Here is a 72089-nt window from a genome sequence, read left to right on the forward strand (position 1 = left end):
GTGATTTGACGGGTAATGTTTTCACCTGGAGCAAGTTGGTAGTCTGGAACTAACTGCCTGAAAGGGTGGCAGAAGCAGAAACCCTCACCGCAGTTAAAACACGCTTGGTTATGCACTTGAAGTGCAATAACCTACAGGGCTATGGACCAAAAGCTGGAACATGGGATTCCGCTGGATAGCTTTTTGTTGGCCGGCGTTGAACGAATGGGCTGTAATATCCTTCTTCCGTGCTGTAAATAACTATGATTCTATGATTCAGTTCTAAGCGAGTATCAAACTACAGATAAGCCGGAGGTGGAGACTTTATGGTAAAATTAAGAAATAGGAAAGGATTTAAGACAATAGTGGGAGTTGTGCATAGGCCCCCTAGTCACAGCTGTGAAGTACTAGAATATATAAAATTAGAGATTAGACAAGCGTGCAGTAAAGACAGTGTGGTTTTAATAGGGGATTTAAATGTTCATATATATTGGGATAATCGGACTAACACCTGTCAGAAAGATTGTGTATTTCTTGAGTGTGTCCGGGCTAGTTCTGCAACAATATGTTCCAGAACGAACAAGGGACATGCCAATTTACATTTAGTAATGAGTAACGAGCCGGGTTTATTCAACAGCGTAAGCGTAAGTGAACATGTATTTAATAGCGATCAAAACATGATCGACTTCAACGTAACGTTTGACAGGGAGAATCGCGAAACAGCTACTAAAGTTCCAGATTTCGGTAAGACCGAATTCAAGGGGCTGAGACAGAGACTGTCCACAACAAACTGGGAAAATATGTTAATGGGTAATACGATAGGAGGTATTAAAAATAATCAAATGTGATACAGAATCAGTGTATACACCTGGGGGCCAAAAACAACAGGCATGGGCGACTAAAGAGTTCAGGGACCACGTTAAACTAAAATTAAAAGCATACACAAATGCAAAAAATAGCACAGATCCTGGTGAATGGGAAAGTTACAAAGAAGAGCAAATAGACACAAAGCAGATAGTAAGTGGCACAAAGAGGGAGTAAGAAAATAACCGACTGGTGAAATGAACAGACACATAGCAGATGTAAGTTAACGCAGAGCATTGTGAAGTGATACATTTTGGTAGGATGAGGAGAGGCAATATGAAATAATGATACTATTTTAACGGGGCCAGATTTATACATGAACATTTAAATCCCCTATTAAGCATCCGCCTCTGGAGATCAATGATCCCGAAACCGGTCAGAATGCTCTCCCTGTATTGTATAAACCAGCTCCAAATCGTACAATTTTAAAGAGGGGGCAGGATCTGGAAGACATGAGGACTTTTCCTTTGTGAATAGACGAATAAGGTATAAAAACAAGGAAATTATGCAAAACAATTATGAGCCTTTAGCTGCAATATTGCGTTCAGTTCGTGACAACACGCTTTAGGGAAGAAGTCAAGCCTTTGGCAGAATAGATTTACTAGAATACTGCCAGAGCTGGGGACCTCATTTATACGAAGAGACTGGTGAAGCTGGGATTTCACTCCTTAGAATAGAAAATCGAACCCATGATCTTCGGTTTACAGGACCGACGTCTTACCACTTGGCCACCGCGCCTTGATAAGCTATGTGACTTGCGTTGAATTGCTACAGAATCCCACATCATTTCAATTCCGTTGTCTAAGCACAGACGCATATACAAAAAAATAAAGTGGGATAGTGGAACGGGCAAATGACCAGCGTCATTTATATGAAACTATCATAAAACATTTCATAAAATCATACATTACCAATGGAGAATACTTGGTCCATCGTACTCTTGAACGAGCTATCCCATTAGACCCAGCTCTTTCCACAACGCCCTGCAAAATGTGCTTCTTCAAGCATTGATCCAATTCCATTTTGAAGGTTACAATTGAATCTGCAGTGCTACGGGGAAATGACGGGGTGAGACTGGCCGAGGGTCAGCACGGGCTCGACGGGCTGAATTGTCTTCTTCCGTGCTGTAACAATTCTAAGAATCGATGACTCTATGATTCACCACGCTTTCAGGCAGTGCTTTACAGATCACAACAACTCACAGTTTCAAAACAAACAATTCTCCTCCACTTCCATTTGTTTCCTCTGTTGTTGTGGATGTTCCCAGGACTGGATAGTTTTGGTTATGGGGAAAGATTGGGGTTGTTTTTTTTCGAACAGATGAGGATAAGTGGTGACATAATTGACGTGTATAACATTTGCGGGGCCGAGATAGTGTGCAGAAGAAACACCTATACCACTGAGCAGAGAGGTCAATAAACAAGGGGCATAGATTTAAAGTAATTGGTAAAAGGATTACACGAGAGTCGAGGAGAAATTTTTTCGCCCAGAATGAATTTGGGTCTGGAGCTCACTGACTGAAAGTTGGTGGAGACACAATCCCTCATCACATTTAAGCAGTACTTGTATATGGATTGAATGACCACAATCTGCAACGCTACATATCAAGAGCTGGGAAGTGCGATAGGCTTGATAGCTATTTCGATTGGCCGAGACAGGATGGGCCGAATGACCCCCTTCCCTGATGCAAACTTCTCCGATTCTATGATTTTATGAGGTGGGGAATGCTATTTTGCTTCCTACACATATCTGTATCGATGGGATCTTGCTGCGTGGTAATTGGCGTCCGTATTGCCCTACAGCACATCCAGTGACTACACTTCAAGAAGTACTTCATTTTCTGTAAATCACGTTTGAATAAAATATTAATTCAGTGGATGTGGGCGTAGCTAGGAAGGCTGACATTTATTGCCCAACCCTAATTGCGTTTAAGAAGGTACTGATGTACAAACTTCGCGAACCACTGCCATACTTGGATATCCACTTAATGGCTATGGTCCAAGAGCTCGAAATTGGATTTGGCAGGATAATGCTTTGTCCACCAGCAAGGACGCGATGGGCTAAATGGTTTCCTTCTGTGCTGTAAATTTCTATGGCTCTGTGGTTCAGTCACTGAGATGATGGTACTGCCAATGTGCTGTTGTCGAAGGAGTTCCAAGATGTTCACCCCGCACAATAATGGAAAGGCGATATAATTCATGGTTCGTTATCTGCGGAGTTGATACTCGAGTTGGAAAAATCAATCTTTAGCGATCATGCCCACTTCTGACATGATGATGGAGGGCAGGTCAGTGATGAAGCAGGTGATGATGATATCCTGCAGCGATATCCTGGGCTGAGATGATTGGCGTCGAAAATCCACAACCACCTTCTTTTAGGCTAGGTATGTCTCCAGCAGTGAAGATTAACCACGCAATGACTTCAACGTTAGTAGCCTCCTTGATGCAACATTCGGCCAAATACTGCTTTGATGTCAAGGCCAATCACTCTCGCCTCATTTTGGAATTAATCACTTTTGGCATTATTTGGACCAAGGCTGTAATGATGTCTCGAGGCTGGTGGTACTGTCGGAACTCAAACTGAGCAACGGCGGGCAATTCGGTCATTCTATGTTCGTGAAAGATGCTATGGGAATGCAAGCTCATGCTGTTACTGTCTGAAAACAGCGCACAGTTGCATGATGTATATTTGTAGGATCAGATGGGTCATCTGCCTGAAATCTTACTCCTACCTTCCTCTTCCGACATACTCTACCAGGGCTTCAAACCATGGCACGTTTTAAAATATCAGTGTTAAAAACATTGTATCATTCTATATTTCTTAAAGATTAAGACACAACTGGCAGCGAGATATCCAGTTTGCCGATGATGCAAATATTGGTGATATAGTAATTAGTGCAGATGTTAGCGTATACTTAGAAAGATATATTGATAGATTAAATGAAAGGACGATTCAGTGGCAGATAGATTCCAAACAGGTAATTGTGTGGTCATCCATTTTAGTTCACAAATATAAATCCGAGGACGAATTAAATGGAGCACAGCTTGGAGGGATGGAGTTCCAAAGTGGTTTGCAGTCCCAGTGCGCATACCACTAAAATGCAGTTGCAAGTTACAAATATATTCAAAACAACTAATGGCGTGTTAGGCTTTATAACTATGGGATAGACTATAAAGCCATGGAAGTTTTTCTTCAACTGTACAGAGATGTAGTTAGGCTGTACCTGGAGTACTCTAAATTATAGAATATAATCGATTCATAGATGTATACAGCACGGAAGGAGATAATTTCGGCCCATCCTGTCCGTGCCACGGTTATCCAGCCTAATACCACTTTCCAGCTCTAGGTCCATAACTCTGCACGTTACGGCCATTCAGGTGCACATCCAAATACGTTTTAAATGTGCTAAAGTTTTCTGCCTCTACCAATCTTTAAGGCAGTGCGTTTTAGACAACCACAACTATCTGCGTGTGGAAATTTCCCATCACATCTCCTGTAAACCTTCTCTAATTACTATGAATTTATGCCCGCTTGTTGTTAAGCACTCTGCTAAGGGCAATAAGCCGTTTCTACCCATTATATCTAGTCCCCTTATGGGCACGGCCCCTTGGTAACGATCGGCTGGATTGGAATGTGCACTGTTCATGCTCACCAGAATGTTACCAGGATGCCACGGGTTAAATTATGAGGAGAAATTACATAAACTAGGCCTGTACTCCCTGGAATATAGAAGGTTAAGTGTCGATTTGATTGAGATTTTTAAGATTTTGATACGAATTGATAAGATAGATAGAGATAAAGCTTTTTTCACCGTTCGTGGGAGAGTTTTCGACAAGAGGACATAATGATAAAATCAGAGGCAGGACATTCGACGGAGAAGTTAGGAAAATCTTCTTCATGCAAAGGGTGAAGGATTTATCTTCTACAAAAGACAGGATATACTAGCTCAATTAAAAATGTTAATTTTAGACTGATAGTTTTTGCTAGACACAGGTAAAAATGATGTGGAGCCAATGTAGATGGATGGAGATAAGATAGAGCTCAGCCAAGAATTAACAGAATGGCGAATAGGCACCAGGAGCAATGGCCTAATCCTGTTCCTATGTTCAGTCAATTGGCAGAACACCTATTATAAATAAAAAAACGTTGTCTTGAAGGGTGAATTAAAGTATATTATTTGCAGAGATTATGGACCGCTTCCACGCTTTCATAACAAACAAGCATTAAGTCTAATTCTCAAACCAGTTGTTTGAATATTTACCAGGAGCAGAGACACATCTGTTGAATTTTAATTCCAACGCATTAACATCTCGGCCATCCTGGTCATGGGCACGCTGCAGTGCAGTGCTTGGAAATTCGGCAAATCGCTTGCAGACTCAAAATGCAGTTTTCAGCGCAGAGCAACCTACACGTCTGCATACTCTGCAAACGTGGGAGGTTATATGCCTTGTTTTTAACTGTGGATGGTGAAAAGTTGAACCGCAAAAGCACAACAGTTAGGCAAATAAAGCAATGAACTGACCGTCTGGAACTAGAAAAGAAACCCCCTTGCTTTAACCCACAGAACATGTAATCTTCCCGTCAACACTGAACATCTTTGAATGAATAATGTTAAAATGCACGTCAACCACCCAGTATCAGCAAGCTCAGACTGAACCAGCACTTAAAGTGATAACGCTTAAGATATGGAGAAAACTGAAGTGGGGAGCGATGGAGAGAGTGACAGAGAGAAAGTGATATTTGGACAGATAAACAGATCCCCAATGAGAAAAGCGTACAGAAATTGACTGCAACTGAGATAGACATAAAGCGAGACTGACACACGGAAAGAAAGTTAGATTCAGAGAGAAATAGAATAAATGATAGAGAGAGAAAAAGAGAACAAGCACATTAAATGTGAGAAAATACCTGACGGCAGGGCTGGGAATTAAATCCGTGAACTGAGGTTTACAGGTTAAAACACAAGCTCACTGAGAGAGAGGATTGTAGCATCCCATGAGACACTTTCCCCAGAGCCCTGCAAACTGTTCGCCATCAACTATTTACCCAATTCCCTTTTAGAGGTGGTCAACCCGCTGCTTAAGAGGTAGAGAGGTAGTGGGTGATCAGCAGACAGAATAGGAGGTCTAGGCAGGTAAGGCACGAGTCCCCGAGTCCATCTCGCTCGCCAACAGCGTGGAACCGATACAAATCCACGGCAACGAAGGTGGTTCAGCTGCACAGGGGAGGAGAGAGAAGAATGGAAGAGCTATAATGGTAGGGGTTTCAATAATCAGGGGAGCAGATAGGCGTTTCTGCAGCCGCAGACGTGACAGCAGAATAATATGTTGCCTTCCTGGAGGCAAGGATGTCACCGAGCGGCTGCAGGACATTCTGATGGAGGAGGGTGATCAGTCAGCGGTCTTTGTCCATATGTTCCCAATGACATAGGTAGAAAGAGGTGTGAAGTCCTGCAGGCAGAGTTTGCGGAGCTATGAGAGAGGTTAAAAAACAGGAGCTGAAAGGTAGTAATCTCCGGAATATTCCAGGTGCCACGAACGAGTGAGTACAGAAATAGGAGGATAGAGCACGTGGATGCATGGCTGGAGAAATGGTGCAGGAGGGAGGGCTTCAGTTTCCTGAGACATTTGGACTGCTTTTGGCGGAGTTGGTACCTGTACAAGCCAGACGGGTTGCCCCTCAACAGAGCCGGGACCAATAACCTCGAGTGGCGACGGGCTGGGAGGAGGCGGTGGTTCCTCGTGCTGTTGGGGAGGGTTTAAACTAGTTTGGCAGGGGGATGGGAACCTTAGAATAGATTCAATAGGGAGGGGAGTAGAGTTGGAATTAAAAAGCAAAAAGGTAGAAAGTTAGTTTGTAGGACAGAGGAAAGAAGTGTAAAAAACAAATTTAAAAAGCTTTTTGTGTAAATGCACGTAGCATTCGTAACAAAACAGATGAGTTGACGGAACAAATAAATACAAATGAGTACGATCTGATAGTAATTACAGAGACGTGGTTGCAAGGTGACCAGGACTGGAAACGAATTATTCAAGGATATTTGACATTTCGGAAGGACAGTCAAAAAGGGAAAGTAGGTGGGATAACATTGTTAATAAAAGATGGGATTAGTGCGTTCGTGAGAAACGATATTGGCTCAGAGGGTCAAGAGGTTGAATCTTTTGGGTGGAGATAAGAAACAATAACGGGAAAAAGTCGCGGCTAGGCATAGTCTATAGGCCCCCAAACAGTGGTTGCACGTTTGGACGGAGTATAAATCAAGAAATATTAGAGGCTTGGAAAAAAGGAACGGCAATAATGATAGGGGCTTTTAACCTTCATATTTACTGGATAAACCTAATTGGCCTGGCTAGATTTGAGGAGGCGTTCATGGAGTGTATCCGGGAGACTTTATTTCTACAGGGAGCAGGCTATCTTAGATCTAGTTCTGTTTAATGAGACAGGATTAATAAATGATCTCATAGTAAAAGATCGTATTGGATTGAGTGACCACAATATGGTTGAATTTCAAATTCAGTTGGAGGAATAGAAATGTGTTTCTCCAACCAGTGTCCTAAGGTTAAATAAAGGAGACTACAAAGGTATGATGACAGAGGTGGATAAAGTTGACTGGGAAAGCAACATAAGGTGTGGGCGGTTGATGAGCTGTGGCAGACATTTAAGGAGATATTTTATAACACGGAACAAAAAATTACCCAATGAGAAGGAAAGGCTGTGAGAGAAGGGATAACCATCCGCATCTAACTAAGGAAATAACGGAGGGTATCATATTGAAATCAAAGGCATACAATGTGGCCAAGACTAGTGGGAGACGAGAGCAGCGCATTGGGATTGTTTTTAAGCCAGCAGAGAAAGATTAAAAACATTATTAAAGAGGGAAGATAGATTATGAAATTAAACTAACACGAAATATAAAAACAGATAATAAGAGTTTCTACAAATACATAAAAGGGAAAAGAGTTGCTCATGTGAATATTGGCCCCCTGGAGGATGACACTGTGGAATTAATAATGGAGAACAGGGAAATGGCAGAGACGTTGAACAAATATTTTGTATTGGTCTTTCAAGTAGATGACACTAATAAACAACCCAATCGTGGAAAATAAAGCGGGTATAGGCAGGGATGAATTAATACTATCACTATCACGAACGAAGTAGTACTAGTAAAATAATTGCCCTAAAGACAGACAAGTCCCCTGGACCTGATGGCTTACATCCTAGGGTCTTAAGAGAAGTGGTTGCAGAGGTAGTGGATGCATTCTGGAGCGGTCACAGTGGATTGGAAAACCGAAAATGTAATGCCCCTTAAATACGAGTCAAGCAAAAAGCAGGAAACTATAGAACAGTTAGCCTAACATCTGCCGTTGCGAAAATGCTGGAGTCCATTATTAAGGAAGCAGTAGCGGGACATTTGGAAAAGCATGATTCAATCAAGCAGAATCAGCATGGTTTTATGAAAAGGAAATCATGTTTAACAAATCTGCTGGAGTTTTTGAGGATGTAACGTGTGGATAAGGGGAAACCAATAGATGTGGTGTATTTGGATTTCCAGAAGGCATTAGATAATGTGCCACATAAGAGGTTACTGCACAAGATAACAGCTCACGGGGTTGGGACTAAAATATTGGCATGGAGAGAGGCTTTGCTAAATAACAGAAAACAGAGCGTCGGGATAAATGCGTAATTCTCTATTTAGCAAACATTGACTAGTGGGGTGACTCAGTTATCGGTGCTGGGTCCACAACTATTTACAATCTATTTTAATGAATTGCATGAAATGACCAAGTGTAAAGGAGCTAAGTTTGCTGATGATACAAAGATGGGTAGGATAGCAAATTCTGAGGAGGACACAAGAAATCTGCAAAGGGATATCGACAGGCTAAGTGTGTGGGCAACAGTTTGGCTGTTGCAATATAATGTGTGAAAATGAGACGATACCAACTGTGGCAGAAAGAATAGAAAAGCAAATTATAACTTAAATGGAGAAAAGTTGCAAAGTGCTGAAGTAGTGGGACACCTGGGGGTCCTTGTGCAAGAAACACAAAAATAAGTGTGCAGGTACAGCACTTAATCAGGAAGGCAAATGGAATATGCGTTTATTGCAAGTGAGATGCTTTATAAAGGCAGATTAGACCTGCTACAATTGTACCACGTATTAGTGAGGCCACACCTAGTGCAAGGCGTACAGTTTTAGTCTCCGTATTTAAGGAAGGATATACTTGGAGACTGTTCAGAGAGGGTTCACTAAGTTGAATTCGGAGATGGGGAGGGTTGACTTCTGAAGATAGGTTCAGTAGGTTGGGACTATCCACACTGGAGTACAGAAGAATGAGAGGTAATCTTATCGAAACGTATAAGATAATGAGGACGCTCGACAAGGTGGATGCAGAGAGCATATTTGCAATCATACGGGAAACTAAAGCTAGTGGACATAGACTTAGAATCAGGGACCGCCAATTTATAAGAACATTAGAACATGTGAAAAATGAGCAGCAATAAGCCATACGGCCCCTCGAGTCTGCACCACCATTTAATACGATAATTGCTGATCGGATCATGGACTCAGGTCCACTTTCCTGCCTGCTCACCATAACTCCGTTAACCCTTATTAGTTCAGAAACTGTCTCTGACTTAAATTTATTCAATGTTCCGGCTCCCACAGCGCTCTGAGGCAGCCAAATCCACAGAAGTATAACCCTCTGAAAGAGGAAATTCCTCCTCATCTCAGTTTTAAATGGGCGGCCGCTTTTTCTAAGATGTTGCCCCCGAGTTCTCGTCTCCCCTATCAATGGAAACCTCCTCTTTGCATCCACCTTGTCAAGCCCCCTCATAAACTTATCCGTTTCGATAAGATCACCCCTCATTCTTCTGAATTACAATGAGTAATGGCTGAACCTTCTCAATCTTTCATCATAGATCAACCCCCTCATCTCCGAATGAACCTAGTGAACCTTCTCTGAATTGCGTCCAAAGCAAGTATCCTTTCATAAATATGGAAACCAAAACTATACATTGTATTTCAGGTGTCGCCTCACAATACCGATATAGCTGTAGCAAGACTTCCCTGCTGTTATACTCCATCTCCTTTGTAATAAACGCCATGATTCCATTGGCTTTCCTGATTATTTGCTGCAGCTGCATACTAACCTTTTGTGTTTCATACACAAGTACCCATAGTTCCCGCTGTATTGCAGCACGTTGCAATGTTTCTTCATTTAAATAATAGCTTGCTCTTTTCTGTCAAAGTTTATTTCTGTCAAATTGCATGACCTCACACTTTCCAACATTATACTCATACATTGCTTTTCATCACAACTTTTCATCGTCAGCAAACGTGGCTACGTTATACTCGGTCCATTCTTTCAAGTCGTTTATGCAGATTTAAAACTGAGATGAGAAGAAACGTATTTTCTATGGAATTCTCTCCCCCAGAGAGCCGTGGAGGCTGGGTCAATGAATATATAAAATCGGAGATAGACACATTTTTGAAAGATCAGGGAGTAAAAGGTTATGGGGAGCGGGCAGGGAAGTGGAGCTGAGTCCTTGCTTAGATTATCCATGATCTTATTCAATGGCGGAGCAGGCTCGAGGGGCCTAATACTCCTGCCCCTAATTCTTATGTTCTTATATACTTAAGAAAGTTCTGATCGCATCTGTGCCAACCAACTGTTCAGGTAATGCATTCTAAACCTGAACTAATTGGAGAATAATTAAATAATCTCCTCATCTCAACTCCGGTTCATTTGTCAAATAAATTGCTTATTTAAATCTGAGATTGATAGATTTTTACTGGATATTGGTAGGAATTGATTTGGAGTCAAAGCAGATAGATGAGTTTAAGTAATTTTCAAAAATTATCTCACTGAACGACTCGAGGGTTCAACGACTCCTGCTCTTATTTTCCATCAATCGGCAGAGCACCTCTTGTAAATGTAGGATCGCTTCCTGGAAATGTAAAATATAAATACAGAACCTTCCTTTCCAATGATTATAATATTTTAACAAGTTATCGTAACATACACCATCCGCTAGTACTGGAGCTCAAACTAATGCCAACATTCGCACATTTGATGTAAAGTCCAAAACATATTACTCACTCAGCCATCCTGACGATTGAAGCAAAAAATGCAATTTTCGACAATTCAGCAAATTCATTCAACATCAAATACCAATCCATTGATAATGCCAGTGATTGGAAAGCTGCTGTAGAATAAAAGTAACATCAGTTACTTTTCAGTTTCCTGGCTCACAATCTCCCGATCACTATGGTCGTCCAATCACTTTGGTCATCCATTCCCAACCAGGAGGGCTTGAGGCCCCTCCGCTTCTTCATTGAAAGGAGGCTCAACCAATATCCATCCAAGATCAATTCATCCGCCTGGCGGAACTTGATTTAACTGGCATTGGACAACTTCTCCTTTGACTCCACACACTTACTCCAAATTAAATGTGTTGCTCTGGTAACCCGCATGCGGCCTAGATATGCCTATATTTCAATGGTATAAGTGCAACATTCTTTGTTCTAGTCCTACTCAGGTCTCATCCATCACCTCGTTTTCTGGAACATTGATGAATTTATCTGTGCCATTTCCAGCTTTAGCAATGAACAAGACGTTTAGTCAACTTTGCTTTAAATTTCCAACCTCCCTGCCCTTCACATGGCCCATCTCAGACTCTTCCCTTACCCTCCTGATTTCGCTACCTCCATTGCTGGGGAGAGTCGGCCGACCAATATCTACTATAACCCCACTGATTCCCACATCTACCTTAATTAAACTTTATCCCATTCGCTTTCTATAAGGACTCTATTCCATTCTCCCAGTTTCTCCATCTCCATCGTATATGCCCTGACGATGCCAAAGTCAATACCAGTGCTACCGATATGCAGCTAAATGATTCTCCAGCAAGAAAAACCCTCAACCCGAGTGCACATGACCCTAGACCTTGCCCGGCACATTTGCCGCATTTCTGCTCTCATCCCTTCTCCTCCCTTCGCATAACCACGATAGGGTTCCACTTGTGCTTAACATTTACTCCACGAACCGTCACATTCAATGGATCATCCTTCCCCCATTGCTGACACATCCATCGTTGTCCTACCATTAAATACTTCTTACCCTCCCCTCTCTTTTCAGCAGTACAAAGGGACCAGTCTATCCGGCATGACATGGTACACTATCCAATCACCACCAACAACGCATTCCTTCCCACGCACCTTACTGTGCAAGCGCAGGAGAAGCAACACGTGGCAATTTCCTCCTCCCTTCCCACAGTCCAGGCCAGTATAGGTGAAACTACGTCCTTGTACTTCTTTCAACAAAGTGTACTCTATCGACTGAAATCTCCTCTACATTGGGGCGACCAGACACATACTAGGTGAGCAGTTTACCGAGCAGCTCATTCAATCCGCAACGAGAACCCCAAGCTTTCGGTCGCCTGTCTCGTCCTCCTGTACTGTTCCTATGAAACTCAACGTAAGATCGAGGAACAGCAGCTCATCTTTCCATTCGGCATTTTACAGCCTTCCGGGCTCAAAGTTGAATTCAACAATTTCAGATTCTAACCACTGCTCCCATTTTCTCGGACAGTAGCTGTTCGTAATGATCTTGCTATTCCCTCTTACCCTTTCTATAACGCATATTTGTTTCTTGCAGTATCCCATTATCATGCACTTTTGCTTTTGTCATGAAATCTTTCCTGCTTTCCACCATGTCACAGGCCTTCCTTTTCGTTCCTTCCTCCCCTCCACCTTGCCCTGCTTAAGTATCTGCTTAAAACCTGTTACACATCCACGTCATCGACGTGAAACATTATCTCTGTTTCTCACTTCACTAATACTGCTTGTCCTGCTGAATATGTTCAGCAATTTCTGTTGCATTTCCAATTCCCAGCATCCATAGTAAGTTGCTTCAGAAAAAATAACATCAGTGCTATGGATGAGAGGGTTCGTTATCAAGTGGTGATGTCGCCGTCCTTTAAACCGGAAAATGTGGGTTCAACTCCCGTCCGGGCTTTCATACAAGTGCCCGGAGGATCTCCTGTTGTTCCAAACAGCCCATAATTATCTCAAATGTTAATAGTTCAGCAAGTCCTCTGACCCGAGAGTTTGAAGAGCCATTGAATGTTTCTGAGTCCGTTAATGTTCCCAATCTTTTGCTAACTGTATTAATCTGAAGTCACGTGCAGAACATTATTATTCGTTTCCCACAGGACTAAACGAATCAAACCGAGTTAGGCGATGAGTATCCGAGAGTGCCAGAACTGAAGGAGACTTTTTGTCCCATCATGACTAAGCCGGCTTTGTGAAAATGCTATCCAATTAGACCCACTCCCTACACTTTCAACACAGCCCTGCAATTGATTCGTATCAAATGTTATCCAATTCACGTTTGATGGCAAGCATTTCAAGAAAATGTGATAAATCGATACAATGTACATTCCTTGAAGGAATAATAACACAAAACTAAAAATGTTCCAACCGTGGCTATCAAGAGAAATTAAAGATAGTATTAGATTCAAGGAAGAGATTAATAATATTGCCAAAAAGAGTAGTAAGCCTGAACATAAGGGGCTTTTTATAATTTAAAAAGCTGTATGCTTTCAGTCCCGGATCACGCTGTGTCTGTTTAAAAGAGATGTGCTCTCATTGCCGGGTCATTCTGTGTCTGTTTAAAAGGGATATGTTTTAAGTCCTGGGCCATTTTGCGTCTGTTAAAAAGGGATGTGCTGTCAGTCCCTGATCATGCTGTGTCTGTTTAAAAGGGTTGTGCTCTCAGTCCCGGATCATTCTGTGTTTGTCGAAATGGGATGTGCTATCTATCCTGGATCTTTCTTTGCCTGTTTAAAATGGATATTTTCACTGTCCCGGGTCATTCTGTGCCTGTGTAAAAGGGAAGTGCTCTCAGTCCGGGATCATTCTGTGTGTATGTAGAAGGGATGGGCTATCAGTCCCGGATCATTCTGTGTGTGTGTAAAAGGGATATTCTCTCTGTCCCGGATCATTCTGTGCCTGTTTAAATGGGATGTGCTGTCTGTCCTGGATCTTTCTTTGCCTGTTTAAAAGGGATATTTTCTCTGTCCCGGATCATTCTGTGTGTGTGTAAAAGTGATATTCTCTCAGTCCCGGATCATTCTGTGTATGTGTAAAACGGATGTGCTCTCTGTCACAGATCATTTTGTGTATGTGTAAAAGGGATATTCTCTCAGTTCTGGATCATTCTGTGTGTGTGTAAAAGAGATATTGTCTCAGTGCTGGATCATTCTGTGTGTGTGTAAAAGAGAAATTCTCTCAGTCCTGAATCATTCTGTGTTTGTGTAAAATTGATATGCTCTCAATCCGGCATCATTCGATGTTTGTGTCTGTTTCAATGGAGCGCGATTACAGTTGTGATTACCGAATATTTAATGTGATTTAATCGAAAGCGCATTTGGTTTACCTGCGTATTTGCGGATCCACTTTGCAATGCTTCTGTTCAGTAATTCAATATGTGTTTATCTTTACGTGAAACGTATTTTTATCATAATAGTGACCCTGAAAAAGTTCACAATTCTCTTCACACCAATGCATATCATCGAATCATTGCATTTCATAGTATGGAAGGAGGCCATTCCGGCCCATCGTGTCCACGTTTGCCGAACAAGAGCTATCGAGCCTCATCCCACTTTCCAGTACTTGTTCCGTACTCTTGCAGCTAACGACACTTAAAGTGCAAATCCAAGTACTTTTTTGCAACGTGGGCAGGGAATCTGCCTCGACCATCCTTTCAACGGTGTGCGACAGAACTCTCTGGGTGAAAAATTGTCCCCACAAATCACCTCTAAGCCTCCTACCAATTACAATAAATTCATGCTTCCTCTTTGTTGACTGCTCTGCTAAGGGAAATAGGTCCGCCTTAAAACCTCTACCTAGTCCACTTATAATTGTGTATGCCTGAATATCGTCTCTCCTCAGACTTCTCTGTTCCACAGAAAACTAACACAGCCTATCTAATCGTTCCTCATAGCTCAAGTTCTCTGTTCCAGGCAACATTCTCGTAAATCTCCTCTGTATTCTCTCCAATGCAATTACATCTTTCCTGTAATGTGCTGAAAAAGTACTCTAGTGGTGGCCTAACTAGTGTTGTATGCAGTTCAAGCATAACCCTCCTGCTCTTGAATACTATGCCTCCACTGGTAAAAGCAAGTATTCCATATGCTTTATCAACCTCATTATCGACCTCGCCTGCAACGTTCACGGATCTGTGGACCTGCACTCCAAGGTCCATTTATTCCACTACATTTCTTAATGTTCTACAATTTATTGTGTATTTTCTTGCCTTATTTTCCCATTAAAGTATATGTTAATAATTTGAGACATGTCATGAGCTGAGTGTAGCAAGCTAGGGAAAAAAAGTGAATTTGGATGAGAATTTTCAGGTGATTGACAAAAGAACCACATGCATCAAATATTTAACACACTACCCACGAGGATGGGACTGGACACACGTGTGCAGAATACAATGGATTCATAGTCCATCGCGTTATCAAGTCGGTCACCTAGTCTCGCAACACGATCAGCCATTCCGTTTATTTATTTTTGCATCCAAACAGAATTCCCCTGTGACAACGTGCCTTCACCGCTTGTCCTGCCCGTGCACCCAAATCGACAATATTGAAAATCTACAATCAGCTTCTGTAAGCAAAGGGCCTTCCGTTACTTCAAGTGAGCGACTTTCAGAAATGGTCGGTTTTGAGACAGATTCAGAACAGAAAAAAAGAAGTTACGCCCGGTGAGTTAAATGACCGTGACAAGACCTCTATAGCATTGAAGCAAATCACCTTCATCATTCAGACTCGCGCCAGTGCCATCACCAGACAAACTGTTGCGGGGAGAATTGTGAGCAAAGTAAAGGAGTGCTATTGATTGTGGAAGGCAGAAAAAGCTGGGAGAAGAGGTGGGTTTGAAGGAGTAAATATGTGCCCACCGCTAAAAACGTAATATGTGTTTAATTTAGTAAGGATAGATGTTTGGCTGTGTTCTATCAGCAGGTGCTGTAGTGAATAAAATAAATAAAGCGAGATGTGCCATGACTCGGATTCGAACCGAGGTTGCTGCGGCCACAACACAGAGTACTAACCACTATACGATCACGGCGCCACACACCAGCTGTCACGGTTTTCTTCTGATTGCAGCAAAGATACACACGGCGCTGGTCAGAAAATATATCGTTTTTTGATGAGGCCAAATTCGACCCCGCCAGAAATTATAGCCACAGTGGTAAGCGGCCAAGGCCACGCACTGAATAGGGCCTTAATCCAGAATGGGAATTAGTGCAACCCCAGTTACGTTTAAAACGATTGCAGCTCTGTTCCATGGCAAGAAACTCTCCCTTTGTGAATCATGAAGATAGTAAGTGCCAACCCCGCTGTGAGTCAAACCGACCATCTTTTGTTTACTAGATCGGCGCTTTGACTAGTTAAGCCACAGATTCGAACCACGCCTTTGGTCTATCGCCTACACTCACTCATATCTATCAGCCACCTGTCACTTCCATTTAGAGTTTGAGTCCATTTTATATTTAAGCATCTCTCTTGTCTATTCCGCCATGTGTGCCAATGCTGCCTGTTTCTCTCGCTGCATTTATCTCGATGTCAATCCGTGCGTTGATTCTGAATGGATACCTATGTTTGTCTCTAACGTGAAATAAATAAAGGACGCAGAGAATTCCTCCTCTGACACCAGGGAAATGAGGAGCCAACATTTATAACAACATATTGTTTATTGTGATCCAGAAAATACAATATTCCAACTTGAACGATTTAGATTCAGTTCTGTGCGAACGAGACTATGACCCCAACGTGTTTCCAATAAGCCATATTTTAAGTCGATGTCCGAAGCAGTCCCATTTCACCTCAACGAGATTCATAACAATAAACATAGAAGCAAGCAGTGAAACGATATTTGCAGAAAGAGTTGTGAGACTGCAGAATGCACTGGCTCAGAGCAGCAGATTTAAAACAAGGTTTAAAAAAATGCAGCGTGTGGGATGAAGGGGTGAGAGAGACAAGAGAGCCACAGGAAAGTCGGGGGAGTTCTTCCCTGACGACAGCATCATTGCGCGTGGCATGGTTATTTTGCTTTTAAATATGAATAAAATGCATCGTGTGTTTGCAGCTGTTTCTGTTTCTGTCCTGTTGCATTCATAGGAAAATAGAAACAGGAGGTGGCTATTCAGCCTCTCAAGCTTGCTCCGACATTTAATTAGATCAGAGCTGGTCTGTGTGATGATTCCATACACCTTCATAACCTTGTCTAACAACAATCTATCAATCACGAGTTTGAAATTGTCAATCGACCCCAACATCAACCGATTTTTAGGGGAGGAAGTTCCAGGATTTCCCTACCTTCCGTGAGCAAATCGATTCCTTTCATCATCCTTGGACAGGTTAGTTCTAATTTTACGTGTAGCTCCCATTGAACTGGACCCTCCCACTACGGAGACTATTTCTCTCTATCTTTCACCTATTTGTTTGCAGCTCTGACCGAATTCCATACCCCACAACATTACCTGTTCCCGTGATGCTGTCCCTCTAATTTGTATTTCGAGATCATGCCACTTTCTCTGATGATTCTCTGCGCCCGATCTCTACAATTGTATTAGTTGTCGATCATTGGCAGCAGGCGGCAGAAGCGAGCGTGATATGGAACCTGACAGAGAAAGCTGCTTCACATGGTTGCCTTATACCCCAGGAGAGCTTGTGGGGATTGGAAGACCTTCATGTGTCACAAAATTAGAATTAAGGAAGCGATGTCTCAAAGTGCCACTATGTAGAAGAAGCGTCTCATTGTGTGGGGGTATTTGAGACACAAGAGGATTGTATCCGTCTGATTCTAGATTATAAGACTGCGTGATCGTATCACACCTGTGTCGCAGCGGCCTTTACTCCAGATGTCCGTCCGAATAAATCAAAACTCTTCACAGTAAATACTGCCATCTTTTCACGTTTAGAGAAGGGTTTCTCGGAGCAATGTGCTTGGTTCTCTCATTAATGCGTTGCTAAAAATACAGAGGTTAAATGATTTGCAGAGATACCTTCAAAACATATCAAATCTTACATTCACTAACATGAAGCACAAAGTCACTAATTCAGAAACGTATTCTGTATTCGGCCCTGTGTTGCAATCTGTAGCACATTAGATTTCTAGGTAAACTTCAAACAATCATTCCAAGGTTGTGGGTTCGCGTTCCACCCGTGTTGTTACTTATTCAAGTTTCGGTGAGGAACCTTTGCAGCACACCTACAACTCATTCGTTAATGTGCGTCATTGAATTGGAATTGCCGGAATAGCGCAGTTGGCAGCGCGTTTTGCTGAAGACGTAAAGTTTCCGGGCTTCGGAAGTTTTTAGTTATTTTGTGTCTCTTTCTTTGGTCCGATTCTCGAAATAGTGCGGACGGAATGAAGACAGATGAGGTTTTGCTCCACATGTTCACTTCCGGGGTCCTAAACACCAAACCCTGCCCAAAATTTGAGCCGATAACCTTTGAATGTGTCTGTATAATAGAATGATATAAATGGTCAATGCAATACCCATTGCGCCACAAAGCCGCTTCCGAGCCCTAACACCTCAACGGTTTTAATGTGTTTCTTGCAGCACCATTGCCAACATCTGCCTAATTGTTCAAATCAAAAAAAGGCCGAAAATCCTATAAATGGCAGTGGTAGTCTGAGGAGTAGTGTTGCTCCCAGCGAGCGAGGCGGTTTGTCCGCTCCCGTCAAACTTCATTTCCCACCTCTAAGTGATCGCTTGCAAACGTCGAACACATGTGATGATCTTTATCGAAATTCTCAACAAGCTGTTCAGCGGAATTCTTGCTTGTGTTGAATATTATGTCGGAAGCATATACAGATACTCCGTGTGTTTACACATATTCCACTTTGTGCCAAAACCATTGTCAGAGCGTTCAATTAGAGTCTGTTTCTAGATCATTTTTCCTAACTTTGGCGTTCGTGATTTATGATTGGAAACGGCCCCGGTCCCTCCTATAAATCTATAATACAAAAACGCTACTCTAAAACTCTCACCTGCACTTGCAACATTGCGGCCCAGAGGAACCTAACTGCTCACATGGAAACTCTAATAAGTAGATAAAGTTTGGGAACCGACCAAGTGTTCCTTCAACTCCGCTGCTCATGTTACTAGCAAAACCATTGTCCGTTAGAGTTGAGGCAATTCGCGTGCCTGTACTGTCATATAAATACTGCGCACTAATCGATCATGCCACTAGAGCCACATGCAGATGCTGTGCGGTATCAGTGCTCCCAGCATACAGCTGCCTTTTCAGCTGTCTTTTAAAAAAGAAGACATAGGATCATCGAATCATTCAGCACAAAATGAGGCTGTCCATCCATCGCGTCTGTTCCGGCTCTGTAAATTACGCATATACCAATTATTTTTCGCCGTAGTACTGGTTTATAATTGTGTTGTTTCTGTTTTTTATTTGTAATGCAGGAAATAAATATTCATATTTGAGTGAGTGCAATGTAATTAAAGAGGAATTAAACCCGGACTCGAGGAGAAATTACGAGGAGAGGATTACAAAAATCAGCGTTGTATGATATTGAATTTGTAAGATTAAGTTGTGATTTGATTGAAGTTGTCACGATATTAAGGGGAACTGATAGTATAACCAGTGAATTTGTTTACGCTGTTTGGATTTTCGCGGATTCCCGTATATACCCTTTCCTTGTGCAGCTTTGATCCCTGCTCGTAGCGGGTACTTTCTCTGTTGAAACCAATTATCCAAATCGTTTAATTTCTTCAATCGGAACCCTCTGGAGGGTTTTGGAGATTTAAAGACCTGTTCTGAGGAAACAAAAGGTTTCGGGAGAGACCTGGAATATTTACGTACTTCAAGAAAGCATGCTGAGATGGCTGACATATTTCCAAATTTATTCTGCAGATTGCCTGGAAGTTTCAGAAAAGGAGGCCTCGAGAGAATGCGGATCACCATCACCTTCTCAAGGACAATGAGAGATGGGCAATATGTGCTGGCGTTGCCCGCGATACCTACATCCCAGGAATGAATGAAAATATCAGTTTTGCGACGAACGACGCCGATTTAAAAAATATTTTTTTTTGTGAAGAGTTTGTATCATTCGATATCTTACTAAAGTTTCAAGCAATTTTTATTTTTTCGTTTTAACATTGCAACTCTGAGTTCGTTTAAAAACACCAATATAAAGTGAACTATGACAGCGGTGGGTTTCTAACAAAAACACTCTCGGGAACTGGAACATAAATTCAGCGCCTTAGATCGCTCAGCCACGCTACAATGCCAAAGGCAATTCATATGATGCTGGTGATAGATAATGGAAAGCTAGCTCTCCCGTTGCCTCATTTGAGACCAGGCCTTTGCATTGAGAATGAAGGAAATAAAAGAGCTTCCTGAGCTGTGTTCACGGGTCAAGGTGGTTGAGAGGTTAAGACCGCTAATCGACTGTGTGTGGGTTCCAATTATATCGTTTTTGCATTGAATAATATTATTATTTCCTTTTTTCTACTCATTCAAGACTCCTCCGTCTGAGTTCCATTTTTGCCCAAGCCGCAGTGGGGGAGTTTTATTTTGCTCCTTTAATCTCTTTGCTCAAAACAGCAAAGTCCGAATTCCATCCACAACTTTTGATTCCACGGAGTGCTTGGAATTGTAAGATATGAACTACGTGAAGTGTAAATCAAAGTGAAAGTGAGGTCCTGGGAAAAGCAATATTTCAACACCGATGATGCCTGAGCTGCTGAATGTTGCCAGCACTTTCTTTTCATAATTTTGTGCTTTCACTGTAGCAGTTTACCAGACAACTCAAAACTTGCCGCAAGGGCGCAAGTCCTAGCTGAACGTTTCTGTGCTCTTCTCAAACACAAGTTCTAAATTAACGTTGCTAAATATCAGCATGGTTAATTAAAGCAAACGTTGAAATCGAATGTCACAGATGGTTTGCCGTCTCCCACTTCGGGGATATGGGATGGTCGATTGAGGCCAGACTGAACATTTGAAGCGCTCAAAAATACATTGATAACTAACACAGATCCTCCACCCCAATGCATTAAATAACAATATAGATACCGTTAATTACATTGGAATAATCAGAGACGCAAAAACCGTTGCATTTAACACAATAACAACTCACAAAAAGATGTGAATCTAACGTGGAGACACTCAAGTGTAGTTACAAAAATCACAGTTAATTGATTGTTGTAACAGAACTTTAATTGAGCTTTTTTTTAACCATGCTGTAAATATGAAAGTTTATGTGAACCTTCTTCAAAAGCCGTTGTAGATTTCTGTGGAATGATTAAACTCCTATCCGATAATTTATGATGTTGATTACTGCAACGTTTGAGACCAATGGATTGATTCTCAACAGAATGATGTTAAATGAAGTCGCTTCCAAAGCTATGCAGATTTGGCTAAAGTTGATAGGTAAAATAGATTAAAGTGTAAGAATGTTGAAGAGCAATGGCGGATATTTAAGTTGATATTTCCTAACTCTCCACAACAATATATTCCAGTCAAAAGGAAATACATTAAGAGAAGGGAGAACCAACAGTGGCTAACTAAGGAAGTAAAGGATGGTATCAAATTAAAAACAATGGCATACAATGTAGGCAAGATTAGTGGGAGGCCAGAGTATTTACAAATAACAGCAAAGGACGACTGAAAAAATAATACAGAGTGAACATGGATTATGAGAGTAATGATACAAAAAATATATAAACAGATATTAAAAGATTCTGCAGGTATATAAAAGATGAAGATAATTACTCAAGTACCTTAGAGGTTGAGACTAGGAAATAATTAATGGGGAGCAGGAAAATGGGAGAGACTTTGAACAAATATTTTGTACCGGTATTCACGGTAGAAGACACTAAGAATATCCCAATAATAGATAATTAAGGGCCGATATTGAGGGGTAAATTAATACAATCACCATGACTAAAGAAAATGAGTTCAGTAAAACAATGGAACTATAGCCAGCCACGTCTATTGGAGCTGATTGTCTGCAGCCTCGGGTCTTAAACGAAGATGCTGCAGAGATATTGTTTGTAATCTACCAAAATTCACTGGCGTCTGGAGAGATCCCAGCTGATTGGAAACCTGAAAATCTTAAGTCTCCATATAAAAAAGAAGGGGGGCAGACAGCAGGAAACTATAGACGAGTTAACCTAATATATGTCGTTGGGAAATTGATGGAATTCATTATAAAGGAAGCTGTACCAGCACAGTTGCAAAATAATAATGCAGTCAAACAGAGACAGCGTAGTTTTATGAAAGGGAAATCATGTTTGACAAATTTTCCTGAGTTATCTGCGGATGTAACGAGCAGGTTGTTTAAGGGGAACCAGGGGTTGAGTTATATTTGGATTTAAATAAGGCATTCAATAAGATGCCAAGTAAAATGATACTGCGAAAGATAATAGCTCACATGATTGGAGGTAACATATTAGCATGGATCGAAGATTGGCTAAATAACAGAAACAGAGAGCGACGATAAATGAGTCATTATCCGCTTGCAAACAGTGACTAGTGAGGTGCCACAGGGATCAGTGCTGGGGCCTCAACTATTTACAATCTATATCAATGACTTGGATGAAGGGACCGAGTGTAATTTACCAAAGTTTGCTGACGAAGCACAGATGGGTTGGAAAGCAAGTTCTGAAAATTAAACAAGAAATCTACAAAGGTTTATACACAGGCTAAGTAAACATTTGGCAGAAGCAATATAATGCATGAAATTGTGAAGTTATCCACTTGTCAGAAAACATTACAAAGCAAATTATTACTTAAATGGAGAGAGATTACAAAATGCGGCAGTACATAGGGACCTTACGGTCCCTGTGCATTAAACAGAACAAAACAGTATGCACAAGAGCAAGTAATCAGGAATGCTGTCCTTTATTGTAAGGGAGATGGTGTATAAAAGCAGAGAAGTCCTGTTACAACTGTGCAGGGTAGTGGTGAGACCGCACTAGCAGAGTACTGCTTGCAGTTGTGTTCACCTTAATAAAACATTTCATAAAAGGTTCACTTGGTTGATTCCTGCAATAAAGGGGTTGACTTATGATAAAAGGGTGAGCAGATCTCGTCTATTCTCATTGGAGTTTATAAGAAAGAGAGGTGATCTTATTTAAATGAATAAGACAGTGAGGGGACTCACTCAATACGGTAGTTGCCGATAGGACGTTTCCACTAATGGGGGAATCTAGAACCCGGGGGCATACTTTAAGAATAAGGATTCGCCCATTTAGAACAGATCAGCAGGAATTTCTTCTCTCAGAGGGTCGGATATCTGTGGAATTAGCTTCCCCAGAGAGCTGTGGAGGCTGGGTCATTGAATAAATTAAAGTTGGAGATAGACAGACTTTTGGACGATAAGTTAGTGAAGCGTTACGGGCACACAGCAGGGAAGTGGAACTGAGTCCTAGATCTGATCAGCCTTGAGCTTATTGAATGGCAGAGCAGGCTCCCAGGGGGCAAATGGCCGAATCCTGCTCCTATTTCTTATGTTTTTATTCCACTTGCCATATTCTGCTGACCCCAACACAATACATACTTACAACTAATAAAACAAACCTGCCATGGCTGCAAGGCGACATCGTATCCTGGAAGGTATAAATCAACTGCGCTGAAAATGCAGAAACTACATAAAAAGATTCTGTACAAAGAAATGTTTATTTGTCAAATGTAAGATTCGAAGCCACGTCTCCAGAAGAGACTGCAATCTGACTGGAGAGCCTTAAACCGCTCAGCATTCCTGAGTTCATCATTCATACATCATTGCCCCTGGATGTACCCCCGAGGTTAATAAAACATATCATTCACTTCAGCCCTTGCTAACTGTTGCTGGAAGGCCGAATGGCCAGTTTAGAATCTCCCATGATTTTATGAACCGCTATGGTCACAGCACAGATCGCTGTAGAACAGCACCTCCCATGTTTTACTACAATTACAGCCTACTGTCTCTTTACTAATATATAACTCGCTGGCTATCCATTCTTCCATTTCCTTACTTTCTATCATAGTTTTGCTGCATCTGTCTTTAAAAGGACAACATTTACCCTTGCCTCTCCTATTCCCTTAATATACTCAAATAATCATTTGTTGCTAACTTGTATATGCCTTACACGTTATTTGACATCTGCTTTTATTACATTTGGCATCCCTTCAGATTGGTCTTACTTTGAGTTAAAAACGTGGTTTCTGACTCCATTATGCCTCTTAAAAACAGTAACAATTGTAATCATATTACCTACATTAATAGCAAGACGTTCAGTTTGATAACTGATTCTGGTCGATTGTTCATCATTAAATCTAGTTTGACAGGTTCCTTTTTCGGCTCCAATACCTAATGTAGAAACTTTCCCATCGACATTAAGACATTCATTGCCTTTCCTGCTTACACTTTTCTGCTTTTCTCAGGCTGTGAAATAAGCGTCTCCCATTAACATGAAATAAATTTATCGTGAAGCAAATGTAATATAAATGTGCTACAGACTTAGCAATATTATGACGGATAAAGGAAATGTTTAGGTAATTGATTTAGGCTAAATGAAGACAAAGTGCTGGCATCTGAAAGCTTATATCCCAGGAATCTGAAGGAGATGAGGGAAGAAATTCCGGCGGCCCCAGAAACTCTATCTCAGGATTCAAGAGAGTGTGGCTCTATGTTGGGTAACTCGAGTGTGGACAATGTAGTAACAATGTTTTTACAGGCAGATAGAGCGAAGCTGGTTAATTTCAGGACAGTTGCATTAACAACTGCAGTATGGAACCTTTCCGAATCTCTATTTAAGGACGATTTTTCCACTTGCCGAGATAAAGCGTTATAGGATAGAATTTGCCAATGCGAATTTCATCGGACGGTCATGCATTTCAAACCTCATGTAATTCTTTGAGCAGGTTAAAAAAAACACGGTAGCTGGGGAAATACAGTGGTTGTGATGTAATCGAGTTTAGAAAAAAACTTTGACAAGGTATAACACGCGGGATAGTTGTCGACGATGGCGGGTTATGGAGTGAAGAACAGGTTAGAAAACTAGGGTAAAATGCGGTTTGAGGAAAGAAAGGAGAATATAAGAGTTAAGGCCAGTTTCTCGGAGTGGTTGTGGTTAGTAGAGTCCCATGTTTTCAGTCCTGTTGACTGTGTGTTTTGATAAATGGTATATAGACTGATTGTATCAAGATATAGAGCGGTTGTCGCCGAAAATTGTAGTTAAAACCAAACTGGCAAACACGAAAACTGAGAGAGCAAAAAGTCACAATTTACCTTTATAATCAACAGTGAATTTCTATCCTCGTTAAAAATTGTGAAAAATGTGACAAATGTACATATACACTGACACAATATATATCTAAATTTTCCACTCATATTTAGACACCGAATGTTTATAATATAACAGCGCACTCCTACATACCGACATCGTTTATATCTAACCCATGTTCTGGTTGCAGTTTTGACCCAGGCCACACATTGACCTTTTGTAATTTCCAGATTCTGTCCGTCCTGTTTAGCATATTCACCATTGGATGTGCTACAGTCCTTGTAATATTCAAAGTCTAAACACTGATCGTTTAACTGTTTCCAGATACGGTCGTTCCTGATTTGTTTTTTAGGATGGGATATGCTGCAGCCCGCTGAAAACAGGCGGTTAAGCCGAGCAAGATTTCGGCTCTGGTGGTGAATGCTGCTTCTGACGGATTTCTAGGTGCCCTGCCGGTGGTGGGGATTGCAAAGCTCTTGTTATCACACTGAGTAAAACTGGAAGTCACCAATTTCAGGAAGTCGCTCATGAATCCAATAGGGAGATCAGGAGAAAGAGAGGTTGGAATGTGGAACTAGCTACCACAGGGAGTAGTTGAGGTGAATAGCAGATAGGCATTTAAGGGGGAACTGGATACGAACATGAGCGACATGGCAATCGAAGGATATGCTACTAGACTTAGATGAAGTAGAGTTGGAGAATGATCCTCTGGAGCATAAACGCCTGAAAAGACCAATTGCGGCGAATGGCCTCTTCATGTCCTGTACAGCAGATGTAAAATATCTGAATACTTCATAGATCCGTAGCTTCTTTAGGCTCCAACCCATAATGCAATTATTTTCACGAAAGACTGTTACTAACCTTACGTCCTTGAATCTCGACGTCTCAGGTGCAAGGAGCAACTGCCTCCACAACCCATCGCCTCCCCCCCTCCCCCGCATCCCCGAAACTTCCAACATTTATCAATTATACCGGAGCACTTATCGCGGGAGCAGCAATTCCTTCATTTTGCGATTTTGAAATAGGACAGTGACACTAATCTGTTTCTTTCATTGACCATGTGGTTCGCTATTCTGCCGGTATTCGGGAGAGAGAGAGAGAGATAGAGAGAGAGAGAGAAGGACGCAAGGGGAGAGATAGTCCGAGGGGATGAGATGGGCAAAGAGAGAGGCAGAGACAAAAAGGGATTGGAACAAAGAGAGACTGAAAGAGCGAGAAAGAGTGCCAAAGACAGAGAAAGAAAAAAAAGGGAGAATGACAAGGAGAGACAGAACGAGCGAGAGAGAGGACCAAAGATAGAGACAGAAAGGGAGAGGGACAAGGAGAGACAGAGAGAGCGAGAGAGAGGGCCAAAGATAGAGTCAGAGACACAAAGGGAGAGGGACAAGGAGAGTCAGAGAGAGCGAGAGAGAGAGCCAACGACAGGGGCAGAGACAGAAAGGGAGAGGCAGAAGGAGAGACAGAGAGAGCGAGAGAGAGGGCCAAAGACAGTGATAGAGACAGAAAGGGAGAGGGACAAGGAGAGACAGAGTGAGCGAGAGAGAGGGCCAAAGACAGAGACAGAAAGGGAGAGGGACAAAGAGAGACAGAGAGAGCGAGAGAGAGGGTCAAAGACAGAGACCGAGACAGAAAGGGAGACGGACAAGGAGAGAGAGAGAGAGCGCGAGCGAGAGGGCCAAAGACAGAGACAGAGACAGAAAGAGAGAGGGTGCAAGGAGAGACAGGGAGAGCGAGAGAGACGGCCAAAGGCAGAGACAGGGACAGAAAGCGAAAGGGACAAAGAGAGAGACAGAGAGAATGAGAGAGAGGGCCAAAGACAGAAACAGAGACAGAAAGGGAGAGCGACAAGGAGAGTCAGAGAGAGCGAGAGAGAGGGCCAAAGCTAGAGACAGAGACAGAAAGGGAGAGGGACAAGGAGAGACAGAGAGAGCGAGAGAGAGGGCCAAAGACAGAGACAGAGACAGAAAGGGAGAGGTTCATGAAGAGACAGAGAGAGCGAGAGAGAGGGCCAAAGACAGAGACAGAAAGGGAGAGGGACAAAGAGAGAGACAAAGATCCTTATCAACCTGTTTAATTGTTATCCCTCGCAGTTTGTAAATATGATGAACCAAATGACTTACATTTTGTCGCGCCTTTCAGGATGATTCGAAAGGTGAAAAAACGTAATTGTGTTGGAACTTCATATTCATACCCTGGATTTGGGAATATATAGCAAATTCGCGGCAGTTTCTTTCTATCTATTTCTCACTCTCTCCCTAACTCCCTCTCCCTCGGCCCGGACCCTCCAGTCTCCCTCGCTCGCTCTCGCTCGCTCTCGCTTTCTGTCTGTTTGTTTTTCTCTCGCGCACCATCACTCTTTCTCTTTCTCTCCCTCCCTCTTTCTCTATCTCGCTCTCTTTTGCTCTATCCCTTTCCGCCTCTCTGTCATCCTCACTCTCCCTTGCACTATCCGTCTTCCCTCTCTCTGTTTGTTTTCCTCTTACTCACCCTCTTTCTCTCATTTTCTCTCACTCTATATCTCCCTCGATCACTATCTCTCTCTCTCTCTTTCTCCCATTCTTTCTCTCTGTTTCTCTCTCTCTCTTTCTGTTTCGTGTGCTTCGTATCCCGGATAAACTCTATGAACGTCTTCTCAAGTATATCCTGACCAATTAATTTTATCCAGAAGCTATGAAGGTTAAAAGCCCATATGATGATTGCCGTGCCTTTTGTACAAGCATCCATTTTTTCTTGATTTATACTCGTCCAACTGGGAGCTATTGTTTGGGGGCCTATGGACTACGCCCAACAGCGATTTTTTCCTGTTATTGTGTCTTATCTCCACCCAAACTGATTCATACTCCAGATCTTCTGAGCCAATATCGTTTCTTACAAACGTACTGATACCATCTTTTATTAACAGTGTTACCCCACCTACTTTTCTTTTTTGTCTGCCTTTCCGAAATGTCAAATACCCCTGAATATTTAGTTTCCAATCCTGGTGACGTTGCAACCACGTCTATGTAATGACTATCAGATCGTCCTCATTTGTATCTGTTTGTGCCGTCAACTCATCTGTTTTGTTACGAATGCTACGTGCATTTAGACAAAATTATTTTTAATTTTTTTTTTTACCCTTTTTTCCTACTTGTTTCCTCTGTCCTACAAACTCACTTTATACCTTTTTGCTTTTTAATTCAAACTCTACTCCCCTCCCTATTGAAACTATTCTAAGGTTCCCATCCCCCTGCCAAACTGGTTTAAACCCTCCACAACAGCACGAGCAACCAGCGCCTCCCCCCGGCCCACCGCAATGCAAGGTTATTAGTTTTGGCTCTGTTGAGGTGCAACCCGTCCGGCTTGTACAGGTCCCAACTCCGACAAAAGCAGTCCAAATGTCTCAGGAAATTAAACCCTCCCTCCTGCACCATCTCTCCAGCCATGCATTCACTTGCTCTATCCTCCTATTTCTCGACTAACTAGTTCGTAGCACCTGGAGTATTCTGGAGATTACTACCTTTCTGGTCCTACTTTTTAACGTCTCTCGTAGCTCCCCAAACTCTGCCTGCAGAAATCACCCCTCTTTCTACCTATGTCATTGGTAACAGTATGGAGACTGACCTCTGGCTGATGACCCTCCTCCATCAGAATGCCCTGCAGCCGCTCGGTGACATTCTTGCCTCCAGGAAGGCAAAATATTATTCTGGTGTCACGTCTGCGGTGGCAGAAACGCCTGTCTGCTCCCCTGATTATTGAAACCCCGACCATTATAGTTCTTCCATTCTTCTCTCTCCTCCCCTGTGCAGCTGAACCACCTTCGGTGCCGTGGATTTGAATCTGGCTGCACTCGCCAGAGGCACTATGTCCACACCGATGCTCAGAAGATAATATCTGCTTGCGAGCGAGATGGACTCGGGGGCTCGTGCACTACCTGCCTAGTCCTCCTATTCTCTCTGCTGATCACCCACTCCCTCTCTACGTGCACGCTCTTAAGCTGCGGCATGAACACCTCTAGAAGGGAACTTGGTAAATAGTTGTTAGAGAACAGTTTGCAGAGCTCTGGGGAAAGTGTTTCATCCCATGCTTCTGTGATGCTACAATCCTCCCTCTCAGTGAGCTTGTATTTTCACCTGTAAACCCCACGGATTTAATTCCGGCCCGTGCCGGCAGGGATTTTCTCACATTTAGTGTGATGGTTCTCTTTTTCTCTCTCTATCATTCATTCTATTTCTCTCTGACTCTAACTTTCTTTCTGTGTGTCACTGTCTATCTCAGTTGCAGTCAATTTCTGTATGCTTTTCTCATTGGGGATCTGTTTATCCGTCCAAATATGACTTTCTCTCTGTCACTCTCTCCATCGCCCCCCATATCAGTTTACTCCATACATTATGAGTTATCCCTTAAGCGCTGGTTTAGTCTGAGATTGCTGATACTGGATCGTTGACGTGCATTTTAACATTATTCATTCAAAGATGTTCAGTGTTGACGGGAAGATTACATGTTCTGTAGGTTAATGCAAGGGGGTTTGTTGTCTAGTTACGGACGACCAGTTCAATGCGTTATTTGCCTCAGTGCTGTATTTTGCAGTTCAGCTTTTCACCACCCACAGTTTTACAAAATATTTATCCTCCCATGTTTGCAGAGTATGCAGACGTGTAGTTTGCTCTGGGCTTAAAACTAAATTTGGTGTCTCCAAGCGATTTGCCAAATTTTCAAGCACTGCACTGCAGCGTGCCCATGACCAGATCGCCGAGTTGTTAAGGCGTTGGAATTAAAATCCAACTGATGCATGCCTGCGTGGGTTCCAATCCACTCCAAGTAAATGTTCAATTAACTGGTTTCAGAATTAGACTTAATGCTTGTTTGTTATTAAAGCGTATAAGCGGTCCATAATCTCTGCAAATGAGATATTTTTAATTCTCCCTTCAAGACAACGTTTCTTTATTTATAACAGTTGTTCTGCCAATTGACTGAACAAAGGAACAGGATTAGGCTATTCCGCCCCTTGTGCCTATTCGCCATTCTGTTAATTCTTGGCTGAGCTCTATGATAACTCCATCCATCTGCATTGGCTCCACATCATTTTAACCAATGTATAGCAAAAACTATCAAACTAAAATTAACATTTTTAATTGACCTAGTCTATCCTGCTTTTTGTAGAAGATAAATCCATCACCCTTTGCGCGAAGAAGATTTTCCTAACTTCTCTGCCGAATAGCCTGTCTCTGATTTTAACATTATGTCCTCTTGTCGTAAACTCCCCCACGAACGGTGAAAAAAGCTTTATCTCTATCTATCTTATCAATTCATTTCAAAACCTTAAAAATCTCAATAAAATCACCACTTAACCTTCTATATTCCAGTGAGTACAGGCCTAGTTCATGTAATCTCTCCTCATAATTTAACCCGTGGCACCCTGGCACCATTCTGGTGAGTACTTCAATCCAGCCTATCAATTCTAAGGGTCCGTGCCCTTCAGGGGACTAGATATAATGGATAGAAACGGCTTATTTCCCTTAACAGAGGGCTCAACAACCAGCGGCCATATATTTATAGTAATGAGAGAAGGTTTACAGGAGATGTGATGGGAAATTTCCACAGGCAGATAGTTGTGGTTGTGTAAAACGCACTACCTAAAGAGTGGTAGAAGCAGAAACCTTTAGCACATTTTAAAAGTATTTGGATGTGCACCTGAAGTGCCGTAACGTGCAGGGTTATGGAGCTTAAGGTGGAAAGTGTGATGAGGCTGGATAACCGAGGCGTGGACAGGATCGGCCGAAATTGTCTCCTTCCATGCTGTAAACTTCAATGAATCTATTATATTCTATAACTTAGAGTACTCCAGATATAGTCTAACTACATCTGTCTTCAGTTGAAGAAAAACTTCCATTGCTTTGTCGTATAACCCCGAGTTATAAAGCTTAACATGCCATTAGTTTTTTCGAATATATTCCTAACTTGCTACTGCATTTTAGCGGAATGCGCACTGGGACTGCAAACCACTTTGGAAATCCATCTCTCCGAGCTGTGCTCCATTTAATTAATACTCGGATATAAACTTTGTGACCTAAAATGGGTGACCACACAATTACCAATTTGTAAACTATCTGCCACTGAATCGTCCATTCATTTAATCTATCAGGACATCTTTATAAGTATACGATAACGTCTGTACGAATTACTATATCACCAATATTTGCATCATCGGCAAACTGGGATATCTGGCTGCCTGTTGTGCCTTCTTTATCTGTAAGAAATATAGAATGAAATATTTTTTTTAACACTGACATTTTAAAACGTGCAATGCTTTGACGCCCTGATAGGGTCTGTGCAAAGAGGAAGGTAGGAGTAAGATTTCAGCTCGGTGACCCATTTGATCCTACAAATATACATCATGCAAGGGTGCGCTGTTTTGAAACAGGAAAGGCACGAGCTTGCATTCCCGTAGCATCTTTCACGAACGTAGGATGACCCAACTGCTCGGCGTTGCTCAGTTTGAGTTCCGACAGGACCCCCAGTCTCTAGACGTCATTATAGCCTTGGTCCAAATATGGACAAAAGTGATTAATTCTAAAATGAGGTGAGAGTGATTGTCCTTGACATCAAAGCAGCATTTTGCCGAATGTTTCACCAAGGAGGCTTCTAACGTTGAAGTCATGGCGAAGTTAATCTCCACTGCTGCAGACATACCTAGCCTAAAAGAAAATGGCTGTGGGTGTTCGACGCAAATCATCTCAGCCCAGGATATCGCTGCAGGAGTTCATCTTCACCTGTTTCATCAATGACCTGCCCTTCATCATCAAGTCAGAAGTGGGCATGTACGGTGAAGATTGATTTTTCCAACTCTAGTATCAGCTCCGTAGATAATAAACCAGGAAAAATATCGCCTTTCCATTATTGTGGCGTGGTGAAAATCATGGAACTCCTTCTATAACAGCATATTGGTAGGAACATCACCACAGTGACTGAACCATATAACCATAGAAATTTACAGCGCAGAAGGAAACCATTGAGCCCATCGTGTCCTTGCTAGCGGACAAAGCACGAGATTTTCAGGGTGCGGTGGCCAAGTGGTCAGGCGTCGGTCTCATAAACCATTTGGCCTATCGAGACTTTAACACATTAAAGGTGACATTTTAAACCTTTTTTCTTTTAACCGTTAAAACACTTCATAATTTTGAACTTATGTCAGAAATCGCCTCTAAACTTTTTCTATTCTAAGGAGAAAAATCTTTCTGACAGGTGCTAGTCCGATTATCCCAATATGTATGAAAATTTAAATCCCCTATTAAAACCACACTGTCTTGACGACACGCTTGTCTAATCTCCAAATTTCTATATTCTAGTACTTCACAGCTGCGACTAGCGGGCCGATGCACAACTCCCACTATTGTCTTAAATCCTTTCCTATCTCTTAATTCTACCTGTAAGTCTCCACGTCCGGCTTATCTGTAGTTAGATCCTCGCTTAGAACTGAATCATAGAATCATAGTTATTTACAGCATGGAAGAAGGATATTTCGGCCCATCCGATCAACACGGCCAACAATGAGCTATCCAGCGGAATCCCATGTTCCAGCTTTTGGTCCATAGCCCTGTAGGTTATTACACTTCAAGTGCATATCCAAGCGTGTTTTAAATGCGGTGAGGGTTTCTGCCTCAACCACCATTTCAGGCAGTGAGTTCAAGACTCCCAACTTGCTCTGGTTGAAGACATTTCCCGTCAAATCCCCTTTAAACATGCTGCCAATGACTTTAAATCTATGTCCCCTGTTTGTTTACCATTCTGCTCAGAAAAATAGGTCCTTCCTGTCCAGTCTCTCTCTACCACTCATAATTTTGAACACGTCAATAATGTTTCCCCTCATCTTCCTATGTTCCAATGAAAACAAACCTAGCCTACCGAATCATTACTCATAGCTAAAATTCCCCAGTCCAGGCACATCATCGTAAATCTCTTTTGAACCCTCTCAAGAGCAATTACATCTTTCCTGCAATGACGTCTACGCAGTACTCTAGCTGCAGCCCAAGTAATGTTTTATAAAGCTCAAGCATAACTTCACTGTTCTTGTACAATATTCCTCGGCGAATAAAGGTAAGTATGCCACATGCCTTCTCAACTAGCACGTTTTCTTTGAAACCTGAAACAGGGAGTCAATGATGATAATACTACAACAACAACAACTTGCATTTATGTAGCGCCTTTAACAGAGTAAGACGTCACACGGCGCTCCACAAATGCTTCAGACAAATCAAATAACGCTGACACGGAGCCACATAAAAGAGAATTTACGGCAGATGCCCCAAAGCTTGGTTTCAAAGAGCATCAATTTTGATGTATTTTTGAAACACCCTAGGCCAGGAATATTAATCAGTGTTTTCCCTCTAGGTCTGAAAGTTGAGAGAATTTGACTTTTGAATTGGACCCATGGGTGTCGACTTCTCACGATTACATAGGATATTCAATGCAAAAACAGGCTATTCGTTCCAACCTGTCAATATCGACGTTTGTGGTCCACTGGAGCATCCTCCCCTCTTTCCACATCCAGCACTATCAGCATAGCCCTCCATTCAGTTCTCCTTCATATATTTATCTAACCGCTACTTACATGCATCTATAATATTTGATTCAACCTGTCTGGTGGTAGCGAGTTCTACATCCTTACCACTCTCTGGCTAAAGAAGATTCTTTTTAATTCCCAATTTGATTTGTTGCTGATTTTTCTTATATTGATGGTCTCTAGTAATAAGAACATAGGACATAAAATTAGGAACAGGAGTAGGCCATATAGCCCCTCTAGCCTGCTCCGGCACTCAACAAGATCATGGCTGATCTGGCCGTGGACCCAGCTCCACTTACCTGCCCGCTGCCAATAACCCTTAATTCCTTTATTGGTTAAAAATCTATCTATCTGTGATTTGAATACATTCAATCAGCTGGGCTCAACTGCTTCCCTCGGCAGAGAATTTCACAGATTCACAACGTTCTGGGAGAAGAAATTCCTTCTCAAATCGGTTTTAAATTGGCTCCCCCGTATTTTGAGGCTGTGCCCCCTAGTTCTAGTCTCCCCAAGCAGTGGAAACAACCTCTCTGCCTCTATCTTGTCTATCCCTTTCATTATTTCAAATGTTTCTATAAGATGACCGCTCATCCTTCTGAACTCCAACGAGTAAAGAACCAGTCTACTCAATCTCTCATCATAAGTTAATCTCCTCCTCTCCGGAATCAGCCCAGTGAATCGTCTCTATACCCCCTCCAAAGCTAGTATATCCTTCCTTAAGTAAGGTGAACACAACTGCACGCAGTACTCCAGGTGCGGCCTCAACAATACCCTTTACAGTTGCAGCAGGACCTCCCTGCTTTTGCACACATCCCTCTCTCAATGAAGACTAACATTCCATTCGCCTTACCTGCTGCATCTGCAAACGAACGTTTTGGGATTCATGCACAAGGACCCCCAGGTCCCTCTGCACCGCAGCATGTTGTAATTTCTCCCCATTCAAATAATATTCCCTTTTACTGTTTATTTTTCAAGGTGGATGACTTCACATTTTCCGACACTGTATTCGATCTGCCAAACCTTCACCCATTCGCTTAACCTATCTAAATCTCGTTGCAGCCTCTCTGTGCCCTATACACAATCTGCTTTCCCACTAATCTATGTGTCATACTTTCCCCACAAGTGAAACTACTCTGTATCTACTCTATCAAAACCTTTCAAGATATTAAAGAGCACTATTAGTTCACCCCTCAGACTTCTCATTTCACGACACAATAAATTGAGCTTGTCGATTCTTTCCTGATAGTATACCATCTTCTCTGCACCCTATCCAGTGCCTCGCTAGTTTATTTTATAATATAGCGATGATAATTGCACACAGTACTCCTAATGTGATTTAACTGTAGAGACTTCTATATTGGTCGGTTTTGAAACCGGCTTGGCCAGGGTGTCTGGTCCAATTAAAAGGGGCCCGCACCTCATCTTTTGAGGAGACAGTTCACAGGCATCCTGGAGTAACTGAAGGCCGTTTGCTTACAGAAGCTGATTGTACATTTTCAACATTATCGATCTGGGTGCACGGGCAGGACATGTCGTGACAGGGACTTGTTGCAGCGTATTTCTGTATGGATGCAAAAAGCCTGAAATGGAATAGCTGAGGTGTGCTAGAAGGCAAACGAGAGGTTAAGGCGATGGACTGCAAATCGATTGTGTCAATTTACATTGTTAAGCGTTTGTTGCTGATAAACCTTCCAAGCATTTGACTGAATATTACATAAATTAGGCTTTGAATCCAAATCTTATCAAAACTTTAATTTCCTGGTACCATTATGGTACATACCTTAAATAAACACCTTATCCATTATGCTGCGCGCTCACTGACTAAGTCATGGTCATTTCATACATTTTTCTTGATATGCCAACTGAATTTACTGACTGGAGGAATTGCATTAACTCCAGGTGATCGGCTCGGCTCATCCTTGGGCCGAATTGCGAGTGGTGCGAGCAAATTCTGCAACTGAGTCATTTCTGTTTGATAAGGAAGGAAAAAATCCCCTTACACGTCCTGCTATACACGTGGGCACAGCCCCATTCAACTCCCATGATGCTTAATCCCCTCTTAGCGGGACTGAAGAACTATTTCCAAGAAGGAGCCTCATGGTCTGCTCAGCAGAAAGTCACTGTTCTGCGTGTTCTTTCAGCCAGCTTTCCAACTGGCATCCAACTGCCGTGCGAGCATTGCTGACTATTCCAACACAACAATATTGGAATGTCTTTACAAAACTAGTTTTGATTACGTGACCTGTATTATCAAATAAGATTTTGAAGCATTTATAGCTTCATATTGTCGTCTGTGTCGGCATCCACTTAAGGCACACTCTATCTTAAGACAACTATATTCGGTGCTGCTTTATTTCACTGCGAGCGCGAAAGGACATATCTGTGAAGATATTTGCCCCTAATTTATACCATTCCTGTCCTATAGTCCACGTCTTTCGTTATCCATTGCTGTCCTTGTTGCTGGTTAGATCAGCTCAGGCAGTCCATTAAACCTGAGAAGTCAATCAGCGAAAACCAGAGAAATACAAGCGGCAGAGATAGGGAGAGATAGAAAGAAGCATGCGAAGACAATAACAGCAAAGATCATTGCAGCTTGAGGGGAAATTCTTTTGCTCTGTTGAAATGTTGTAAAAGCGTAAAGGATAATTGGGCGACAGTTTAAAGGTGCCTCCCGCCCTGCCGGATCTCTCAGGCTCTGAGAGAGGGAAATGCAGCCCGGCAGCTACAGCTCTTTGTTATTCAAGCACTGAACGGAGCTTTAAACAGTGTAGCGGCGAACAGGTAAACCTGAGTGGATTTCAGGCCCAAAACATTAAACCTACCGGCTATCGCAGACAGTTGCGGTTTGCTGCAAAAAATTACTTTCCAGCCTCGGAACCAGCCAACCCTGTCCTGCAGGGCTATGGGGAAAGGACGGGGGAGTGGGACTAGCTGAGAGCTAGCACACTCTCGATGGGACGAATGGCCTCCTGCTGTGCAGTAAACATTCTATTAATTTACATTTGGACTTTGATGGGACTCGAATCGATAAGTTTGAATGTTTCTATAGATCAGAATCAGCGAGAAGTCCAATGCACGAGCCATTGCAACACGGAGCACATTATTTTTAGCGAAATGTTCAGGAAATACTTGTTTCTTTTGAATGTGGTGTAGGAATTATGTCGATATAAACAATGTGTTTACATATCTTCTCTTTGAAATCGAGTGTATTTCCGGCACATTATTATTTACATCAGAGTTATTGATTAAATGTCAAAACGCCTCCACTCCATCCCACAAATATGTACAATTTTCATCCTCCGTTGCAATATTTTGTGCTGGAATAAAACAGTGAATGTATAGGTAAGGTTTGGGGATACATCAATTGCACCTTCGATTACTGATGAAATGTCACAAGCAAAGCCATCAGCTGTATTAGTATGGGCGCGAGCTCACAACCTCGGCCTTCCTGGGTGCTTACACTGTCATATAAGTAATGCGCGCTATCCGATTCCGTCGCTGGAGCTGGATGCGAATTCTGTGTGATATTTGTGCTCCCATCATACAGCTGCCTATCGCACCGGTCTTATAATTCCTCCCCTAAAGATCTATCGACGTTGGGGTCAATTGACATTTTCAAGTTTCACATTGATCGATTTTTGTTCGGCAAGGATACGAAGATTTATGGAATCATCGCAGGCAAATGGAATTAAGAATTAGGTAAAAGGGACAGAAACGGAAACAGCTGCAAACAAACGTTGCATTGTATTCATATTTAACAGCAACAATATCCGTGCCGTGCGCAACTATGCTGTGGTCAGAGACAAACGCCCTTAGCTTCCGAAACTCCCGTGGCTTTTCTGTGTCTCTCTTTCCTTTCTTCCCTTCCTCCTGCAAGCTGCCAGTTTTTAAAACTTGTTTTAAATGTTGGTCTGGCCGAGGGCATTCCATATTCTCAGAACCATCTCTACCGTTTAATTGCTTGATTTCTTTGTTTATTAATTATGAAACTCCTTGAGCTATAATGGTAGCGCTTGCGACAATACATTAAAAGGCGGCGATTGGAAACCGTTGTGATCATAGTTTCGTTTTGTACAGAATTGAACCTCTATCACTCAAGAGGGAATGTTATATTTACAATAAACTATATTCTTATAAATGTTGGTTCATTCGCTCCCTAGTGCCAGATGAAGAATTGTTTGATCACCACATTTATTTCATGTGGGCAAAAGGCAAGGGTGTTCATTCAGATATAATCCACAGATTCACATTGAGATAACTGCAACGAGAGAGACAGAAAGCACCGTGGTACATGGCGGAATAGACAAGATAAATGGATAAATAGAAAACGGCCTCAGACTCTGAAAAGTACAAACATCACATGCAAAAGCCTCGGCTGCTCCAGGTGAGGCTCGAACTCACAACCTCGGCATTTCCCAATGCCTGTACTGTCATATAAGTACCGCGCACTAACCGATTGCGCCACTAGGGCTGTATGTCCTGTGGTCTTTGTGCTCCCATCATACAGCTGCCTGTCCTACCTGTCTTACAAGGAAGAAGACAAAGAATCATCGAATCATTCAACACAGAAGGAAGCTTTTCAACCCATCGTGTCTATGCCGGCTCTCTGCAAGAAGCCTTCAGTTATTGAGACTCCATAGATTCTCGCCGTAGACGTGTTTTATTTTTTGTGTAATGTATTGTTATTTGTAATGAATTTCGGTGTCCATGCGGGAAATTTATAATATATATTTGTGCATCTATCTGTGAGTTGTAAATTAAATTGTGTGGAACATTGATAATCAAATTATTTGTGTTCATATATGTGTTATTATGAATTTATCTCCAAGTATCTCGGTGCTATAATTGTATTTACGTTTATTTGCGAGGTGTTTACAAGATGCAAAGATGTACACAGAAAATACATTTATAACAAACACAGATGCTCCACAATACTATTATAAATAACTATGTTGCATTCAAATACATAAACACTAAAACAGATATACAAAATATATTTATAACCCACAGAACAAATTGCAACTTAACACAGAGACACCAAAATATATTTAGAGCTATCACTGATCGAAGAACATTTTACTCTCTACGGTCGTCAGCAATGTCTGCTGTGCCTTTGTTTCCTGTGCTTGTGCTCGGTGTAAGGGAAGGTTTTGCCGAGCCGTGGTATATCGTTTCCCAAGGTAGGGCCGAAATGCGCTGTCTGAGGCCACGTTCACTGCTATAGTTGATATTTAATAATCGTTTGGAATTGTGTATAATACATAATTACAACATCTACAGATGTTTCATCCTGGTACACAAATCCACTGCCAAATTAGTTCAACCCCACACCCGCCCCAGTTGTTAAACTTCCCGCGTGGACATTGGTCCTAACTCGATTGATGTACAACTCGACCGACTGCAACAGGTCTCTCCTGCGCCAGAACTGGTCCAAATGCCCCGGATTCTGTAGCCCAACCTCGTGCATCTTTTATCCAGACATGCGTTGCTTTTTCCAACCTCAATAGCGCGAGGCACTGGGAATAATCCATTGAATACCTTTGTGGTCCTGCTCATTCATTTCCTCAATTGCACCTGAAACTCTGACTGAAGAAACTCATCCCCTTCTTTCCTTATGTCAGTGGTTAGCACATAGATCACGACTTAAGCAGCTCCCATTCGCCCCTCAAAATGTTCTGCACCCATTCAGTGATGTTCTTTATCTGGCAGAAGGGAGGATACACACCACGCATGACTCACATTTGCCGTTGCAGAATGGTACTGACTTTCGAATCCCAATGACGACAACTTATGTTACTTTTTAGTTTCAAAAGCAATGCACTGCGAATCCTGTAAATCTGAAATGAAATCAGAAAATGTTGGATGTACTCAGCCAGTCAGGCAGCATCTCTGGAAAGATTTCTGATGACGGGGTTGTCATTAAATGTCATTGACATGGAGCGTCAACATTGCAATCCAGATACGGTCCGATATTGTAATCCCAAGCGCCAGTTTGTGGGTATTGAAACCAATCCGGATACCACGCATTAATCTGGTAGCTAAATTGCTGTTGTTGTTCTGGTGAAGTCGCAACAGCAGAGGACTGCAATGAAATATCCAAGTCTTTAAGATAAATCATATGTTTTACAATTAATAAAACGAGCCAGTCCCAAATGACATTCAATCTTCAAAACGGTTCACTTCCGCCGTTTAATTTCCGCCATGTCTGCCGGAGAAAAACACAGGTTTTGGCTGTTTTTTTTATTGCGGTTCATTGCTGTTGCGAATAGTTTACTTTGAAAATTCTCCCTTTAAACATTCTCACAGAGGCCGCCGAACTGGTTCACGAGTTCTTGACATCAACGTTTACTCACCCCTGTGACCGCCACCTAGTGGTTAGGATGCAGCGCTCTCTCCTCGTCGGTACAGGTTCGATGCCCATTCCGGGATTTATTAAATTAAAATGAAGCTTATTCAATTAATTTCATAACATTCTGTGAAAGATTAATAATTATTGCAATCGCCATTGATAACTTGTCGCGTTTGTTTCAGACTAAGGGAAATACATGGCAACAGAGAGCCTGCCAAACTTCCAACAATTGCGGTCTCTAAGGGCACGTATGATGTCAGCACACACCCGTCGAGGCTTCTCAAGTGCGTTTCTCAGAGCGCGATGTGCGTGCGCTGAAAGCCGGCACTGGGACAGTCAAAATGGCTTTTGACAGATCCAACGCATCCCTGAGAGAAGGGTTATAGCGGTCGGAGATTTGCGCTATTTTTCCAACTTTTGCCTAGAAGATCTCCTTCAAAATCTTTCGCCTGGTAAAGGTGACAGAGAGATAGATAGGCAGGGGGACACAGTTATATGCATGTCACAGAAAGAGAGAGACAGACAGGTGGTTTTCATGGAGAGGAGACAGTCCGGAGAGACAGAAAGCGAGGCAGACAGATTTTGAAAGAGAGAGAGAGAGAGTGACAGCCTAGGGGGAGGGGAGACAGGGTGAGTTTATTATGGTGGGGGATATAGAGAGCGACAATACTGAGGTGAGGGGGCGGCAAGACCGACCGACAGGGTGAGAAACGGATGGAGAAAAACTGGGTGGGTGGGAGATATGATGCGTGACAAAGAGAGAGATAGACGTGGAAGGCAGAAGGGAGGAGGCAGGCGGCGGAGAATAATGTAAGGGGGACAGACAGGGGAGGCAGAATGGGAAGACTGACGGAAGGCAAATAGAGAGCGACAGACAGGGGCAGACGGGTTTGCATGGTGGAAGGGGACAGTAATTGACAGACAGGGGAGGCAGACGGGGGTTCGCCAGAAAGATAACACACTGGGCTCAGATAGAGTTAAAGAGAGAGAGACAGAAGGTGGGGTGAGGCAGTGAGAGTGAGAGAGAGCGGGTGAGACAGACGTGTAAGAGACAGATAAATAGAGAGTTTGGTGAAACAATCGACGCAAACAGGGCAAAATGGCGAGAGATACAGATGGGGCAGACAGCAACGGCAGTCAGATGAGGAGGCACAGAGAGAGAGAGAGGCATACAGGAGAGACATGACCAGAAAGACATACGAGGACGCAGAATGAGAGAGACATACGGCGGATCAGAGCGAGAGACAGACACGGGTAGGTGGGTGGGGAGAGAGATAGAGTGATGGAGACAGGCGGTGGAAAAAGACAGATGGCAAGACAGAGAGAGGCAGGTGGGGGAGAAAGAAGGTGGCGACAGACCGAGAAAACACTGAGAGAGAGAGAGAGAGAAACCATACGGTAGCAGAGTGGGAATGTTACTGAACTACTAATCCAGAGGCCATGTCTGAAGATCGCCGAGAGGTAAGTTCAAATCCTGCCACGGCAGCTGAAGAGTTTAAATTGAATTAATTACATGAATCTTGATTTGAAGAGCTAGTATCAGAAATGACCATGATAGTACTGGATTGTCGTAATAATCCATCTTGTTCACTAATGTACTTTTGGGGATGAAATATGCCGTCCTTTCCTGGTCTGGGCTGTACGTGATTCCAGACGCAGAGCAATGCGGTTGACACTTCAATGCCCTCGACAATGGCCCAGCGAAACACTCAGTTGAATCAAACTGCAGCGACAAAGTCGGCACTGCGGGAGTCTCTTCATCACACGGACTGCAGCGGTTGCAAATAGTCGGCTTAACACCACCTTCTCCGGGGCAGTTTCAGAATGGCAATAAAGGAAGGAAGGCCTTGGTAGCGACGCCCACATTTCTGATTTAATTTTTTTTTAACCTTGGAGACAGGGAAAGAGGTCGACAGAGAGAGATATGGAGACAGAGGCAGACGGCGGGGTAATCGATGGGTCAAACAGAGTGAGAGTGATGAAGAGACAGCAGGGAGATAGACGTGGGGAGAAAGAGGGAGAGAACCAGAAGGCGGAGTGAGATAGGCAGATCGGCGAGGTAAAGAGAGATAAACATTTGGCGGTGACAGAGTGACTGAGAGATGGGGAGACAGCTGTGGATAGACAGAAGTGAGTAGACGTACAGAGGGTTAGAGTGGGACAGACGTGGGAGAGAAATGGGCAGAAAACACACCGGAAAGACACGGAGAAAACGACGTGGTAGACAAAGAAAACGAGCTGGGGGAGCGAGGGACAGCGTGTGAGAGCAACAAATTGGGTGTGGTGGGATAGAGATTGACTGGAAGAATGGTGCATTGCGAGAGGCTGCGGTAGATAGATGATATGTTACAAAGACAAAGGCTGAGACGGTGCTCGACGGGAGCAGGCAAACTGGTGAGCCAGAGGGGCAACAGAGAGAGTGAGAGAAAGACAGACATGAGATAGGAAGGAGATAGAGAGGGGCGGGGGACAGAGAGAGAAAGAGAGAGACCTACAGGAGGTGATAGAGAGAGAGCGACAGACTGTGTGGTGGAGATAACCGACTGGAAATGTAAAAGAAGGGAACAGAGTGGGTGAGGCTGATGGTGGTAGACAGACGGGAGGATGTAGAAGGGGAGAGAGATACAGCAGAGGGAAACGGGCAAGACAGAAATAGAACAGACGAATCAGACAGACACAGAAAAGTTAAGGAGGGAGAGAGCAAGACTGGGGAGACAGAGAGGGTGACAAACGGGGGAGTTAAACAGGAGGGAGACAGGGATGTAACGACAGAGACAGACAGTGAGAGAGAAAGGTCGACAGACAGCGGGGCCAGACAGACGGAGAACTGCAAGGGACAGACTCGAGAGACAGACGGGAGAGGGAAGGAGGGCAAGAGACTGATGGGCACAGACGGGGAGACTGAAATAGAGATAACAGCAGAGGAAAGAAAAATACAGTGGTAGTCAGACGGAGAGACAGGCGGGAGGGCCACAGAGAAAGACAGACGGGGGTTACACAAGTGGCGAGAAAGACGGAGGAGTGATAGGTTGGGCAAGAGAGTGTTGGAAACAGATGGGGAGACAGAAAGAAAGACAGACATGAGGAGACAGAGCACGAAAAACAAACGGCGAGGCACTTTCCAGTTTCGCTCTCTCGTCCAATTTTAGTGAACAAAAATGTAATTGGCACTTTAGATAGTGTCGTGGAACATAATGTTGCAAAGAGACGATTATTGAGTGTTTGTGACAATAACTATGCAGATATAGGTCCCAGTGAGGAAGTGTAAATTATTTCCTATTGAACCTAAGAAAGATGGATCAGAGTATATTATACTTAGAAACTGTGTCTGACAATGATATTTAGGGGTGCAAGTACTGCAATATATCCTAATACCCCTGTTTTTGCTGGTCATCATTCTCGTATTTTGAACACCAAATGCCCCTTTTTCTGAAACTCCTAATTTCCATGTATCCGAGCTCTGAATTCCCCATTTTTCAAGAGCTCCTAATTCATCTTTTTCAGGAGCTCCTTATACCACTGTTTCAAGAGCACCAAATTCCGCTGTTTCAGGCGCTCCTTATCCCTCTGTTTCAGGAGCTCCTAATTCCTCATTTCAGGAGCTCCTTATCCCTCTGTTTCAGGAGCTACTAATTCCTCTGTTTCAGGAGCTCCTTATCCCTCTGTTTCAGGACCTCTTGATTCGCCTATTTCAAGAGCTCCTTCTCCCACTGTTTCTGGAGCTCCAAATTCAGCTGTTTTTGGAGCTCCTTATCCCTATGTTTCTGGAGCTCCGAATTCTCCATTTTCTTGCACTCCTCATTTCTCCATTTCAGCAGCTTCTAATTCTCCAGTTTCACGTACTCCTCATTTCCCTGTGTCAGGACCTCCAGATTAACCTCTTTCTGGAGCTCCAATTGCACTGTTTCTGCAGCTCCTACTTCTAATGTTTCAGTAGCATCTTTGTCCCATGTTTTGGAGTAAATAATGCCCCTGTCACTGGAGCTCATACTTCCCCTGTATCGGGTGAACCTCGTGCACCTCTTTCTTCAACTGCTAACTCTCCTTTTCTGCTGCTCATAATTCCCCTGCTTAATAAGGTAAAGTGCTGGAGCTCATAATTTTCCTCTTCCTAATTACCCTATTTCTGGCGCTCCTACTTTCCCATATTATGATGCCCCCTCCTAACGTCGCAGTATTTGGAGTTAAGAATTCCATTGTATCTGTAGCTCTCTCGTAATGTCCCTGTTTATTTAGCTCACTAATAATTTTCAGGTTTCTGTTACGGTCTCCTAATTCACCCATACCTGGAGGTACTAATTCCCCTGTTTCTGTTGATCCTAATTCTCCGTTTTTCTGGAGATCCTAATTCAACTGTTTCTTGATCCACTTTCCCGTCATTCGAGGGCACTCTCATGCCGTTGTTTCTGCAGATCAACCAATGCTGATGTTTCAGAGCTCCTAATTTCTTTGTTTCCAGAGCTCCTATTTCCCCTGTTTCCGGAGCTGCTAGTTCCCCTGTTTCTGCTGCCCCATCCCAATTCATTCTTTTTATGAATAACCAAACTCCTCTATTTCAGCAGCTCCGACTTCTGCTGTATCTGGTGCATTTAATTTCACGTGTGTACACCACCTGAAGTAATGAAAGCCGTTTGCTTTAAGAAGCTGATGGCACATTTTCAACATTGTCGATCTGCTTGCACAGGCAGGACAAGCGGTGAAGTGAATACTCTTGCACAATATTTCTGTTTGGATGCAAAAAGCAGGAAATTGAATGCCTAGGGTTGCTTCAAACCTGAGAGGAGGTGGCCCAGAGTTTAAGGCGTATACCTGCTAATCCATTGTGATCGGCATGCGTGGCTCCGAATCGCATACTCGTCCTTATTGTGTAAAGCGTTTGAAGCCTCTTGTTGTTTTGTCAATCACGTAAATACCTTTTACTTTCAAGGATGCTGTACTTTGGTCATGTCATGTCTCAAATTAAGATAGGGCCTGTAATTCCGGCCTGACTTGGTCTGTACGGAGAATGTACGCAACCGGCAAGCACCCACAAAAGCCCTTCTTTGACGTGCGAGGCGCATGCACTGAAAACCAGGTTTTCCAATGTAAAATTCTTGCTTGACAGACCCAACGCTTATTCAGGAGAAGGATATTCGCGTGTGTATGCGCTATTCGCCCATCAATTGCCCAGCGAATGTCCTTAAATTGCTTGCGCCTGGGAAAAGCAGGTGCATAGCCTTCTTTTATCAGCATAAGAGTTTTTAAACATGTAAAAAATATAAAAACATAGAAAGAAAATGTAATAACATTTTTATGTTTAAAAACTCTGTCCACTAAGGAAGGTTTATTTAAACCCAAAATATCAAACTTAAAAAAAAAATCCGAATAATTTATTTTTTCTAACACATTTGTTAACTTTAATTTAAATTAATATTGCATACGTGAGGTGTTTTTTTTTACTTTTTATGTGTGTTTGGGTGATGGGGGTGTTTTCATTCGTAATACTGAGAATCCCGACTTCCGGAGATGCTATTATTACGAATGATAATACTGTACATTCATTGGCTGTCCAGAGCCAGGTGAATTCAGCTTCTCCCTCCGCAGCTCCAAGACGTGAATGCGCTGCGAAGCGCGGGAAGAGAAGGCCTCAGATGCGGAGGGTGCAGGAGCAAAAGGTAGGTGTGGAACGTTATCACTATTTGCAGCCGAGCGCCTGGGGGAAGCCTAGCACAATGACTTCAGGCCCAATATCGTCATCAAAGATAAAATTTACGTTCTTATGTTGTTATTCGCAGGACTATGGAGAGGGGGACTAATTTATTCGCTCTCTCAGAGACACAGCACAGCCACGTTGGGCTGAATAGCTTCCTTCACTACCGTCAGAATAAGCCGTTTTAATATAGAATGGGTTACGCACTTTACTGTCGGCTGCTCATTGGTCTCCGGCCTTGAATCTCTCTTTGTGATTTTCACAGTGGAAATACTAGAGGTCATGGATCATTTTGTGTCTGTCTAAACCAATATGCTGTCAGTCCCGGATCAATCTGTGTCTGTTTTCAAAGCGATTTGCTCTCAGTCCCGGGTCATTCTGAGCCTGTTTAAAATTAAAGAACTCTCAGTCCAAGAACATTCTATATCTGCTTCACAGGGATTTGCTTTCAGTCCCGCAAATTTCTGTGTCTGTTTAAAAGGGATATGCTATCAGTCCCGGATCATTATGTGTCTGTTTAAAAGGGATGTGCTGTCTATTCCGGATTTCAAATTTCAAATTTCAAAAACTGCCTTTGGATGGTGTAGGAATTTAAGCTTGTTTGTGAGTTTGTGTAAGAGAAAGAGGGAGAGAGTGCAAACGTGTTGTGCGATGGTGCTTGGCATTTCATATCATGTATGAAAATAGGTATTACATGGAATTTGAAGCCATGCCGATTTGCTTGAACACTCCTTCGCGGAATATCTTACAGGAGAAGAATCTGCTGTGGGATCTTGCCATTCCACATCTGAAAAAATGCAAAAAAACACAAGTTAGAAACATACGGATTCCAGCGGGGGCTTGCGTGTGGGCTTTGTAACATGATTACCTTAACCACCTTATTTTCAAATTCATATCAAATCAAAACAGGACAAGACAAGACTTGACTGACTGACAGACTTTGTTTATATATTTATAAGTATATACGTGTGTGTGTGTGAGTGTATACTTATATACAATGTATAACTCCCCGCTTTTTAACTTTCACAATAAATGTGCTTTTTCTGATCTGCCTGCACTGGACTCTATTGCTTTTGTCCACTTTCGCAGCACAAGCAGCTGCTGTCGGATCCTGACATTGCATATCTGAAAAACAGCAGAGAGACACACGTCACTTTAAAAGATGGCCGTTGCCTCCCACATCTTCCCTCGTGGCTTGTCTTCCACCATGGGCTGACGGTGCCTGTTGGTATTTACTGGGTGCACACCCTTATCTCCAATGGTAAACATCTAGACACACACAGCCTTCGTTCGATCTAAAAATAAATACATTATTAATTGATTATATATTTATTGAAATCAAATCAATTTCAATTTTTTTAACTAAAATTCTGATCAATACATTTCTTAAAAAATTAAGTAGATAAATGTTATTAAATTGGTTTTTTTCTGGAGGATTTTACTTCCCTCCGTCCTTCCTGCCTGTCTATCACCTTGGGCTTCAATCACCTTCCCAACCCCACGTGTTTCGGAGCCCCACACTCACTCACGCACAGCACATTTGCGCTCAGGGATGATAGAAATCCCACTTTATTCTTTTAAAAGAGAACTGCTGTCAGTGAAGGGTCATTCTGCACCTGTGTAAAAGGGATGTGCTTGCAGTCCCTGATCATTCTGTATCTGTTTAAACGGGATGGTTGTAAGTTTCGGTTCACAATCCTTCTCTTAAATACAGATTTTCTCATAGTCCTGGATCACCATGTATATTTTGAAACGGAGTCTGATTTCAGCTGTGATGACCGAATTGTTAAGCTGTTGTGTTCCAAGTTCGAAGCCCAGCTAAAGTGCGCACCCAGATCGCAGCGCTTCTGTTCATTTACTTGAAATATGCTCATCTTTTCCTAAACCCACTCCTTTGTACAGCTATTGCCCCGAATTTGCTCCTAATATAAAAAACAACAATTTTTTTCCTCGTGGCAGCAGCCGCGTGGCTTAATGGATAAGGCATCTGAGTTCGATTGTAACCGCGATGTTATCGGAAATTTGCAGATTTGAGTCGAGCCGCGGTAAATTAATTCGCTGCGCAAAATGTTATATTCTTTGTCGTCATTCTGCTGCAAAACCAGCCATCTCGTACAGTCATTGACCTGAAGGAAAGGAAGGCTGTTTGCTTTAAGAAGGTAATGGCACATTTTCAATATCGATCCTGTTGCACGGACAGAACAAGCGGTGAAGTAGACTTTCTTTAACATTATTTCTTTTTGAATGCAAAAAGCAGCAAATTCAATTGCTGATGTAGCTGTTAATAGGAGACGAGGTGGCTGCGAATGACATGCGATGGACGTCTAATCCAGTGTGCTGTGCAGGTTAAACAATTGATTCCTTCGGTTACTTTTTCAATCATATTTAATGTCATGGCCAAATTCAACATTTCATGACAAGTATGCTGCACTTCGTTCATGTAATGTTCAAATTAATAATATATTGATCAAAGGGAAAAAATTAGTTGGGGTATGGTCATTTGGGACTAATTAGATAGGTCTCTGAGAGGCAGCACATGCTGAATGGGCCGAATAGTGAACTACCGTCAGAGTCTGAGACCTACGCTTCTCGCTGTCGGCGGCTTGTTGGTCTTGGGGTAGGATTGTTTTGGGATTTTCAAATTGAAATGCGAGAGATCCCGGGTTCAAAGCACGAACGAGCTCCGCCAGCTTTTAGTTAAAGATCCGCTTCTCACAGCCGGTCGACATGTGAGAAAAATTAAGAATGAAAACGTGTGATTTCGCGGAGTTGTTCCCACTGCGTTAAAATCGCAGAGTTTCACAGGAATAAGGTGAAATTTAATGACTGAGTAAAATTAAACTCTCTCGGATATACTCGGCTCGGTGTCTCATTGGACAACCTAGACAGTATTTAATTTCGTTCAATACTTGATCAGGAAATCTTCCTTTCTGCACGCATGAGCTCATCTCAATTGGGATAAGCATACATTCAGCGTCAATCTTACCTTCAACGTGATACACACTCTGCCCTGAACATGGGTGCGTCCTTTTTATCTAGCGCTGAAATGTTGTGAGAAGATGGCTTTTGAATTAGTCCCTTGGCTGCCAAATTCAAACGTACAAGAAATCAATCCGGACTGATCAAGCTGCCTGGTCTGATTAAAAGGCGTTGACAACCTATATTTTAGGAATTTTATAGACTTCTGGCCTCAACATTAGCTTCAAAGTATCGGATCATAAGCACCGCTCCCATTGTCTGGTAATGGTTCTGCTGTTCCCACTAACACCTCCTCTGGACCATCCTTTGTTAAGTTATTGCCCGATTACCACTCACTTTGGCGTTTCCCATTGTGCCATTTATTAATTAATCACTGCTGCGTTTCACTGTACACAGGCGCTCGCTTTTGTCCTTTCTCGCTGCCTATATTTTCCAGGCTCTTTTTTTGTTGAAAAAAATTAGTAATCTTTAACTTTTCCCTAAAAGATCGGCGTGATTATCCGACTGAACGTGAAAACGTGTAAATTGGATTTGTCGGGTTGGTTTTAATTCCCTCCCTCCTTCCTGCCTTCTATCACCTGGGGCATCAACAACCGTCCCAGCCCCACGTGGTCCTGAGCCAAACGCTCATTCACGCACAACCCAATTTTCTTCAGGAATTATAGAAGTCTCACTTTATTCTTTTAAAAGTGATCTGCTGTCCGTCAAGGGTCATTCTGTCTCTGTGTAAGAGGGATATGCTTCAAGTCCCGGATCATTCGGTGTCTGTTTGAACCGAATGGTTGTCATTTCCGGTTCATAATTTGCACATGGAAGTCCGATTTTCTCACAATGCCGGATCATCCTGTATAGTTTTAAAAGAAGTGTGAGTTCAGCTGCGATGATCGAATTGTTAAACTATTGTGTTTCAAGCTACATTGACGTTGCCTGTGCCCGTGCGCATCCATATCGCAGCGCATCGATTCATTACTCGAAATATGTTCATGTTTTCCGAAATGCACTCCTTGATCGAAACCTTGTCCCAAATTTGCTCTCAATATAAACAGCAACAAATTTTGCGCGGACGGTAGCTGCTGCGTGGCGTAATGGACAAGACGCCTGACTTCGATTGTTGAACGCAATGTTATCAGAAGATTGAAAGTTCCAGTCCTGTTTGCGGTCAACCATCTCGCCGCATGAAATTTTATATTCTTTGTTTTGATTCTGCCTCAAAACCAACCATCTCGTTCAGTCACTCACCTGAAGTAAAGGAAAGCTTTAAGAAGCTAATGGCACATTTACATCACTGCCGATCTGGTTGCACGGGCAGAACAGGCGGTGAAGTAGACTTTCGTGCACATTATTTCTGTTTGGATGCAAAAAGTAAGGGATGGATGTCTGACGTTGCTGTAAATGAGAGACGAGGTGGCCGAGAGATTCAGGCAATGGATTGCTAATCCAGTGTGCTCCCACCCTCGTCGTTATTGTATTAAACATTTAACCCGTCGAGTTTATTTGTCAATCACATTTGACCTCAAAATTCAACTTTTACTAACAAGGATGCTGCACTTTGTTTAAGTTGTGTCTCAAATTAATAATACATTCATCAAAGGGAAAACATTAGCAGGACTATGGAGAGGGGGCCTCATTAGATAGGTCTCTGAGAGTCAACACAGGCACGATGGGCCGAATAGTAACTACCGTCAGAATCTGAGAGCTACGCTCCTCACTGTCGGCGTCTCGCTTTTCTCGAAGTATGATGCTCATTTAGCGATATTCATAATTAAAATGCGAGAGGACACGAGTTCAAATCCGGGACGACCCCTGCCAACTTTTAATCAAAGAACCGCTTCTCAGCCAATCGATATGTGCGAAAACGGACATATTTCAAATTAAAACTTGTGATTTCGCACCGTTGTTCCCACAGCATCCAAATCATTGAGTTTCAGAGGAGCAAAGTGAAACTTATCGAACTGAGTAAAGTTAAAGTATCTCAGATGTACTCGGCTCTGTGTTTCATTGGAGAACCTAAACTCGTGTTTGGTTCCGGCCAATACTTGATCAGCATATCTTCCTTTAGCACGCATAAGCTCACTTCCATTGAGATAAACATACATTCCGCGTCTATCTCCACTTCAACGTGAAACATACTCTGGTTTGAATATGAGTGCGTCCTGTTTCTCTAGCGCTGAAAATATGTGAGAAGCTGGCTTTTGAATCAGTCCCTTGGCTGCCGAACTCAAACCGTACAGGAAATCATTCCGGGATGGCCAACCTGCCTGGTCTGATTAAAAGGCGTTCACATCCTTTAATTCAAGCGTGTTATAGTCTTCTTGCCTCAACATTAGGTTCAACGTATCGGATCACGTGCACCGCTCCCATTGTCTGGTAATGGTTCTGCTGTTGCCACTAACACCTCCTCTGGACCATTCTTTGTTACTTTATTCCCCGATTACTACCCACTTTGCCTTTTCGCATTGTGCCATTTATTATTTAATCACTCCTACGCTCCACTGTATCACAGACATCCCCTTTTGTCATTCCTCGCTGCCTATTTCTTCCAGGTGCTACTTATGTTGAAAAAAATCAGCAATCTTTAAATATTTCCTAAAATATCGGAATGATCATCCGACTGAACGTGGACCTGGGTTCTACATCCACAGAAACTGCACGACCTGCTGAGTTTTACAGAATTCTCTGTTTTTGTTCATTCTGTTTCCATATCCCTTTTAAGGTGATGTGCTGTCTATCCGGGGTCATTCTCTGTGTCTCTAAAATGCTGTGCTATCAGTCCCGGATCAATCTGTGTCTGTTTGAAGGGACGTGCTGTCTGTCCCGGATTTCAAATTTCAAAAACTGCCTTTGGAATTTTAGTTGATTTGTGTGTTTGTGTAAGCGAGAGAGTGCGTGCAAACGTGCTATCCAATCTTACTGTGCATTTCATGTCATGTGAGAAAAAAGGCATTACATGCAACTTGAAGCTACAGTGATTTGATTGAACGCGCATTCGAGGACTGCCTGACAGGAGAAAAATCTGCTGTTTCATAAATCCATGCTGACTTGGAACGATCCTGTCACGGCTATACAAATGTGATCCTATTTCATCCTTAATAATTTATTCCAAAATTTTCCCCACGACTGATGTCAGGCTAACCGGTCTATAATTACCCGTTTTCTCTCTCCCTCCCTTTTTAAAAAGTGGTGTTACATTAGCTACCCTCCAGTCCATCGAAACTGATCCAGAATCGATAGACTGTTGGAAAATGATCACAAATGCATCCATTATTTCCGGACCACTCCCTTAAGTACTCTGGGATGCAGACTATCAGGCCCCGGGGATTTATCGGCCTTTAATCCCATCAATTTCCCGAACACAATTTCCCGCCTAATAAGGATATCCTTCAGTTCCTCCTTCTCACTCGATCCTCGGTCCCCGAGTACTTCCGGAAGGTTATTTGTGTCTTCCTTCATGAAGACTGAACCAAAGCTTTTGTTCAATTGGTCTGCGATTTCTTTGTTCCCCATTACGATGTGACATGAATCCGACTGCAAGGGACCAACATTTGTCTTCATTAATCTTTTCCTCTTCACATATATATCGAAGTTTTGCAGTCAGTTTTTATGTTCCCGGCAAGGTTCCTCTCGTACTCTATTTTCCCACTCTTAATTAAGCCCTTTGGCCTCCTCTGCTTAATTCTAAATTTCTGCAAGTCCTCAGGTTTGCTGGTTTTTCTGGCTAATTTATATGCCTCGTCCTTGGATTTAACACTATCCTTAATTTCCCGTGTTAGTCACGGTTGAGCCACATTCCTCATTTTATTTTTACTCCAGGTAGGGATGTACAATTGGTGAAGTTCATCTATGTGATGTTTATATGTTTGCCATTGCCTTTCCAACGTCAGCCCTTTAAGTGTCATTTGCCAGTCTATTCTAGCCAGTTCACGCCTCAAACCATGGAAGTTATCTTTCCTTAATTTTGGACCCTCGTTTCTGAATTAACTGCGTCACTCTCCATCTGAATGGTTCGCTGGCTGTGAGAATTCTGCATTGTGATTGGCTGCTAGACAGCTTTTTAACGTCACAACACCTCATGCGATGGAATTCCCACTGAACTCGACTGATTTTAACTGCACATCGAAAAGGTCAGACTTCTCGCTACTGAGATCATGAGATATTTACCTGCACCACTGACGTTGTTAGGACACTGTAATGGCAAATAAAACTGCCGCTTTCAAGTCAGAACTTCAGCCAGTGTGCTGTGCGGAACTGTTACAGTCAATGTGACCTGCGATGTAGGATCCTCATCACTCTATTTAAATACGCCGCAAATACTGCCTGCTGCACCTTGCGCATGTCTGGTTTTTCAGGCGTTTCCTGGGGAGGGCGTATAATGAGGCGTTAGGGCCTAATTTTCCATCCGGGGTGCTGGCAGAGCACTGCATGACGATTGACATCATAATTTCAGTGAAACTAGAAGGCGGGCCGGTAACCTTTTGCACCGCCGCAAATCATGAGCTGAATTTTCCAGCCTAGTGGTAAAAGCTGGATAAAACATAGCGATTTTAGCGAGAGCTTGCGTGTGACATGTTGAACTCCTTCCACCTTATTTTCAAATACAAATCAAATCAAGACAAGACAAGACATGACTGACTGACTGAATTTGTTTATGTATATACATATGTAACATTTATATATAAGCAAATTTACATACATTCCCTACTTTTTAACTTTGACTACAAATGTGCTTTTTCTGTTCTGCCTGCACTGGGCTCTATTACATTTGACATCTTTCACAGCACACGCAGCTGCTGTCAGATCCAGCAGAAAGGCACTCGCGACTTTAAAAGATCGCCTTTGTTGCCCACATCTTCTCTCGTGGTTTGTCTTCCACCATGGGCTTACTGAGTTTGGGTATTTACTGACTGCACCCCCTGATTTCCAATGGAATTCATCCAGTCACCCAGCCTTCGTCCAACCAAAAGTATACAGATTATGAAACAATTATTTATTTATTTAAATCAAATCAAATTCAATTTTTTGCAATAAAATTGTAATTTTTTTTTTTATTATGATAAATATATATATAGTTTAAATTGGCTTTTTGTCTTGTTTGGTTTTGCTTCCCTCCCTCCTTCCTGCCTTTCTATCACCTGTGGCTTCAACAACCGTCCCAGCCCCGACTGGTCCTGAGCCCCACACTCACTCACTCACAGCCTTCAGGAATGATAGAAATCCCGTTTTATTCTTTGAAAAGGGAACTGCTGTCCGTTAAGGGTCATTCTGCATCGGTGTAAGAGGGATGTGCTTGTAGTCTCGGATCATTCGATGTCTGTTTAAATGCGAAGGTTGACAGTTCCCATTCATAATTTGCCCCTTTAAGACGTATTTCCTCATAATCCGGATCATCCTGTATAGTTTTAAAAGGAGTTGATTTCAGCTGCGATGACCGAATTGTTGAACTGTTATGTGTCAAGCGACATTGACGTTGCCTGTGCCCGTGCGCATCCATATCGCAGCGCATCTATTCATTACTCGAAATATGCTCATGATTTCCGAAATTCACAACTTGATTTCACCTTTGTCCCAAATTTGCTCTCTATATAACCAACAACAAATTTTCTGTAGCCACCAGCGGCCGCGTGGCCTAACGGATAAGTGTCTGACTACAATTGTAACCGCGATGTTATCAAAAGGTTGCAGGCTCGAGTCCTGCCGCGGTCAACTAACTCGCCTTGTCGACTTTTATATTCTTTGTTTTATTCTGCCTCAAAACCAACCATCTCGGACTGTCATTCACCTGAAGTTGAGGAAGGCTGTATGCTTTCAGAAGCTATGGCACATTTTCATCACTGTCGATCTGGTTGCACGGGCCGAACAAGCGGTGAAGTAGATTTTCATGCACATTATTTCTGTTTGGATGCAAAAGGTAAGGGATGGATATCTGACGTCGTTGTAAATATGAGACGAGGTGGCCGAGAGGTTCAGGCGAAGGACTGCTGATCCAGTGTGCTCCTCCCCTCGTCGTTATTGTGTTAAATATTTGACCTCTTTGTTTTTTTTATCAATCAATCTCATGGCAAAATTCAACATTTACTGACAAGGATACTGCAGTTTGTTTATGCAATGTAATAATACATTCATCAAAGGGAAAACCTAAGCAGGACTATGAAGAGGGGGACTCATCAGATCCGTCTCTGAGAGTGAGCACAGGCAGGTTGGGCCGAATAGTAAACTACCTTCAGAATCTGACAGCTACGCTCCTCGTTGTCGGCGGCTCCTTGGTGTAGGGGTATGATTCTTGTTTAGGGATGATCATATTTGAAATGCGAGAGATCCTGGCCGAGCGCTGCCAACTTTTAGTCAAAGAACCGGTTCTGATCCGGTCGACATGTGAGAAAACAGACATATTTCAAATCAAAACGTTTAATTTCGCTCCGTTGTTCCCACAGCGTCCAAATTTCAAAAACTGCCTTTGGAGGGTGAAGAAATTTTAGTTTGTTTGTGTGTTTGTGTAAGCGAGAGATTTCGTGCAAACGTGCTGGGCGATCTTACTGTGCATTTCATTTCATGTGAGAAAAAAAGCATTATATGCAATTTGAAGCCATTCTGATTTGATTGAAATACGCATTCGAGGACCGCCTGACAGGAGAAGAGACTGTTGTGGGATTTTGCTATTCCACATCTGAAAGAAGGCAAATCTCAAAAGTTAGAAACATAGCGATTTTAGCGAGAGCTTGCATATGGGCTGTGTGACATGATGACCTCCTTTCCCCTTATTTTAAAATAAAAATCAAATCAAGACAAGACAAGACATGATTGACTGACTGACTTTGTTTATATATATATATATAAATAAATATTTATATTTACGTATATTTACATACATTCCCTACTTTTTAACTTTAACAATAAATGTGCCTATTCTGTTCTGCCTGCACTGGGCTCTATTACATTTGACCTCTTTCACAGCACACGCAGCTGCTGTCAGATCCAGCAGAAAGGCACTCACGACTTTAAAATATTGCCTTTGTTGCCCACATCTTCCCTCGTGGCTTGCCCTCCAACATGGGCTTCCTGTGTTTGGGTATTTGTTCACTGCACCACCTGATTTCAAGTGAAATTCATGCAGTCACACAACTACGTTCAATCAAAAGTATATAGGTTATGAAACAATTATTTATTTATATAAATCAAACCAAATTCATTTTTTTGCAATAAAATTGTACAATTATTTATTTTCTTATTATGATAAACATATATATATTTTAAATTGGCTTTTTGTCCGAGTTGGTTTTACTTCCCTCCCTCCTTCCTGCCTGTCTATCTCCTGTGGCTGCAACAACCGCCGCAGCCCCGCGTGGTCCTGAGCCCCACGCTCAATCACGCACAGCATAATTGCCTTCAAGAATGATAGAAATCTCACTTTATTCCTTTAAAAGGGAACTGCTGAGGTCAAGGGTCATTCTACCTCTTTGTAATAGGGATGTGCTTGCTGTTCTGAATTATTCGGTGTCTGCTTAATCGGGATGGTTGTCAGTTCCGGTTCATAATTTGCCCATTTGTGACGTATTTTCTCACTATCCGGATCATCCTGTATAGTTTTAAAAGGAGTGTGATTTCAGCTGCGATGACCGAATTGTTAAACTGTTATGTTTCAAGCTACATTGACGTTACCTGTGCCCGTGCGCATCCATATCGCAGCGCATCTGTTCATTGCTCGAAATATGCTCATGTTTTCCGACATCCATTCCTTGATATAACTCTTGTCCCAAATTTGCTATCAATATAAAAAACCGGAAATGTTCGTCCGACAGCAGCGGGCGCGTGACCAAATGGATAAGGCGTCTGACTTCGGTTGCAACAGCGATGCTATCAGAAGATTGCAGGTTCGAGTCCTGTCATGGTACACTTACTCGCCGGGTGAATTTTTATATTCTTTGTTTTGATTCTGCCTCAAAACCAACCATCTCGGACAGTCACTCACCTGAAGTAAAGGAAGGCTGTTTGCTTTAAGAAGCTAATGGTACATTTTCATCACTGTTCATACACAAAACTGGGCAGAGTGTAAATGGAAAGTAACAGAAAAAGAGCGCTGAATATAACAGAATTCATTTTGATAATTATCACACAACCGCTGAACAGCCTGTCCCTCAACCATTATCCACACATAAAACCAGCTGCTCCCCTTCAATTTGAAGAAAACACAAAATAAACAGAAATTGCCCAAACCCAAGATTTGTGCCCTGCCAGGGACCTTTAGATCTTCAGCCTAACGCTCTCCCAACTGAGCTTTTTCGGCCCGAAAGCAAATGAAGCAAAACTTGCTCACACTTTTTTGAATGCAAACCTAACCCCGGGAGGAATTGCCCCGCCCACTCAGGCAATGGGTCCCAAACTGATCTCGGTGCTCAGGTTGTGTTAATGTAATGTATAATGATAATGAAAATCTTAACGTTCAGGTTAGGTTATCATTGCCCACGGCACAGGCAGTATCTGATGCTAGTCTTGCACACGTTGCTTAGTTCAAAATGTGTATTTTTCCACACTGGCAATGAATTGACTGATCGCCGTGCTGCGAGCAGCTAGGTTTGTTAGGGTGATGCCGCCCTAGAACGTAAATGGAAGCCAAATGATAATTGTGATTGTTCTCACACAGCAGTTAAATGTTGGCAAAAATTAGTTTCAATCAGTAACTCTCGTTCCATATGTTGATTTAATGTTCTGCTGAAGTGTTCATAAAGATGCAAAGCTCACCAGGCTACATCTCACAGTGTTGAAGACACAGTGAAATATGCTGGTGTGTTTATTCAAATTTCAGAATATAAAATGTTAGTAAAATTCCCCGTTCTTTTGATGGCACTGATGGGTTGTGAATGGGAGATGTGCCGCAGTCACACTGAACCGCACTGAATTCGAGCCAAGGTGAAATTATAATAGGTTCAGTCCTTAGCAGTGAGATGCGGAAGAGAGATAAGAGTCGTGAAACAAGGAGAGAGTTAACGGTACTGATGTTGAATCTCCTTTAGATCAGACACTCCATGAAGTCTCTGCTGGGGAATTCAGATATGGGAAATCGCCTGTGAAACTTAAACATAGATATACAGTGAGCCAATGTGCAATCCAGGAAGGGCCAGGCCAAATGGATATCTTAATGTTCAGGATATGCCCATGGCCCAGGCATTCTCTGATTACAGTGTTGCACAAGTTACTAAGATTAAAATGTTGAATTTTTCCACACTGGCAATGTATTGATTAATATTCGTGCTGTGATAAGCGAGGGTGATGTGGTGCAAAAAGGTACATGGAAGACTAATGATAGCCATGATTATAAACATTTACACCATCGATAAGCAATTCTAGTTCCATTTGTTGAGAGAGATCTAGTCATTTATTGCTGACTTTGAAATAGCAAGCACAGAAGTATCTTGTATTGTTGCAACGAATGATGCGCTGCTGAAGGTTGGGGCAGCAGCAGTGTGGTGAGCTGCAAATTTGTTCAGGAGCAGCCGTTTACCTTGCAGTTCAAGCAACCCAAAATACACTGTTCCCTGACTGGGAAGCAAACCCTGAGCACGAACAGTGAATGTGCAAATCCTAGCCACGAGACCACCAGGGTAGCTGCTGCAAGTGACTTTGCCAGCAAGCAGACAAACGCAGTCTATCCTCCTTGCTCCTTCGAAATTCACATCACATTCGTGCCAGGTAAAACTGTTCGTAGCAAATGGCAATTTTGCTGATAACAGGAAAGGCATGTCCGTGCAACCACAGCATTAAGTGCGGGTAGGCATCCACTGAAATCTCTTTCATTCTGTCCTTTTCTCTGGGTTATTCACTCTCGGTGCGGGTTAAAATTTCATTTGGTGTATTTGTCCTGAACTGGAGCCTTTGTCTTATCTCGGGGGACAGAACCGTTCTGTCTGTCCGTTCCTGCTAATGACCATTTACGGGAACAGGCCGACAGTTTATTGTTTATCAGCAGACCAAGAAACACAAATAAACAGAAGGATGTGCCTCTCCACCCCGGCGGCAAAGAAGCAATGGATGTTATTCCAAATAATTCCCAACCCTTGGGATATTGTATAGATTTGTTTCATTATAAAGATTGGATTTTAAATGTTATGAAAAACCGAAAAAAATATCAATTGCATTCAAATGACCCGTACAGGGATCAAACCAGCGGCCTTAGCGTTAGTAGCACCATGCTCCAACCAACTAAGCTAACTGACCACCAAGTGCCCTGACGGTGGGTAAAAGCCCAGCCTGACGGGATTGTGTTTCCGGCTCACACTATGTGACAGAGTTACTGCATAAACATTGAACACATCACATCGCTTAAACATTTTTCACTGTTCATATTCAAAACTGAGCAGAGTGTGAATAGAAAGTAACAGAAAAATTCGTTTTGAAAATTATCATGGAACCGCTGAACAGCCCATCCCTCAAGCACTGTCCCCATACAAAACCAGCCTCTCCCATTAAACAAAATAATCAAAAATTGCCGAAACCCGAAATTGAAGCAGGTACTTTTTGGTCTTAACGCTAACGTTCTCCGAACTGAGATATATCGGACTGCAAGGAAGTGAACCAGAATTTTTTCACACCTTTTTGAAAGAAAACCTAACCCCGGAAGGTAATGTCTCGCCCACTCAGTCCTCACTTCGGGGCGATGAGTCACAAACAGATCTCGGAGATCAGATTGTGTTAATGTAATGTATAATGACAATGAAAATCTTAACGCTCAAATTAATTTATCACTTCCCACGGCCCAGGCACTTTCTGATTCCAGTCTTGCCCACGTTGCTAAGTTCAAAATGTGCATGTTTGCACACTGGCGATGAATTGCCTGATAGCTGTGCTGTGATGAGCTAGGTTTTTCGGGTGATGTAGAGCCAAAACGTACATGGAAGCGCAATGATAATTGTGATTGTTCTCACACTGCAGTTAAATTTTGGCAAAACTTACATTGTCAATCAGCAATTCTAATTACATCTGTTGATTTAATGTTCTGTTGAATGGTTCATAAAGATACAAAGCCTGCACACCAGGCTAGTGTTATGAAGTGTTCATAAAGATACAAAGTTTGTACACCAGGCTAGATCTCACTGTGTTGCAACTTGAAGCCACACTGATTTGATTGAACACGCATTCGAGGACTGCCTGACAGGAGAAGAATCTGCTGTGGGATTTTGCTATTCCACATCTGAAAGAAGGCAAATTACATAAGTTATAAACATAGCGATTTTAGCGTATGGGCTGTGTGGCATGATAACCTCCTTCCCCCTTATTTTCAAATACAAATCAAATCAAGACAAGACAAGACATGACTGACTGACTGACTTTGTTTATATATATATATATATAAATATTTATATATTTGTATATTTAAATACATTCCCTACATGCTAACTTTCACAATAAATGTACTTTTTCTGTTCTGCCTGTACTGGGCTCTTTTAATTTGACCTCTTTCACAGCACAAGCAGCTGCTGCCAGATCCAGCAGAAAGGCAGTCGCGACTTTAAAAGAACGCATTTGTTGCCCATTTCTTCCCTCTTGGCTTGTCTTCCACCATGGGCTGACTGTGTTTGGGTATTTACTGACTGCGCCCCCTGAATCCAGTGGAATTCATCCAGTCACGCAGCCTTCGTTCAATCAAAAATATAAAGATTATGAAACAATTATGTATTTGGTTAAATCAAATCAAATTCAATTATTTGAAATAAAAATGTAAATTTATTTATTTTCACATTATGGTAAATATATATATATTTCAAATTGGCTTTTTGTCTGGGTTGGTTTTACGTGTGGCTTCAACACCCGTCCCAGCCCCGCGTGGTCCTGAGCCCGACGCTCACTCACGCATAGCACAGTTGCCTTCAGGAATGATATAAATTCCACTTTATTCTTTTAAAATGGAACTGCTGTCATGTCAAGGGTCATTCTACATCTGTAAGAGGGATGTACTTGCAGTCCCGGATCATTCGGTGTCGATTTAAACGGGGTGGTTGTCAGTTCCGGTTCATAATTTGCCCTTTTAAGTCGAAATATCTCAGAATGCCGGATCATCCTGTATTTTTAAAAGGAGTGTGATTTCAGCTGCGATGACCGAATTGTTAAACTGTTGAGTTTCAAGCTACAGAGACGTTGCCTGTGCCCGTGCGCATCCATATCGCAGCGCATCTATTCATTACACGAAATATGCTCATGGTGTCCCACATCCATTCTTTGAAATAAACCCCTGTCCCAAATTTGCTCTCAATATAAAAAGCAACCAATGTTGCGTGCAAGGCAGCGGCCGCGTGGCCAAATGGATAAGGCGTCTGACTGCGGTTGTAACCGCGTTGTTATCAGAAGATTGCAGATTCGAGTTTTGCCGCGGTCAACTCACTCGCCGCGTGAAATGTTATATTTATTATTATGATTTTGCCTCAAAACCAACCATCTCGTACAGTCACTCACCTTAAGTAAAGGATGGTTGTTTGCTTTAAGAAGCTAATGGTACATTTTCATCACTGCCGATCTGGTTGCACGGACAGAACAGGCGCTGAAGTAGACTATCTTGCACATTATACCTGTTTGGATGCAAAAAGTAAGGGATGGATGTCTGACGTCGCTGCAAATAGGAGGCGAGGTGGCCGAGAGGTTCAGGCGATGGACTGCTAATCCAGTGTGCACCCACCAACGTCATTTGACCCCTCTGTTTTTTGTGTCAATCACACTTAATCTCATTACCAAATTCATCTTTTACTGACAAGGATGCAGCTCTTTGGTAATGTAATGTTACAAATTAATAATATATTCATCAAAGGGAAAACATTAACAGGACTATGGATAGGGCGACTCATTAGATCGGTCTCTGAGAGACAGCATAGGCACGATGGGCCGAATGGTAAACTACCGTCAGAATCTGAGAGCTACGGTCATTCATGTCGGAGGCTCGTTGGTCTAGGGGTACGTTTCTCGCTTCTGGATTTTCATAATAGGAAATGCGATAGGTCACGGGGTCAATTCACGGTCGAGCCCTGTCAATTTTTAGTAAAAGAACCGCTTCTGAGCCTGTCGACAAATGGTTAAACAGATAAATTTCAAATTAAAACGTGTGATTTCGCTCCGTTGTTCCCACATCGTCCAAATCCTGAAGTTTCCCAGGAGTAAAGTTAAACTCACCGAATTGAGTAAAATAAAAGCATTTCAGATGTACTCGACTCTGTGTCTGATTGGACAACCTAAACACGTGTTTGTTTCCGGCCAATACTTGATCAGTTTTTCTTCATTTCTGCATGCATGAGCTCACCTCCATAAGGATAAGCATACATTCGGCGTCAATCTCCACTTCAACGTGAAACATACTCTGCCCTGAATATGGGTGCGTCCTTTTTCTCTCGCGCCGAAGAGATGTGAGAAGCTGGCTTTTGAATTAGTCCCTTGGTTGCCGAATTCAAACCGTACAGGAAATCAATACGGGGTGGCCAAGCTGCCTGGTGTGATTAAAAGGCGTTCACACCCTTTATTTCAGGCATGTTATAGTTTTCTGGCCTCAACATTAGGTTCAGCGTATCGGATCATAAGCACCGCTCCCATTGTCTGGTAATGATTCTGCTGTTCCCACGAACACCTCCTCTGGCCAATTCTTTGTTACTTTATTGCCCGCTTACCCCCCACTTTGCCTTTTCGCATTGTGACATTTATTATTCAATCACTCCTATGCTCCACTGTATCACAGATATTGCCTTTTGTGCTTCCTCGCTGATTATTTTTTCAGGCGTTATTTTTGTTGAAAAATCTGTCAACTTTAAGTGTTTTCCTAAAATATCGGAATGATCATCTGACTGAATGTGAAACCGGGATCTTCATCCACAGAATCTGCACGACCTGCTGAGTTTTACAGAATTTTCTGATTTTGTTCATTCTGTTTCAGTATCCCTTTTCAGGTGATGTGCTGATGGTCGGGTCATTCTCTGTCTCTCGAAAATGGTGTGCGATCAGTCCCGGTTCGTTCTGTGTCTGTTTAAAAGGTATGTGCTGTCTGTCCCGGATTTCAATTTCAAATTTCAAAAACTGCCTTTGGAGGGTGCAGGAATTTTAATTTGTTTGTGTATTTGTGTAAGCGAGAGAGTGCGTGCAAACGTGCTGCGCGATCTTACTGTGCATTTCATGTCATGTGAGAAAAAAGGCATTATTTGCAGCTTGAAGCCACACTGATTTGATTGAACACGCATTGGAGGACTGTCTGACAGAAGAAGAATCTGCTGTGGGATATCTGAAAGAAGGAAATTACATAAGTTAGAACCATAGCGATTTTAGCGAGAGCTTGTGTGTGGGCTGTGTTACATGATGAAATCCTTCCCCTACATTTTCATACACAAATCAAATCAAGACAAGACAAGACATGACTGACTGACTAACTTTGATTTTATATATATATATATATATGCATATAAATATTTGTATATACGTATATTTACATACATTGCCGACTTTTTAACTTTCACAATAATTGCACTTTTTTCTGTTCTGCCTGCACTGGGCTCTATTACATTTGACCTCTTTCACAGCACACGCAGCCGCTGTCAGATCCAACAGAAAGGCATTCGTGACTTTAAAAGATCGCATTTATTGCCCAATCTTCCATCGTGCCTTGTCTTCCACCATGGTCTGACTGTGTTTGCGTATTTACTGACTGCACCACCTGATTCCCAGTGGAATTCACCCAGTCACACGGCCTTCGTTCAATCAAAAATATTTAGATTATGAAACATTATTTATTTATTGAAATCAAATCAAATTCAATTTTATACAAAAAATATTGTAAAATTATTTATTTTCTTATTATGATAATATATAGATATTTTAAATTGTCTTTTTTTCTGGGTTGGTTTTCTTCCCTCCCTCCTTACTGCCTGTCTATTACCTATGGCTTCAAGAACCGTCCCAGCCCCGACTTGTCCTGAGCCCCACGCTCACTCACGCACAGCACAATTGCCTTCAAGAATGATAGAAATCCCACATTATTCTATTAAAAGCGAACTGCTGTCAGTCAAGGGACATTCTACATCTTTGTAATAGGGATGTGCTTGCTGTTCAGGATCATTCGGTGTCTGCTTAAACGATATGGTTGTCAGTTCCGGTTCATAATTTGCCCCTTCATGACGTATTTTCTCATAATCTGGATCATCCTGTATAGTTTTAAAAGGAGTGTGATTTCAGCTACGATGACCGAATTGTTAAATTGTTGTGTTTCAAGCTGCATTGACATTGCCTGTGCCGGTGTGCATCCATATCGCAGCGCATATATTCATTACTCGAAATATGCTCAAGTTTTCCAACATTAATTCCTTGAAATAACCCTTGTCCCAAATTTGCTCACAATATAAAAGACAACACATTTTGTACCGATGGCAGCGGCGGCGTGGCCTAATGGATAAGGCGTCTGAATTCGATGGTCACAGCGATGGTAATAGAAAATTGCAGGTTCGAGTCATACCACGGTCAACTAACTCGCCGCTGGAATTTTATATTCTTTGTTATGATTCTGCCTCAAAATCAACCATTTCGGACAGTCACTCACATGAAGTCAAGGAAGGCTGTTTGCTTTAAGAAGCTAATGGCTCATTTTCATCACTGTCGATCTGGTTGCACGGGCAGAACAGGCGGTGAAGGAGATTTCCTTCCACATTATTTCTGTTTGGATGTAAAAAGTAGGGGATGGATGTCTGACGTTGCTGTAAATAGGAGACGAGGTGGCCGAGAGGTTGAGGCGATGGACTGATGATCCAGTGTGCTCCCACCTTCGTCGTTATTGTGTTAAAAATTTGAGCCATCTCTTTTTTTTGTCAATCACATTTAACCTCATTGCCAAATTCACATTTTACTGACAAGGATGCAGCTCTTTGGTAATGTAATGTCTCAAATAAATAATATATTCATCAAAGGTTAAACATTAGCAAGACTTTGGATCGGGGGACTCATTAGATAGGACTCTGCGAGTCAGCACAGGCACGATGGGCCGAATAGTAAACTACCGTCAGAATCTGAGAGCTACGCTCTTCGTTGTCGGTGGCTCGTTGGTCTACGTGTATCATTTCAGTTTTGGGATTTTCAAAATTGAAATGCGAGAGGTCTCGGGTTCAAATCCCAGACGAGCCCTGCCAACTTTTAGTCATAGAATGGCTTCTGAGCCGGTTAACATTTGAGAAAACGGACATATTTCAAATTAAAACGTGTGATTTCGCTTCGTTGATCCCACAGCGTCCAAATCCTGGAGTTTCCCAGCAGCAAAGTGAAACTCAACTAACTGAGTAAAGTTAAAGTATCTCAGATGTACTCGGCTTTGTGTCTCATTGGACAACCGAATGCCATGTTTGGGACCGGCCAATATAGATCAGTATATCTTCATTTCTGCATGCATGAGCTCATCTCCATTGGGATAAGCATACATTCGGCGTCAATCTTCAATTCAAAGTGAAAGATACTCTGCCCTTACTATGATTGTGTCCTGTTTCTCTCGCACCGAAAAGATGTGAGAAGCTGGCTTTTGAATTAGACCCTTGGCTGCCGAATTCAAACCGAACAGGAAATCAATCCGGGGTGGCCAAGCTGCCTGGTCTGATTAAAAGGCGTCCACACACTATATTTCAGGATGTTATAGTCTTCTGGCCTCAACATTAGGTTCAGTGTATCGGATCATAAGCGCCGATCCCATTGTCTGGTAATGGTTCTGCTGTTCCCACTTACACCTCGTCTGGACCATTCTTTGTTACTTTATTGCCCGCTTACCACCCACTTTGTCCTTTCGCATTGTGCTATTTATTATTCAATTACTCCTCCGTATCACAGAGATCCCCATTTGTCCTTCCTCGTTGCCTATTTTTTTCCAGGCGCTATTTATTTGAAAAAATCTGTAAACTTTACATTTTTCCTAAAATATCGGAATGATCATCTGACTGAACGTAAACCCGGGATCTTCATCCACAGAATCTGCACGACCTGCTGAGTTTTACAGAATTCTCTGTTTTTGTTCATTCTGTTTCCGTATCCCTTTTAAGGTGATGTGCTGATGGTCGGGGTCATTCCCTGTCTCTCGAAAATGGTGTGCAATCAGTCCCGGTTCGTTCTGTGTCTGTTTAAAAGGGATGTGCTGTCTTTCCCGGATTTCAAATTTCAAATTTCAAAAACTGCCTCTGGAGGGTGCTGGAATTTTAGTTTGTTTGTGTGTTTGTGTAAGTTAGAGAGTGCGTGCGAACGTGATTCGTGATCTTACTGTGCATTTCATGTCGCCTGAGAAAAAAGGCATTATATGCAACTTGAAGTCATACTGATTTGATTGAACACGCATTCGAGGACTGCCTGACAGGAGAAGAATCTGCTGTGGGATTTTGTGATTCCACATCTGAAAGATGGCAAAAGACATAAGTTAGAAACATAGCAATTTTAGCGAGAGGCTGCGTATGGGCTGTGTGACATGATGAGCTCCTTCCCCCTTATTTTCAAATACAAATCAAATCAAGACAAGGCAAGACAAGACATGACTGACTGACTGACTAACTTTGTTTTTATATATATATAGATATATAAGTATTTATATATACGTATAATTACATACATTCGCTACATTTTAACTTTCACAATAAATGTACTTTTTCTGTTCTGCCTGCACTGGGCTCTATTACATTTGAGCTCTTTACTAGCACACGCAGCTGCTGTCAGATCCAGCAGAAAGGCACTCGCGACTTTAAATGATCGCCTTTGTTGCCCACGATGGCTTGTCTTCCACCATGGGCTTACTGTGTTTCGAAAAATGTGGTGTCTGCTGTGGATTGTTCAGGGCAGTCTGCGTACCGCAGCCTCATTTGGTCCAGGTGCTTTCTGCAAATTTGTCCATTGTCTAGTTTGACGACAAACAACCTACTCCCTTCTTTAGCTATCACCGTGCCCGCGATCCACTTGGGACCATGTCCATAGTTTAGCACATACACGGTCATTCAGATAAATTTTCCGTGACACAGTAGCGCGACCATCATTTACATTTTATTGCTGACGCCTGCTCTCTACCTGATCATGCAGTTTGAGGTGGACCAGCGAGAGTCTGCTTTTAAGTGTCCTTTTCATGAGTCGCTCAGCCGGGGGCACCCCTGTGAGCGAGTGGGGTCTCGTGCTATAGCTGAGCAGTATTCGGGACAGGCGGGTTTGGAGTGAGCCTTCTGTGACTCGTTTAAGGCTCTGTTTGATGGTTTGTACTGCCCACTCTGCCTGCCCATTGGAGGCTGGTTTAACTGGGGTCGAGGTGACATGTTTGATCCCATTGCGGGTCATGAATTCTTTAAATTTGGCACTGGTGAAACATGACCCGTTGTCACTGACCAGTATGTCAGGCAGGCCGTGGGTGGTAAATATGGTCCTCAGGCTTTCAATGGTAGTGGTAGCGGTGCTTCCCGACATTATTTCACATTCAATCCATTTTGAAAAAGCATCCACCACCACCAGGAATATTTTACCTAGAAATGGGCCCGCATAGTTGACATGGATCCTCGACCATGGTCTGGAGGGCCAGGTCCACAAATTTAGTGGTGCCTCTCTTGGCGCGTTGGTCAACTGAGCACATACGCAGCATTGCCATACACAGGACTCTAAGTCAGAGTCGATACCAGGCCACCACACGTGGGATCTGGTTGTCGCTTTCATCATTACGATACTCGGGTGTGTGCTGCGGAGATCCGAGATGAACGTCTCCCTGCCCTTTTTTGTTAGCACGATGCGGTTGCCCAACAACAGGCAGTCTGCCTGACAGGACAGCTCGTCCTTTCGCCGCTCGAACGGCTTGATTGGCTCATGCATTTCAACGGGGATGCTGGCCCAGCTCCCATGCAGTACATAGTTTTTTTTACTAGAGACAGCAGAGGATCTTGGTTGGTCCAAGTCCTAATCTGGTGGGCCGTGACAGGTGATTTATTATTTTCAAACGCTTCCTTAACCATCAACAAGTCAGCGGACTGCGCCACCATCAACAAGTTTGCAGGCTGCGCCATTTCCATCCCCGTGGTGGCAATGGTAGCCGACTGAGAGCATCCGCACAGTTCTCAGTGCCTGGCCTGTGGCAGATGGTATAGTTATACGCTGAGAACTTGAGTGCCCACCTTTGTACGCGGGCTGAGGCATTAGTATTTAAGCCCTTGTTTTCAGCGAACAGGGATGTGAGGGGTATGTGATCGGTTTCCAGCTCAAATTTGAGGCCAAACAGGTACTGATGCATTTTCTTTACCCCGAACACACATGCTAATGCCTCTTTCTCAATCATGCTGTAGGCCCTCTCGGCCTCAGACAGCTCCTGGAAGCATAGGCGACAGTTTGCAACTTGCCCGCAATGTCAGCTTGTTGTAATACACACCCGACACTGTACTACGACGCATCACATGCTAGCACAAGTCTTTTACATGGGTTATACAATACAAGCAGCTTGTTGGAGCATAAAAGGTTTCTGGCTTTCTCAAAAGCAATTACTTGTTTTTTTTTCCCATACCCAGTTCTCACCTTTGTGCAATAACACATGTATGGGCTCTAAAAGGTGCTTAACCCGGTAGGAAGTTACCAAAATAGTTGAGGAGTCCCAGGAACGACCGCAGATCCGTGACGTTCTGTGGCCTGGGCGCATTCCTGATAGCCTCTGTCTTGGCGTCTGTAGGCCGAATGCCGTCCGCCGTGATCTTTCTCCCCAAAAACACCACTTCTGTTGCCATGAAGACGCATTTCGACCTCGTCAGCCGCAGCCCAACCGATCCAGTCGCTGGAGGACCTCCTCCAGGTTTTGACTGTGTTCCGTGGTGTCCCGACCCATAACCAATATGTCGTCCTAAAAGACCACCGTGTGTGGTACTGACTTGTGTAGGATCTCCATGTTTCTCTGGAAGATCGTTGCAGCCGACCGAATTCCAAAAGGGCATCTGTTGTAGATGAATACTCCCTTGTGCGTGTTGATGCAGGTGAGGCCCTTCGAAGACTCCTCCAGCTCCTGCGTCATGTAGGCCGAAGTCAGGTCAAGCTGGTGAACGCCTTGCCTCCTGACAGCGCGCCAAATAGGTCGTCTGTCTTAGGTCGCGGGTATTGGTGCTGTAGCGAGAAACGATTTATAGTTACTTTGTAATCGCCGCAAACCCTGACCGTGCCATCACATTTGTGTGCTGGAACAATCGGGCTGGCAACTCGCTGAATTCCACTTGGGAGATGATGCCCTCGTGTTGCAGCCTGTCCAGCTCGATTTCCACTCTCTCCTCATCATGTGTGGTACCGCTTGCGCCTTGTGGTGAATGGGTCGTGCACTGGGACAAAGTGAATCCGCACCTTCGCCCCGGAAAAGCTTCCAATGTCTGGCTCAGAAATGGAAGGAAATTTGTTCAGAACCTGGGTACATAAGGCCTCATCGTCATGTGATAGCGCTCGGATGGTATCCCAGTTCTAGCCGATTTTGCCCAGCCAGCTCCTTCCAAGCACTGTGGGGCCATCGCCCGGGACAATCCAGAGTGGCAGTTTGTGCACCGTGCCCTCGTAGGTGTTCTTGACAATGGCGCTGCCCAGGATAGTGATAAGCTCTTTGGTGTACATTCTCAGTTTCGTGTGGATGGGGCTTCGGGCTTGTCTGAATGCCTTGTTGCACCACAGTCTCTCAAACATATTTTAGCTCACGATGGATTGGCTAGCGCCAGTGTCTAGTTCCATGGTTATGGGTAAGCCATTCAATTTTACATTTAGCATTATAGGTGGACATTTCGTCGAAAAAGTGTGCACCCCGTGTACTTCAGCATTTGCCTCCTCTATCTGAGGCTCTAAATTGCTTTGATCCACCATGGACCGATCTTCCTCTGCCACATGGTGGTTAGCAGGTATTGCAGAGCTTGCAGTTCTTTCGCAAGGCCGTTGGAGATGCCCCATTCTTCCACAGCTCTTGCAAACATACCCTTTGAAGCGGCATGAATAGGCTGAATGGAAGCCTCCACAACGCCAACAAGGTGTGAATTGCCTTGCATTCATCCTTTGTTAGGGACTCTGAGTCATCTGGGTCACCTGAGGCTTGCTGACAGTTGCAGACTCGTGGTTTCTGCCCTGTACATGTCTGCTGACAAACACAGTTCCACTTAATTTATGAAGATTGCTAGCACTTGTGCGCTGAGAGGTTTGTTTGGTGTTATCACTGGTGGACATAAATACCTGTGTTATCGCAATGACCTTTCTGAGGGCCGGTGTCTCTACATCCAACAGCTTTCGTAGGATGGTCTCGTGGCCAATGCCCAGTACAAGAAAGTCTCTGAGCATTTGCTCCAGGTAGCCATCAAAGTCACATTATCCTGCAAGTCGCCTTAGCTCGGCGACGTAGCTCGCCACTTCCTGATCTTCAGATCGCTGGCACGTGTAAAACCGATACCTCACCAAAGCACGCTCTCCCTCGGGTTATGATGCTCCCGAACCAGTGTACACAGCTCCTCATACGACTTATCTGTGGGTTTCACTGGAGCCAGAAGGCTGTAGGTCGGTGCCCCACAGAATGTGAGGAGGACCGCTCTCCTTTTTGCAGCACTTCATTCTCCGTCCAGCTAATTGGCTACAAAGTACTGGTATAGCCATTCGACATAGGATTCTCAGTCCTCACCCTCCGAGAACTTCTTCAGGATGCCAACCGTTTGCTGCAAGTTTGTGTTGGTTTCGTATTCTCGTCGCCAGTTATTGTGGTCCTAACAGAGATGATGCTGCACACAGGGAGGTTAAAGTAAGAGTGACCTCAGACTTTCATAAGACACTCCAGAGTGAGAAGCTCGCCTTCGGGGCCGGCTTACATACAGTGCTCCCAAGTAGTGCTGGGATCCCTTGGGACTTCAGGGGATGAGCTCCCTGCTGGCAGAAAATGGGAGTGCATGCTTTACAGATACACAACACATACATTGCCTCAACTTTGATTTCTGCCAACATCCCTTGTGTTTAACCTTCGCCGCACCTCCGCCACGATCTCTCACCGTTCCTCCACCTCGACCTCTCACCGTTCCACCACCACGACCTCTCGTCACTCCTCCACCACGACTTCTCACCGCTCCTCCACTACGACCTCTCACCGCTCCTCCACCACGACCTCTCACCGTTCCAACACCATGATCTCTCACCGCTCCTCCACCACGACCCCTCACCACTGCTCCACCACGACCTCTCACCGATCCTCCACCACGACCTATCATCGCTCCTCCACCACGACCTCTCACCGTTCCTCCACCACGATCTCTCACCATTCCTCCACCAAGATGTCTCACCGTTCCTCCAACACGATCTCTCACCGTTCCTCCACCACGATCTCTCACCGTTCCTCCACACTGACCTTCGAGTTCCTCCGCTGTACCTGAGTCCCGCCGATGTTCCTTCCCATGCACCAAACGGTGACCTGGGTTTTTATGACGTGCAGCAGAGCAGGTCTCCAGCCGTCCTCGTTAACCCTTGCCACTGGACCAAGACCTCGCTCTGTCAAGCCCGTGTGGTGGCTGGTGTGCAATGGTCACACCACATTAAAACCATCCACCCACAGGCATCTTCCACCCTTTGATTGGAGTTCAGGACTGCAACATCGGGTCCTTCATTGAAACACCTGTTAATACATGTGGAAGTAAGCCTTCCTCGTTCGAGGATCCACCTATGATGATGATGATGATGATGTCTGGGACCTTTCCAAATGCCTGCTGGAAACCATCAGATTAAATCTAGCAAGACCCGTCCCTTGATTCAGTTTTCACTGACCTTGCCTTAGGAAGGCTATATTGGCTTTGGAGGGAGCACTGTGTCGGTTTCCCATAATGATACCTGGATTCCAAGGTTTAAATTAAGATATGAGATTATACCCACTGGAAATTACAGGGTCGAGCAGTGATTTGATCAAAATTTTCAAGATAATAAGGGAGCAGATAGATTAGGTGGAGAGAAATGATTCCCGCTGGTTGGGGAGTACCAGACGAGGGACCGTAGTCTAAACATTAGAGCCAGACGTTTCAGGAGTGAAATTCGGAAACATTCCTACACACACATGGTGGGAGAGGAATGGAACTCCCTTCTGCAAAGGGCAATTGGTGCGGGGTCAGTTGTTCATTTTACATCGCATTTTATCCAAAATTATTAAGGAATATTGGCCAAAGGTGGGTATATGGAGTTTCGTCACAGATCAGCCATGATCACATTGAATGGCGGAACCGGCTCGAGGGGCTGAATGGCCTCCTCCTGTTCCTGTGTAACAGGCTCGAGGGGCTGAATGGCCTCCTCCCGTTCCTGTGTAACAGGCTCGAGGGGTGAATGGCCTCCTCCTTTTCCTGTGTCACAGGCTCTAGGGGCTGAATGTCCTCCTCCTGTTCCTGTGTAACAGGCTCGAGGGCCTGAATGGCCTCCTCCTGTTCC

At 43.1% G+C, this 72089-nt stretch overlaps 2 non-coding genes across 2 annotated transcripts; both read right to left on the reverse strand.

Moving 5' to 3' along the window:
* Positions 1-15904: 15904 nt before the first annotated feature.
* Positions 15905-15976, reverse strand: trnah-gug (transfer RNA histidin (anticodon GUG)). Its single transcript has one exon. It is a non-coding gene; the product is annotated as a tRNA-His (tRNA).
* A 22081-nt stretch (positions 15977-38057) lies between these two features.
* On the reverse strand, positions 38058-38152 carry trnai-uau (transfer RNA isoleucine (anticodon UAU)). Its single transcript has 2 exons — positions 38115-38152; positions 38058-38093 (listed from the first exon to the last, which is right to left on the reverse strand). It is a non-coding gene; the product is annotated as a tRNA-Ile (tRNA).
* Positions 38153-72089: the final 33937 nt, after the last annotated feature.

Source organism: Pristiophorus japonicus, unplaced genomic scaffold (genome assembly GCF_044704955.1).
Source record: "Pristiophorus japonicus isolate sPriJap1 unplaced genomic scaffold, sPriJap1.hap1 HAP1_SCAFFOLD_47, whole genome shotgun sequence".
NCBI lineage: Eukaryota > Metazoa > Chordata > Chondrichthyes > Pristiophoridae > Pristiophorus > Pristiophorus japonicus.